Raw genomic sequence first — 72,089 nt, 5'->3', positions numbered from 1 at the left:
TCTGAGAGTTGTAACGGGAAATAAATTATTGAAAATATCCAGTGAACAATATAAGACATTAAGTGAAGGAGAGTGCTAAGAAAAAACTTTAAAATCGGTGAAATTACATCCGAAAACACCAAGGCCCTATAAAAAGTAAGATCGCTGTAATTGATAAGCCTAATTAACATCAAAGCATAGAAACGAAACTCTGACCTTTGAAATTGCGACGTTGCCGTTGTGAGTAGACTTTCGGGGTAGACACAGAAAAATAACAACGGTTAATAAACATAAAATAAATACGGTAAACGCTGTCTTCTCTGAACTGTTGAGGTGGAAGACAGTGTTTGGCGCCGGAAAATGGAAAAATATATGAAAAATTTAGACAGTGATGATACACTTTCAGAAGGAGGGGCAAAAAGGAAGGACAGATATAAAGACAGCGAGGAAGAAGATAACATTTTCAGAAAGAGCAAGAAGTTTTCGAGAACACCAACAAAAACTCCAGAGAAAAAAAATGAGGCAACAAAAATTGATCAATTACTAATAATGGTGAGCCACCTCACCGATGATATTAAGGAAATAAAAAGAAATCAACAAGAATGCAAGGAAACGATAGAAAAGCTCATAATGGAAAACAGAGAGCTGAGAAAAGAAAATTCAGAACTAAAACAAGAAAATATAGAGATCAAGGAGGAACTCAGAGAAATAACAAAAAACATGGAAGTTATGGAAAAACACCGACGAATAAATAACATAGTTATGTACGGCCTAAAGATAGACACATATGAGCAAGCAAGGTTAAAAGGAACAACAATGGAAGAAAAGTATAATCTGCCCTATTCATAAAAAAGGAGACAAACTGTTGTGTCAGAATTATAGAGGCATCTCTTTACTTTGTTCGGGATACAAAATACTCACAAACATCACTAATCGAAGACTACAACCTCTCACGGAAAAAATCATCGGGGAATATCAAGCAGGGTTTAGGCAAAATAGATCTACCATTGACCAACTATTTACAGTTAAACAAATACTAGCCAAAGCATGGGAATATGACATGGACGTTTACAATCTCTTTGTAGATTTTAAACAAGCCTATGATTCAATAGATAGAACAATTCTACCTAATATACTGAAAGAATTTGGCATACCATCAAAATTAATACGACTAGTGCAAATGACAATGACAGAAACAGAAGCACAGGTATGTATTCAGGGACAGATCACTGATGCGTTTACGATAACGCAAGGACTGAAACAAGGCGACGGACTAGCTCCAACGCTCTTTAATCTTGTTCTGGAATATGTAATTAGACGGTTGACGGTGAGCGGAAATAACATACTTACAAACAAGTCTACCCAATTAGCAGCATACGCAGATGACATAAACATAATGAGCAGAACAATGAATGCAGCGGAAGAAACCTACGTTGAGTTGAAACAGAGTGCAGAAGCAGTAGGGCTAGCAATAAATACAAATAAAACAAAACTACTCATACAAACCAGATCAAATAGACCGGTGCAACAACACTTTATTGACGATATAGAACATGTAAATAGATTCACATACCTAGGAATGGATCTGGTCGCAAGCAATGAAGAAGAACCGGAAATAAATAGAAGGCTTGTGCTGGCAAATAAAGCCTATTTCGCGATGGGCCACATATTCAAATCGCGAGACGTACACCGGAAAACAAAACTCCGGGTCTATAAAACAATAATCAGGCCCATAGTAAGTTATGGTTGCGAAACATGGGTGGTGACACAGAAATCTGCCAATGCATTAGATGTGTTTGAAAGAAAAATATTACGTAGGATCCTGGGCCCAATAAGTGAAAACAACAACTGGCGAATTAGGTACAATAGAGAAATATACGAGCAATATAGCGAACCACCTCTAGCACAACATACTAAACTGCAGAGATTACGATGGGCAGGGCACGTGGTCCGCATGCATGAGAATAGAATCCTCAGAAAATTATTAAATGCAAGAATGCAGGGAAAAAGACCTGTTGGAAGACCTAAAAAGAGATGGGAAGATGAAGTCGATGAGGATGCCAGGAACTGCCTGGGAACGCGTTCATGGAAAAGAACAGCGGTAAATAGAGATGGTTGGAGAAGCCTGTTGAAGGAGGCCAAGGCCCGATTTGGGCTGTAGCGCCATTGGATGGATGGATGGAAGGTTAAAAGGAACAATCAATAATTTCATCAAACAACATATAGGAGTAGAGGTTAAAATAAGGAATGCTCACAAGTTAGGCGAAAAAACATGCCTAATTGAATTGGAAAACCAGGAAGAAAAAAGAAAAATAATGGAAAAAAAGCACAAGTTAAAAGAAATTAAAGAGTACAAAATATATATCAACGAAGATGCAACCACAAAAGAACGAGAAATACAGAAAACAATTAGAAACATTGCTCAAGAAGAAAGAAATAAAGGAAATGAAGTCAAGATTGGAGTAAAAAAAATATGGGTGAATAACAGCGAATGGAAGTGGAATGACAAAGAAGGCGCAATATGTAAAAAAACATCAAAAAACTAGCAACTAAATGTACTACTGGAATAAAGTTGACGAAACAAGCACAGAACAAGGTTAGCGATAATACGAAAAAAGGAAAAAAGAGGAAAAAAATGATAACGGGACCAAAACACAAGAAAACATTACGAAAAGAACACTTACTTTTGGGAACATGGAATGTAAGAGGCACATATGGAGAAGGCAAACTTAAACACTTAGCGAGAGAAATCGAAAAGTTCCATTTTGACATAGTAGCTTTACAGGAGACGAAACAACTGGGAAATGATATATTAGAAATAGAAGATACAATGTTTTTTAACAGCGGTGGAAAGAATCGAACGTTAGGCACAGGTTTTATGATAAGAAAAGAGCTAAAAGAAGCACTAGTAGAGTTTAAACCAGTATCAGACCGCATATGTAGTATCAGGTTCAAGGGAAAATACCAAAAAATCACCCTCATAAATATTCACGCGCCTTCAGAAGAAAAAGATAATGATGTCAAAGAATGTTTCTACAATGAATTAAACAAAACAATCGAAAATATACCCAGATATGATATGAAAATTATTCTAGGCGACGCAAATGCCAAAATAGGGAAGGAAGAAGTATTTAGACCGACAATAGGAAAATATAGTAAACACAATGAAACTAATGAGAACGGACAATTCCTGATAGATTTCGCAAGAGAAAAAAATATGATCATAATGAGCACATATTTCGAACGAAAAGAAATACACAAGGAAACTTGGATATCGCCAGATATAAAGACTAAAAACCAAATAGACCACGTGCTCATCGAAAAAGAAGAACAGCAATGTATAAAGAAGATAAGAACATACAGAGGACCAGACGCCGACTCAGATCATTACATGGTGGGCATCAAAATTAAGCAACTGATACCAGAAAACAAAAACAAAATAAAAAAAAAGAAATGTATACATAACCCAATTCGATTAGCAACAAAGAAAGAGCAAGACATATACGAGGAAACAATGGAAAGAGAACTAAAAAAGATACAAATAGAAGAGCAAACTGAGAACAAATGGGAAAACATAAAGCAAATAATGAACAAAGCAGCAAAAGAATGTAACAAACAAGAGAATAAAAAGAGGAAAGACTGGTTCGACATAGAGTGCCAAAAAGAAATAGAAATAAGAAAATCATTAAGGATTGAAATGATCACGAAAGAAACAACAGAGACAAGGAATATATATAGGGAGCAAAGACAAAAAGTAAAGAGAGTGCTGAGAGAAAAGAAGAGAAAACACATAGAAAATAAGCTAAAAGAAATAGAAGAGAATTACAGAAATAAAAAAATAAAACACCTATATCAAGGTGCTAGAAATGAAAAAAAAGGTTTCCAACAAAAACCCATATTCGTCAAAAACAAAGCAGGAAATAATATAAGCGGGGAAACAGAAATTGCCGAAAGATGGAAAGAGTATTTTGATGAATTACTAAATGGCAATAATAAGTCAAACCAAAGAGAATACGTGGAAACAGAAGCAAGAATCGAACACTTAGAAGACATAGAAGATAATTCACCCAGCAAAGAACAAATCGAGGAAATCATAAAAAATCTGAAAAACAACAAATCCCCTGGAAGCGATAACATAACAGCAGAGATGATGAAATATGGTGGAAAACTGCTAAATAATTGGATATACAAGATCATAAAGGAGATATGGATAAAAGAACGAATACCCGAAGATTGGTAGGAAGCCATTATTTGCCCATTACACAAAAAAGGAGACAAAACAGAATGCAGTAATTACAGAGGAGTAGCGTTACTAAATACCGTATATAAAATCCTATCAAAATCCATAAAAGATAAGCTAGAAAAAGAAGTTGAAAATATAATAGGCGAATACCAATGCGGATTTAGACGAGGGAGAAGCACAACGGACCAAGTATTCATAATCAGAGAATTACAAGCAGAAAGCTATGAACACAACTTACCAACGATAGCGCTATTCATCGACTTCCAGCAAGCATACGATAGAATAAAAAGGAAGGAATTAAAAGAGACCCTTGAGGAACTGGGAGTTAGCAGAAAGTTGCGTAACATGATACATCTTACTTTAGAGAATACAGAAAACAGAGTCAAAGTAAACAATCATGTATCGGACAAATTTATAGTAAACGAAGGATTAAGGCAGGACGATCCTTTGTCATCATTACTCTTCAATTTATGCCTAGAAAAAATAATGCGAGAAGCGAAAATCAATAGAGAAGGACTCCTATATCATAAAAGACACCAAGTTTTGGCATTTGCGGATGATATAGTGTTGCTGGCAAGAGGAAAAAAAGAGCTACAGGAGATAGTACAGAGAATAGTAAAAGCAGCAAAGAAAATGGGACTTTACATAAATGAAACTAAAACAAAATGTATGCAGTGGACAGATGATCAGTTCAGGGATGGACAAAAGTTTAAAGTAGAAGTAGAAGAAAGATTATCATACGAATTCGAAATGGTAGAAAGATTTACATACCTAGGTACAATAATATCACGCAAACCTAACATTAAAGAAGAAATACAAGCTAGAATAATGGCAGGCAATAGAAGTGTACATGTTCTTAGTGGAATGTTGAAAAGCAAGTTTTTATCAAGAAAGGCAAAAATACAGTTATACAAAACAACTATACAACCAATAGTAACGTACTGCAGTGAGACATGGACAATGACAAAAAATGAACAAAATTTACTGGAGATATGGGAAAGGAAAATCCTGAGGAAGATATATGGAGGAATAATAAGGGACGGTTTATGGATAAGAAGATCAAATGATGAGTTAAAGAAATTATATAATCAACCTAACATAATAGGAGTCATAAAGGCACAGAGACTAAGATGGCGAGCTCACCTAGAAAGGATGCCGAACACGAGGACTTCAAAAAGGGTAATGAACTACACTATAACTTTAAAAAAGAGAAAAGGAAGGCCAAAAAATAGATGGAATCAGGAGGTAGAAAAAGATATGGAAGAAATTGGACTACAAGGCCAGAAAAGAAAAATGAATAACAAGAAGGAATGGAGAAAAATCACATATCGAGCCAGAGAAGATCTCAGTACATAAAGAAAAGCGAAAATGAAGAAAGAACAAACTTTTTAAGCCATGGGCCTCTAAGGCCTTTAGTGCTATTGTATATATATATCTTTGTTTCCCCTATATTTAATATCATCTCAATATATATATATATATATATATATATATATATATATATATATATATACATATATATATATATATATATATATATATATATATATATATATATATATATATATATATAAATTACATGTACAAAAACCACATGGTCTTTTGCTGTGCTATGTTTAAATCAAATTGTAAACTGTATCTGGTTTCAATTTATTGTTTATACAACTAGTTATTGATGTCCATTATCTTAAGCTTCGTTACATTGTATACCATTGACTGCTACATGTCTTTTTGAGGTAACACATTCATATTGACTTGTCGATGGATGTTTGGTTTTTCATATTGTGCTTTTTAGATGAACTGATGATGCTTTCTGATTAGAGAGCGAAACGTCTTCAATAAATAGATGAAGTAGCCAACTTCTTTGTCTTTTTTCTCCAACTTTTGACCGGAAAACCCACCACTCTTCGAGTGATCCTGATTTATATATATATATATATATATATATATATATATATATATATATATATATATATGTATGTATATATATATATATATATGTATGTATGTATATATATATATATATATATATATACTTCATCTAATTTAAATAGCGTTGCACGTCATCGGCGTCATAGCCCGTGACGTCACATGATACCAACACAAAATATTTAGGCGCTAGGTGTGTTCTTTTTTAGAATCACTTTTCCCAGTACACTGGCATTACAGCCACCAGACATATTTTATTATATACGCGTAGAACTAATATTTAAAGATATCTGTTAATGGTAACTTAGAGAAATAGACAATATTATGTTTCATTTAATTTGTATAAATGAATTATAAAGCGTTTTTATGAAGAACATTTGTTCGGAACACACTGTAACTGTAATCAAACGAAGGTGAAATTTTGGCATACATTGGTAACACTTATTTGACAGTTGCGGTGTTAATACTGTTTGTACTTTATTATTTTAAATTTTAAAGTGAGTACCTCTTGTTATATATTTTTACCTATTTAATAAAATCTGTTCTTTTTAGAACAAAATTAGTGTGTTTTCTTTCAAAAATGTCGCGTAAGAATTTAAATAGTCGTTGTAAAGAGTATAATAATAATTATGTAACCTATTTGATTTAAAATGGATTCAGTATTTTTTTATACTTTGGCAACTATGTCAACTTCGATCTCTGACGTAGATAATGACGTGAAACGGTTTGTAAATTAGATGGACTATATATATATATATATATATATATATATATATATATATATATATATATATATATATATATATATATATATATATATAAAACGCAGTTTATTAGGGCTGCAGTCAGTAGGTTTGGCCGGGATGTTATAGAAACACTCTTTTGACTTTTGGTGGAGCTTTCGGAATTCCTTTATTCCTTCTTCAAGACACTGTAATTAGAAAGAAAGTGTAAATATTTACAAGATATCTCAAATTGTCATTACAACTTTTATAGTCGTTGAGATTATTTGTGTAAAGCTATGACACTAATTACACAACAACAATTACACATTAACAACATTAAAAACACACATATAAAATATAACATTTAAAATAATGGACAAAATACATTTTAAAATTGATACCTGTCTTGATAGTATGCAACATGTTTTGTATACAGGTGTATTATGGTGTGTATATGTAAAAATAAATCTTTATTTTATTTTTGATGTTTTGTCAGTAAGTAACAATAAATGTTGCTCAATGTTTATTTTTATTATGTACAGTCCATCTAATTTAGATAACAATTTACGTCGGAGATTGAAGTTGACATAGTTGCCAAAGAGTAAAAAAATCCTGAATCCATTTTAAATCAAATAGGTCACATAATTATTGCAAAAGTGTACAACAACAGTATACAACAAAATAAATTAATATTTAATGTAAATAAATAGAAACAAAACAAGAGTTAAAAAATAATCTTGTTAAAAACAATTTGAGCCGCTTGTTTAAAAAACAACATCGTTTAAGTAATAGTAAATAATAAAAACAAAACTAAAGTGTCAACACCGCAACTATCAAATAAGTGTTACCAATTTATGCCAAAATTTTACCTTCGTTCGATTACAGTTACAGTGTGTTCCGAACAAATGTTCTTGATAAAAACGCTTTATAATGCATTTATACAAATTAAATAAAACATATTATTGTGTATTTCTTTAAGTTAACATCAATAGAAATTTTTAAATATTATTTCTACGCGTATATAATAAAATATGTCTAGTGGCTGTAATGCCAGTGTACTCGGTAAAGTGATTCTAAAAAAGAACACACCTACACCCTAAATATTTCGTGTTGGTATCATGTGACGTCACAGGCTATGACGCCGATGACGTAAATCGTTATATAAATTAGATGAAGTGTATATATTTTGTTTTTGAAGTTGGTTTCTTGTAAACATAGCAAACTACTAAATGGCTATAATACCTATAATACCTAATAATTAATAATATATATTAATTAAATTTCTGTAGGTGCGTCGCTTTCTTTCTAAGTCTGTTTAAAGGTCTGAGTTGATTTGCTTTAATATTTTATTTTTTATTCGAGTGCATTTGACTTTAATTTTTCGGTCCTTCAGGTAAGGATATATATTAGTTAACAGATCTGTGACCTCTGCTGTTTCTTCTGTATACATTTTGGCGATACTTAACTGGTCTGGTGAGTTCTCGCAGTTTTCAAAATAGTCTAATAACTGTTCGTAAGTTATAGGGTAGTTAGATTTTGGGTTCTCAAATAAAGTTTTACAGTATATAAGCATTTCTTCTATTGTTTTTTGTGGTTCGACATTTTGAACTGATTTTACTTTCTTCTCTTTATTTTTTGGTTTAATAAAAATAGGTTCCTCTGTAGATGTAGTAGCTGGTGGAGAGATTTGGGAGATTGTGCGTTTGTTTTGTGCTTTGCTTGTGTTTATATGCGTTGTATTATTTTCTAGATCTATTTTTGGATCGTTTGTTGTTGTTAAATCTTCTTTGGTTGGCGGCATGTGTGGTTTTTCTTGTTGGGTAGTTTGTGGTTGGGTTTCTTGTTGTGTGCTTTATTCTTGTGATTGTTGTTATTTATTGTTTGTCTGGGTTTTTTAAGTTGATAGATTAGTTGTATTTTCAATTGGGTCTATATTTGGAACTGTATTATTTGATGTTGAATTATCTGTTGTAATCGCGGTAGACATTGGGCAATTTTTTGTTAAGTGGTTGGTTTACTTACATGTTTTACAAGCTTGGTTATCGAATGATAGTTAAATCCTTACCTCATGTGTTGAAGCATGTTTAAAATTTCTTTAAATTATTCCTATTAGAAAATTAATTTCACGTAGCCTATGTGTAAATATCTTTTTAAAAGCCGTAAAAATAACCCAACAGCGACGAGCGATTCGCTATGCTTTTTTTTAACAATGAAATATTTCGCCAAATGTTCCCTGATCTTTTTATCTATCCTTTGCTTAATAGAAATCTTTCCTAGTAACAAAGGAGTCAGTGCCTATTGTGAAATCCCGGGTCTACCTTCTCAGAAAAACAGAAAGTTGATTTTCGGTGAAAGTATAATTCCTGTTAGGAGATAAGGTTTAAGTTACAAAAATGACTCCACTAGCCTTGTCTTTTAAATGTCAATTTTGCGTGGCACTCTTCAGCCAATACTCCGACTTCTTTTTTTATCTTTAGCTTGCCTAAGATCAAAATTCGAATTCATTTTCAAGTTGTTTCCTGTGGCAAGCGGTTGGTTCTCCATCACACAGCGGTAAGTGTATGTTTAATTCACCCTTATCTATATAAAATATCTTTACACAGTGAGTCCTATATTAACTATTTTCCCTTTTGTCAAACAGACGTATTTCAATTCGAAGGAACGAAGTCACCTCTGTTTCCCGTTCATCTCCACGATCGTTCATTTCATCTCCACCATCGTTCATTTCATCTCTACCTTCATTCGTCTCTGCTGTTCGACGCCTTCATTCAACTGTGCTGTTCCTGTCTAGTTGTTTCTCTTTTCGACTACCTAAGTCAATTCGAGGGATTACGGATCGAAGACCGTAATTCAATGATGACCTGCCGTCCAATACCTGTTGCCAGGAACCAGTGTCAAGTGCCTGTATTGAGGACGTAATGACATCACCTGTGTGTCCACCTGTTGTCTACGGTATTGTGAGTAATCATAAATTGTATTGACTAAAGCTCAACTTCAATACCTAAATAGTAACAAATTGATTTATAACATCCAGTTCAGTGACTTTGCTTTATGGTTAAGTATAACCGAATGAACTACGGGTATAAACTTACGATATCATACGTATAAATTACGAGCCATTTGTTTGGTATTAAAGTAAGTTAGGTATATTTATGATAAATTTTAGGAATAAATTTGAGGTAATCACATTCAAAAAAATTTTTACTAAATGTTTACGTATTCTCAAGGCATAATAATATTTTATTTTGACGAATATTGACAATCATAATATTGCTTGTTTTTTATTCTTGAGAATACTGCATTATTCAGTATTATTTTTCAAAAAGATATTTTGTTGAATTTTTGATAATAGATCGTGTAATCACTTATCTCGTGACATTTAACTGTGTCGTAATTGTTATAGTACATTTTTTTATAACCTCAATATAACTTTGTTAACGATATATTTGCTTTTGATTTTTTGCTATGATATGAATTTATATTTTTGTGCAAGGTGTATCTCTTTCAGGCATTTTTATTGACTTATATTATTATTTGTTTTATCATATAACTAGTGTATATGTGTCGAAATATTAAGTGTGTATCGCACGATCAAAATACCTTTTCTCTTACGGTTTATTTTATTCTCGCGTATCTTAACTGTATCTTGCCTTTCTCGTTATCGTATTCTCTATGTCTTCCCTGAGGTTTTCCTGTTCCTCTAAAAATAGGGTGGTGCCCAAATAATTCCCTTCTCTTATCTTTCAACTTCTCTTCTCTTATCTTCTAACTTCTCGTCTTTGTATCTTCAGTACTTCTCTAACTGATTCTTTATATTTGATCTGTCATAAGAGCCCCGACCAAGATACCTCTACCAGACTGAAGCCCAAGCCTAGTACCGTTCTTTGTGTAACCTCTAATCCATCATTAAAGAGAGTACAGTGTGATAAGAAAAGAATCAGGTAAGGACTTGTTATTTAGTAGAGATATGTATGTTTGGCGTCTGAAACTCAAAATATGCTGGAATTGTGGTGTTGATGTGCCTATTATTAGGAATGTTATAGGTGACAGATGATTGAATGTGATTTTATTGCAGATATTACGACTGAGTGTGGGATTGAGGGACAGACATTGGACAATACTAATCGCTGACTAGGGCTAATTCCGTGGCTGGCGTGAATATGTTGACATGTCTAAAAACACAGTTTTTCAGGGCATTGATTTTAATTTTTGACAATTAAGGACAAAACCTAAATGACAATGTAGATATAGACAAAACAATATACTCTCTGACAAACGTAATCACAGAATCAGCAAATAAATACGTTCGAATAATTAAGTACGATCACAAACATCAGTCAATACCTTGGTGGAATCATGACTGCAAAGAAGCATTAAAACAATCGAAACAAGTTTTTAATAAATTCAAACGAAATAATACTCAAGAATATTCTATAGAATTTAAAAAATTAAGAGCAGTCGCAAGGTATACCATTAAAAAAGTCAAATGTGACTCATGGAGAGAATATGTCAACACAATACATAGTTCAACTCCTATAACAAATATATGGAAAAAAGTCAACAAAATGTCTAGATCCAAACCACACAAATCAATCAACTTTCTAACTCAAAGAAACACTATTTATAAAAGCCCTGAAGAAATATCCAATTAACTAGCATCTACTTATGAATATAACTCAAGTAACTTAATTATACTTCAAATTTCTTGGATATCAAAATAAAAGAAGAAAAAAATCCTATAAAATATTACGATTAAAACAATAACGATCTAAATATATCAATAACAGAGGAAGAATTAGAAAATGTATTTCAGAATTGTAAAAACACTTGTCCTGGACCCGACAATATACCTTTTATATTTCTTAAAAATTTAAGCCCTCAATCTAAAGAACATCCACTCAAAATCTACAATATAATCCTATCCAGAAACGTGTTTCCTAAATTATGGAAAAATTCAATCATAATACCTATTCTAAAACCAACTAAAACAAAACCACATCCACAATTATATCGACCGATATCACTCACATGTAGCAGAGGTAAAATATTAGAAAAGATAAACAATAGGCTTATGTGGTATTTAGAATCAAACAAATTAATTATTCCAGAACAATGCGGTTTCCGAAAATATCACTCAACTTTAGATAACCTTGTTGAGCATTCTCAATAAAACAACACTTTGTTTTAGAATATTTTTTGATGTAAGCAAAGCATATGATACATTTTGGAAATACTCAATCATTAAAACACTTAGCAACTGGTTAATAAGGGATAACATATTAACATACATTACAAATTTTCTTGAAAACAGACAATTTTAAGTCCGAGTTGACGGAACATATTCTCAAACAAAAATTCAACAAAATGGTATACCACAAGGATCAAACTTAAGCACAACTTTATTCTTAGTAGCAATAAATTCGATATTAAAACAAATTGAAAACCCCGTTAAAATTAGATTATACGCTGACGACCTAGTTATTTTCTGTAGAGGAAAAAACAGCAACGATTCACGATCACATTCAAAAAGCGTTAACACACATTGAGAAATGGTCAGCTAAAGTTTATTCATTTAGCAAACTCCCATCTGTAAACATAAGCACGTGTTGATATTCGCCCTCTGATTCGTCAAGAGGCTATTAAATATAATTTATTGCCTTAAGCCAGACGGATTCTCATGTTACAGATCCAAACTTGCCAATCTGTTTAAATACAATTTGTAGCGTGTTGCTGTTTTATTCAAAATGTTTACTTTGTTATGTATCTTTCAGTTAATGAATATTTTATTTTAGCACATTTTCCTTCAATGAAACATTAAATTTTGCTCACAGTGATTAAATTTCAAGAAATTCTTACACTAATAGCTTCAAAAGTAAATATTTTTAAAAATCATATAATATACCTCAGTACGACCCTGTTTGGCTTTCACGTGCGTTTATTGACAGATGGGAATTTGTAAAATAAATGTAGTTTACAAGTAGACTTTAGTTTAACACTTCAAAAACGAAAGCAATATGTTTCTCAAAGAGAAATCAAATCCAAACAAAAGAATTATATCTACACGAACAAAAACTAGATTATGTAGAAGAAATCCGATTCTTGTGTATGACGTTTGATAAAAAATTTAATTGGAAGACACATATTCAACAGCTGAAAAAATCCTATTTACCTGGTATAAATTTACTACGATCACTTGGCTTTAAAAACTGGGGTGCCGATTATGCAAGTTTAATACTTATTTACAAATCCATAATTTAATCAAAACTTGACGATGGAGCCATCGTCTATAACTCCCCAAAAAAAAACACATTTAAAGTCACTGGATATTATCCAAAATAGATGTCTACGTATTTCATTAGGTGCTCACTACACAAGCCCCATTCACAGTCTCTATTGGGAAAGTGGAGAACTTCCTCTTTCTTTCAGAAGACAATATCTAAGCATAACATATGCAGCAGCAGTGTCATCAAACCGAAATAATCCAGTACTGCATAACGTTTTTGCTGATCGATTTACAAATAAATTTCAACAAACACATTAAATTGATCAGCCTTTTTACTTTTCGTATACGATCATACTTATCGTAATTTATATAAAGCTATGACACTCATCATTAACCATGAGTGTCATAGCTTTATATAATTAATCTCGACGACTAGTAAGTTGCACTGACAATTTGTGATATATTGTAAATATTTACACATTCTTCTAATTACAGTGTCTTGAAGAAGGAATAAAAAAATTCCGAAAGCTAGGCTAAAAGTCAAAAGAGTGTTCCTGTAACATCCCGGCCAAACTTTCTGACTGCAGCCCTAATAAACTGTGTTGTTTGTTTCAATCGACAGTCAATAATATCCAGTATTTCTTTTATATATATATATATATATATACATACATATATATATATACATGTAGAAAAAAATAAAATAATAAAATAGAAGAATTAAAATAATAAAAAAGCTGTATATAAGATATCATGAAACAATGGATGAAATAAAAGAAGTTCTTATTAACCGGATTCTTAAATAAAACGTATAAAGACATACTCAGGTTAACAAAATACATTAGGAAATTTTCGCATATGAAAAAACACATCGAACTTGGTAATGAAATCCTTTTGTATCTATAAATCTATTTTTAGAAAAGCAAGTATTTGGTATTTGGTAGTACACATATCTGTTACATACTGTAATGCGTATGAATGATAACAAAAGTAAGGAGTCTATATGAACCGTTTAGAATATACGCTGGAAATAAACGGCTTAATCCCATAGTTGCCAAACTATCAGAGCTTACTTAAACCGATATACGTATGGTTCCAATATACACCGAACAAGATCTGAACGACCCCTATAATATATACACGTGAACTAAGCGATATACATTCATGATACAGGGGTACTTAGGGGCTCCACAAAATTTTTAAAAATTGTGAAACTATACATGTTGACGAATCGACAGAGCCAATATTATGGAATGGTCAAGTGAGCTCCGTATATCGGTGGCCACTTGACCACGGAGCTCACTTGAACCTGAATTTTAACATGGGCGGAGTCCACTTTATGCAGTAGATATATATATATATATATATATATATATATATATATATATATATATATATATATATATATATATATATATATATATATATGGAATATATTCAATGGTTGAATAGCAGAGGTTTTATCGGTCAATAATTGGCAAATAAAAGTCGTCAACTACTTTATTGCTTTATTCGAATACGTTTCGCTTTTTATTTTTAAAAGCATCATCAGTTCACTATAAATAAAAAAGATTTTAGAATATAAGTAAACAAACCAACAGGGTTCATACTTACAAAAACAATTTGTAGGGTTTTTTAAAGATGTTATAAAAACTCTACGATAACTTAACATTAAAGATTAAAAACTAAACGAGAGAAACGAAACAAAAAATACAAGTAAAACTGTAAGAACATTAGTTCATTTAATTTTAACCGATGGCTTCATTAGAACGTTGGTTTAAGCTCTTTCGAGGGTCAAACCACACTAATCTTTTCGATTGTTTTGGATCAGTTCGTCATAATTTTCACATGTGGCTTGTTTTCGTCCATGTGTTTCTTTGGAATGCATGGTGCAGATTACGATTCTTAAGGAAATTATCAAGCGGAACAGGGACGGACCTTTTAAACAAGAATTCATTTATTCCTTTTTTTTTAAACAAACCAACAAAAAACAAAGGAAAAAAAAGGAGAAATTTGGAAAGAAAAATGGGATTGAAGTTACTGTCTTGTACGGGGTTTATTTTTATTTATTTTGTATGATGAGGGAGTGATATATCTGACTCAAGTTGTCAATGTCGGTTCTCTTATTTAGGGAGGATGGATGTTTAAGAATTTGACACATTTCAAGGATGGATCGCTTATGATGATTTTGTTGTTTGCACAGTATTTTGGTATTCGGGAAGTCGATACTGTGTTTGGTTGAAATGGCATGCTGTGCAAGGGCACAAGATGGTTTAGAAATCCTAATGTCGCTTTTGTGGGACGTTAGTCGACCTTGAAGGGAGCGGCTGGTCTGGCCAATGTAGCAGGAGTTGCACTCTGCACAGGGTACTTGATAAACGACATTAGTTTGTTCTAGAGGGGCCAATGGAGTTTTTGTCTTGGAAAATAACTTACCTAAGGTTCTGGTATTTTTTAAGGCTATTTTAACAGGTAAGTTTTTGAAAAGTTTAAGCTTGGTAGTGATTTGTGGGAAGTACGGGAGCGAAGCATATTTAGTGGTTTGTTCAGGAGTGAGGGGGGACTTATTAATCTGTATTTTGTTAGATATGGACGCTAATGTTAACCCATTGGGTGTTTCGGTAATGGACTGCCCATAGCTTTTGGAATATAGAAATTTATTGATGAAGGATGCCGGATAGGAGTTATCTATGAGAATAGACTTCAGTAGATTGAGAGATTCTTCTTTGTAAAGCGGGTGTGTCAACATGTGTACTCTAAGGCTGAGGGCTTGTACCAGGTTAAGTTTGTATCTGATTGGGTGTGTCGAATGGTAATTTAAGAAACGGTTGCTAGCCATTTCTTTTCTGTACCAGGTAGTGACTAATCTGTTATCAGGTGTGCGAATGATTTGCATATCTAAAAACGGGATACTGTTATCAACCTCAAATTCACATGTAAATTGTAGGTGAGGATCAAAGCAGTTAAAAACTGATAAAGTGTCAACCGCCTTATCAGACGGGGTTGCTAAAATAAGATCGTCGACATACCGTTTTACAAAGGGAACCTGGAAATCTAACTTCTTGATACTCTCATTAATAAGATCATCTAGTACAAAGTTGACTAGAATCGGAGAAATCGTGGATCCCATAGGAGTTCCAAAACTTTGCCGATAATATTTGTCGTTGAAAATTAAATAATTGGTGTCAAAAATCAATTTTAATAATTCGGAAAAATTTTCCCAAGATATCGGACTGTGGGGTTGGATGTGATTCCAATGGTTACGGAGAGAGGTTAGTACACTGGAAAGTGGAAGATTTGTGAACAAACTTCAAAAAGTTCTCTTTGACTACGTCAAAACTTACTAAGACAAAGCCTCTGGGTAGTTGATAATTATTAATAAATTCACTGAACTGGAAAGAATCTGTTATGTTGAAGTCATTGTCATAATTGTATGCTTGTGACAAAATGTTCGTGAGGAATTGGGCTATATTTGTGTTCGGAGCATTTATTGACGATAATATGGGTCGCATACTTAGTTGTGGCTTATGAATTTTGGGGAGACAGTAAAATCTAGGAGCATAGCCATTGTAATTATGGAGGGATTTGGCTAGTTTCTCGTCAATAAGACCCCGTCTGATAAGGCGGTTGACACCTTATCAGTTTTTAACTGCTTTGATCCTCACCTACAATTTACATGTGAATTTGAGGTTGATAACTGTATCCCGTTTTTAGATATGCGAATCATTCGCACACCTGATAACAGATTAGTCACTACCTGGTACAGAAAAGAAATGGCTAGCAACCGTTTCTTAAATTACCATTCGACACACCCAATCAGATACAAACTTAACCTGGTACAAGCCCTCAGCCTTAGAGTACACATGTTGACACACCCGCTTTACAAAGAAGAATCTCTCAATCTACTGAAGTCTATTCTCATAGATAACTCCTATCCGGCATCCTTCATCAATAAATTTCTATATTCCAAAAGCTATGGGCAGTCGATTACCGAAACACCCAATGGGTTAACATTAGCGTCCATATCTAACAAAATACAGATTAATAAGTCCCCCCTCACTCCTGAACAAACCACTAAATATGCTTCGCTCCCGTACTTCCCACAAATCACTACCAAGCTTAACAAACTTTTCAAAAACTTACCTGTTAAAATAGCCTTAAAAAATACCAGAACCTTAGGTAAGTTATTTTCCAAGACAAAAACTCCATTGGCCCCTCTAGAACAAACTAATGTCGTCTATCAAGTACCCTGTGCAGAGTGCAACTCCTGCTACATTGGCCAGACCAGCCGCCCCCTTCAAGGTCGACTAACGTCCCACAAAAGCGTCATTAGGATTTCTAAACCATCTTGTGCCCTTGCACAGCATGCCATTTCAACCAAACACAGTATCGACTTCCCGAATACCAAAATACTGTGCAAACAACAAAATCATCATAAGCGATCAATCCTTGAAATGTGTCAAATTCTTAAACATCCATCCTCCCTAAATAAGAGAACCGACATTGACAACTTGAGTCAGATATATCACTCCCTCATCATACAAAATAAATAAAAATAAACCCCGTACAAGACAGTAACTTCAATCCCATTTTTCTTTTCAAATTTCTCCTTTTTTTTTTGTTGGTTTGTTTAAAAAAAAAAAGGAATAAATGAATTCTTGTTTAAAAGGTCCGTCCCTGTTCCGCTTGATAATTTCCTTAAGAATCGTAATCTGCACCATGCATTCCAAAGAAACACATGGACGAAAACAAGCCACATGTGAAAATTATGACGAGCTGATCCAAAACAATCGAAAAGATTAGTGTGGTTTGACCCTCGAAAGAGCTTAAACCAACGTTCTAATGAAGCCATCGGTTAAAATTAAATTAAAATTAAAAGGTCCGTCCCTGTTCCGCTTGATAATTTCCTTAAGAATCGTAATCTGCACCATGCATTCCAAAGAAACACATGGACGAAAACAAGCCACATGTGAAAATTATGACGAGCTGATCCAAAACAATCGAAAAGATTAGTGTGGTTTGACCCTCGAAAGAGCTTAAACCAACGTTCTAATGAAGCCATCGGTTAAAATTAAATGAACTAATGTTCTTATAGTTTCACTTGTGTTTTTTGTTTCGTTTCTCTCGTTTAGTTTTTAATCTTTAATGTTAAGTTATCGTAGAGTTTTTATAACATCTTTAAAAAACCCTACAAATTGTTTTTGTAAGTATGAACCCTGTTGGTTTGTTTACTTATATTCTAAAATCTTTTTTATTTGTAGTGAACTGATGATGCTTTTAAAAATAAAAAGCGAAACGTATTCGAATAAAGCAATAAAGTAGTTGACGACTTTTATTTGCCAATTATTGACCGATAAATCCTCTGCTATTCAACCATTGAATATATTCCAAATTTAATCAACGGTCGTATTTTTTACTATATATATATATATATATATATATATATATATATATATATATATATATATATATATATCTACGGCATTAAGTGAACTCCGCCCATGTTAAAATTCAGGTTCAATTGAGCTCCGTGGTCAAGTGGATACCGATATACGGAGCTCACTTGACAATTCCGTAATATTGGTTCAGTCGATTCATCAACATGTAGAGTTTAATAATTAATAAAAATTTTTTGGAGCCCGTAAATACCCCTGTATCATAAATGTATATCGCTTAGTTCACGTGTATATATTATAGGGGTCGTTCAGATCTTCTTCATTGTATATTTGAACCATACGTTTATCGGTTTAAGTAAGCTCTAAGAGTTTGGCAACTTTGCGATTATACCGTATATTTTCAACATATACCCTGAACGGTTTATATGGGCTCCTTATTTTTATCTACTGTTTGTAGACAGTGGAATGTCATACGCATTACACTGCGTAACAGAGGATATCATATTACCTGGTATAACTAAGTACTAAAATGTAACTGGTTCTTTAAAAAACAGGTATGTAGATACAAAAGGATTTAGAGCTTATTATTGAATGGAATGTTCGCTTGCATAGAAAATTTTATTTTTTCTGTATTTTTAAAGATCTTGTTTTTTTATTTAATATAGTTTTATTAGTTCAATGCCGAACTTGATGTTTTTTTTTAATTACAGAAATTTCGTTATATATTTTGTTTACGTGAGTATGTCTTTGTTCATTTTATGTAAGCATATATATATATAAGCATTTTATATATGCAATCTTCTGCAATATATTGTATAAAGCTTTTTTAATATTTTAGTTCTGGTCTTATTTGTGTACTACATATGATATCTCGATAGAAGGCTATCTCAAAATAAATATGGTTAAGTGCTACAATAGATATTTTTGTGTTAAAATGGGTAGTAGTGTGCACAAAAAGAAAGAATGGTTAATTTGTCTAACAAGGCATATTCGGCAGCAGAAGCATATAGTACAAGCGTCTATGTTTTAAGGGCGGAAGGACGTGCGCCTTATTTTTAGCTGACAAGCTTGCGAAGAATATTATTTCTGGTCCTCAATTTACCTTTTAGTTTTAAACAATAATCTGTGACTGACCCGGTGTGATACAAACTATTTTCGAGGAATTTATAGGAAGTCTACAGTTCAATAATTTTATGACAATATTGGATGTTCAGTTTTGTGAAAACGTCTATGTTGAGGAAATTGAAGGAACACTTTATGCTACCCCAAGCGAGACCGTTCTTCATCTGCTAAATCTTACCAGTGAGTGATACAAAAAATATTCTCTTATGTTGGCATACGTAGACAATGTAAGTGAGCTCGTTATGTAAGGGGATATCATATAGTTTTTGGAGAAATATTCTGTAATTTAAGGTGTCGTAAGCGGCATTTAGATTGAAAAATACCACCCCTGATACCGGATATTTTTCGTACCCGGTCTTTTTTTTGCCAGGTTTAAGCAAGGTAACAACTTTGGCTTGTCTCTAAATTTTGGGTATCTCCATAATTTGAATACAGTTGTTCATCATCCGGATAAGCCATTGTAGAGTGTTTTTGGTCCAGGTTTCGTAATAAGCTTTGTGCTCAAATCCTCAATGTCGGTAGTTTTATTATTTTTCATTAAATATGTAGATGGTGGATCCAAGCTCAACATCGTTAAAAGGTTCTCTCGGCTGACTGGTTTTGTCCTTTCTTACTTTAAGTTATTCTTTGCTTCTTTTCCGACAGAAATAGCATGTCTATATCTATGATGTAGTTTACAGCGATCAGCTATATACCAAATACCCTAGGTTAGGCCCTATATGTGTTTCCTGCACTAGAAGTAAGTTACATTCGTGTTTAGCTCATATGTCTGATAAGTTTAAGTAAAGTAAAGTTTCTTGATCTCTAGATATACCCTTAACAGTTATAGACATATGTTATTAGAATAGTTGGTCCTAAAAAGGACCAATTTGACAAAATCATATTAAAGGGGTGACTGAAGAATTAGCCGATTAATTAATTCATCATTACCCGGGGTATGCCCGATTGCGGTGATCTTATTAGTACTTCAATCTTCCTTAACGCTCGTTCTTTGAATCCCATAAGTAATGCCTAATCTTTTACTTTTTATTAAAAATTTAAATTTTACATGCCGTGTATTACTTTTTGACGATATTTCGAATCAGATTTGTATAGTAATAATTTTAGGTATTAAAGAGCCTCTTTATGAAAATTAAATAAGTTTGTGATATCGTTCGCAACTCATATCTAGATAATAACAAAATAAACAGTTAAAATAAGTGTAAACAATTTCAACTACATATATCGGCGCCACTGTTCAGGTGATGGGTTTATCACAGATTATCAAAGATTACATTTTAATTCAATGTTCTATTTACGTATTTTCAATATTAAAAAAGTAGGAAAAGACATGTTTATGCTTTTATTTTTTTAAATCTATTCTATTTTCTTTTTAGAGTTCCATCTTTTTTGGACGACCTGTGTTCTTTTTTTAATTGGGCACTTGTCCAAAGCTGTGACAAATACTCTGTCCTCTACTATTCTACATTAATATGACTGATTCATTATTTTCTCTAAACACTCTGTCCTCTGCTATTCTACATTAATATGACTGATTTATTTTATCTTTCTTGCAGCAATTTTAATGTTTATCCTGTGTCTTCTTCTTCTTCTTCTTTTTATATAGACATGACTGTCATTTTTCAATATACCTCCAGTAAGTTGCCGTTCCATCGTTTTCGTGATCTTCCTACTGATCGTCTTCCTACGGGTTAACCGTCTCTTGCCGTCTTTACTACTCTATTTGTTGTCATTCGGCTTATATGATCGTTCCATTCTACTCTTCTATTTCTTAACCAGTTCTTGATGTTCTCCACCTTGCATCTACGTTGTATATCTGTACTTCTAGCTCTGTCCCATAGTGTCTTACCATCAATTTTTCTAAGTCTTTTCATCTCTGATGTTTCTAATATCCTATTTGTCCTCTCTGTGTCAGGTCTTGTTTCTGCCGCGTATGTCATTGGTCTGATGACTATTTTGTAAATTCTGCCTTTCGTTTCTTTCCCGATAGTTTTATTGCATCATATTGTTTCATTTAGGCAGCCTGCGGCTCTGTTTGCTCTATTCACTGGATCTTCCACTTCAGTTTCGAGCTTTCCGTAGCTAGATAATGTGATGGCTGTTGTAACCATGAATTTTGTCTCTTTTGGGGAAATTAACATGTTAAATTTTCTGGCAGTTATATGAAATTGGTGCAGCATACGTTGTAAATTATCTTCATTTTGAAAGAGTAGTATTGCGTCGTTTGCACAGCAGATTACTTTAATTTGTTTTTCTTCCATTTGGTATCTTTTTTTAGTTCTTACTTTTTTATTATTTCATCCATAATCAGGTTGAACAATAGAGGACTCAGGAAATATCCCTGTCTTATCCCATTATCAGCTTTATTAGGGTCGGTTGGTTCTTCTTCTACTTTTACTTTTATTGTGTTATTTTGGTATATATTTTCGGTCGTTTTGATTTTTCCTAGAGGTATCTCTGTTGCGTACAATAAGTGGATAACGTTTTTTAATTTGTGTTTCTTCTGCATATAATTATTTCTTCTGTGTATTAAAAGTTAAATTTTGGAGCTTTTGGACGTTTTTGATTTTATTATTGAATGCGACGATTTTCAAAGTGATGATATCTCGATCCGTGAAGCAATCGGTTTGAAAACTTTATTAAATGATTATTCTTTTAACATACTTTTAAATATTTTTAAGAAAGTGTTTACCCAAACCGATTTGATATTCAATGTTGTTCAAAATCAGTTAACTGACATTATTCATTCCAAAAATAGAATAACAAGACTGGTGCAAAATCTCAGAGATTTTCGTAATGATAGTAATTTCCAGTATATACGCAGTGAAGTTTTGGACTCGCTTGATATTTCCGAACCCCCAAAAAAAAAAGACAAAGGCATGACACAGAAACAGATATCGAAAAACGACTATATTTTAAAATTTTGGATACTATTATTATGCAAATAGATACTCGTTTTTCGAATTTTGAAGATTTGCAAATTTTTGACCTCTTTGACGATTCAAAATTTAAAAGTTACACCAAAGAATTTCCAAGATATTTATTAGACAGGTTAATTAAAAATTATCCATCATTTTTTAAAAAAATAAAATTAGAAAATGAATTAAAAGTTTTATATGCTGATCCAATTATTTTCGGAAGATGGGATAAGTTACAAGATATGTATAATTTTATATACTGCAATTCATTACAACAAACTGTTACCGAAATTAATAAATTATTGTCATTAATTCTCTCATTACCACCAACGTCTGCCTCAAATGAACGAGATTTCTCTTGCCTCAAAAGAATCAAAACTTATTGTCGAAATACCATGAAACAAGAGAGAATGTCAAGTTTGTCTCAAATATTATTTTTTTTTCCTTACTTTTTTTTCCCTCAATCCCACACTTAGTCCTAATATCTGCAATAAAATCATATGGATTACATCTTCTGTCACCTATAACATTCCTAAGAATAGACACATCAACACCACAATTCCAGTATATTTTGAGTTTCAGACACCAATCTTACATATCTCCACTAAATAACTAGCCTTCACCTGATTCTTTTTTTATCACACGTAAGATAAGGATATACAGGATTTACCTATCATTGGATAACCAAGCTTGCAAAACATGTAAGCAAACCAACCACTTAACAAAAAATTGCCCAATGTCTACCGCGATTACAACAGATAATTCAACATCAAATAATCCAATTTCAAATATAGACCCATTTGAAAATACAACTAATTTATCAACTTAAAAAACCCAGACAAATATTAAACAACAACAATCATAAGAAGAAAGCACACAACAAGAAACCCAACCACAAACTACCCAACAAGAAAAACCACACATGCAGCCAACCAAAGATGATTCAAAAACAACAAACGATCCAAAAATAGATCTAGAAAATAAGACAACGCATATAAACACAAGCAAAGCACAAAACAAACGCACAATCTCCCAAATCTCTCCACCAGCTACTACAACTACAAAGGAACCTATTTTTATTAAACCAAAAAATAAAGAGAAGAAAGTAAAATCAGTTCAAAATGTCGAACTATAAAAAACAATAGAAGAAATGCTAAGATATTGTAAAACTTTATTTGAGAACCCAAAATCTAACTACCCTATAACTTACGAACAGTTATTAGACTTTTTTGAAAACTGCGAGAACTCACCAGACCCGTTAGGTATGGCCAAAATATATACAAAAGAATCAGCAGAGGTCACAGATCTATTAAATAATATATATCCTTACCTGAAGGATCGAAAAATTAAAGTCAAATGCACTCGAATAAAAAATAAAATATTCAAGCAAATTAACTCAGACCTTTAAACAGACTTAGAAAGCGCCGCACCTACAGAAACTTATTAATATATCATTTTCAACTCTCTAATTCAGTGTTATAAGCATTTATAAACGTTAAAATTATTAATTTCAAAACATAAACCTAGTTTGATATGTTTACAAGAAACTAACTTTAAAAACAACAAAGCCCATGACTTAAAGAATTTCAATTGTTTCTTAAAAAATCGAGAAAATGCTAAAATTGCAAGCGGAGGGGTAGCAATCTACATAAAAGATAGCTTTGATGCTAAACCAATAAAACTCACAACAACTATAGAAGCAATAGGAATTAGACACAATTTTTTTTTTCAATTTGCAATATTTACATTCCCCCCCAATAAAGAACCCGATTAAAAAGAAATTTCAAACCTATTAAATCAACTACCTGCTCCACGGATCATAATTGGAGATTTCAATGCACACAATCCGTTATGGGCTTCAGCAAAACTAACATCTCTAGGTCGAAAAATGAAAAAAATAATAGAAGAAGTCAACTTAAATATCCTTAACGACGGACAACATACGCGCTTTGACATAAGAACAGGTGAAGGCACTAGTATAGATCTATATATTTGCGAACCATCAATTACACATTCTCTTACGTGGGATGTGTTACAAGATCTATATGATAGTGATCACTACCCTATCATAATAAGCAATAAACTACAATGAACTACCTCGCAATAACTAAAATATAACTTGAAAGGCGCAAATTGGACAGAATTTCAAAATTACGTTGAAAACAATATGCAAAACTTAAATGACAATGTAGATATAGAGACAACAATATACTCTCTGACAAACGTAATCACATAATCATCAAGTAAGTACGTTGGAATAATTACGTACGATCACAAACATCAGTCGGTACCTTGGTGGAATCATGACTGCAAAGAAGCATTAAAACAATCGAAACAAGTTTTTAATAAATTCAAACGACATAATGTATGTATGTAAAGCATTAACAGGCCTCTTAGGCCCATTGCTGGATGGATAATTTCCATCGTTTTCTATTCTTAGCTAACAGCTTCCAATCTCTGATTCCCATCTCTCTGACATCTTCCATCACTACATCTCTCCATTTCTTTCTTGGTCTTCCTCTATTTTTTTTGTCCTCAGGTACTCTCCAAGCAATATTCTTGACTAGTCTATTACCTTGCATTCTTTGTAGATGGCCTAGCCATTCTAGTCCACGTTTTTTCAGCACTTTTGTTATTGTAGGGTTAGCATACAAATGATACACTTCTGCATTAGTTCGTCTTCTCCATTCTCCATCTGCTACTTTTCCACCAAATATTCTGCGAAGTATCTTTCTTTCTCATGCTTCCAATGTGTTCTGTACGGTTTTGTTCATAGTCCATGTCTCGGCAGCGTATTGCATTGTGGGTCTAATTATAGTTTTGTATACTCTTATTTTTGTATTATGAGATATATCTTTGGCCTTAATTATTTTGCTCATGGCTCCAGCACACCTGTTGCTCTTGGTCAGTCTCAGGTTGATTTCAGTTTCTTCCTTACATGTTTGATCAATAAGAGTACCTAAGTACATATATTCATCCACCTTCTCGAATTCTACAACTGATCCATTCTCCACCTCCAATTTAAAGGATCCCCTGGTGCTTATTTCTTTTTTGCTCGAGATCTCCATGTACTTCGATTTATTAATATTAACTTTCAGTCCCATTTTAGAGCTTTCCCGAATCAGTCTTTTTGTTATATTTGATAGTTTTTTTCCATTTCTTGCAATGAGAACCACATCATCAGCGTATGCTAAGCATTGGTGTTCCTTGTATAAAATAGTTCCGGACCTATTTGTCCCACTAATCCTTACAATTTTTTCTAGAACTATATTGAATAGCAATGTAGACAACGGGTCTCCTTGGCGAACACCTTTTTTCACTTCGAATTCTTCTGAGACTGTACCGTAGCATCTCACACCACAAATGGTTTGTATAATTGTCATTTTTACCAATCTTATTATTTTTTCTGGCACTTGGAATTCTTTTAGTGTTTATATTAACTTGTTTCTGTCTATTGTATCGTAGGCAGCTTTGTAATCAATGAAAATTACTTGTGCTGAAATGTTGTATTCATAGCAATTGATCAGGATTTGTTTTAGCATAAAAATTTGATCGGTTGTTGATCTTTCTTTCCGAAATCCTCGCTGGTATTCTCCTAGATTCTTCTATATATATAAATATATATATATATATATATATATATATATATATATATATATATATATATATATATATATATATATATATATATATATATATATATATCAAAATTTTCCGTTAAGATCTTATAAATATCCAAATTTTAAGGTAAAAATGAACAAAATAGCAACAGAAAATCACTTTTCAGTATTTAATAGATCATGAATAATAGCAAGCTGAAGAAGATCTGAATAAATTGGATATTTCTGTAAAGATTTACAAAAAGATGTTACCACATAATTGGATGCAGTCATATGTAGAAATTAGTAGTGCAACAAACTTTATTGCTAATCTGTTTAAATAATTTATTTCCAATACAACTGATTTAAGTGAAGACGAAATTATTCCCACGTCGAAAACATATCACACAATGACACTAATTATCAACGGTAAGATAAGAACCGGGATTATAGTGTTTTTGACAATTACTTATGAACATTTTAATCACGTTTTGTATATGTGTCAGTTTGTGGGTTTGTTAACGGTACCCCAAAGTACCTTTTTTATGAAAATGCATCCAGTTAATTATTTATATAACAAAACTGTCAAAATGACAATATATGAAAAATTCCGTTAAGATCTCATATATATTAAAATTTGAAATTTGGTTAAGTAAATGGATAAAATAGCAACAGAAAATCTCATTTTGTTACAGTTTTTATGAATAATACGACTTTAGATCCAAAATACAACAACAATGATGATAATTTTGATGAAAAATGTGAAACATTCAATTTTTTAGATAATGCCCCCCTTGATATCTGGGAAACTGATTTTAATCAACGATGGAACTATAAATCTAATTAATATAATATAACTCAATGGTTACTGGCAAAAGCCATTGTACGACAACACTTGCCCCTTACCAACCCGACCTGAGGCAGCGTGGTAAGGTATGCCTCGCGACCCCTTATGAATAAAGGAAAAAGAAAACCGCGGCCCTCATTCTCCGTAGGCCCAACTGACCCCGAGATGGGTAGTTCTCGGGAACCAGTCAGGAGGGCAGAGGGTGCTAAGAATCTGCGGAGTCTAAACCACTACCCAGCCAGATCAACAACACTATACGTAGCGACCTATAACTGCAGGTCGTTAGCGAACCAGGCAAGACTCATAGAGTTAGAAAATGAAGCAGTCAATATTAAATGGGATGTCATCGGAATAAGCGAAGTAAGACGAAAGGACGAAGAGTTAATAGAACTTGAATCGGGCAACATCCTCTATCACAAAGGAACAGAAAATGGACGAACAAGTGGAGTGGGGTTCCTAATTAATAAGAAATGGAAGGATAGGATAGTCGACATAGCAAGCACCTCAGACAGAGTAGCTAGTCTAAGTCTAAGACTATCCAGAAGATACACCATCCAAATTGTGCAAGTATATGCACCAACCATATCCCACTCCGATGAGGAAATAGAGGAATTCTACAATGAAATAACTGAGGTGCTTAACAAGAACAAAAGCCAATTTAAGTATCTAGTCGGGGACTTTAATGCCAAAGTGGGTAAACAATCAAATCAAGAACAATGTGTCGGCAACTTTGGCATTGGAGAAAGAAATGAAAGGGGAGAGAGACTGGTTCAATACGCACATTACCAGAACCTCTCAATCGCCAATACCTATTTTAAGAAGAACCTCAACAGGAAATGGACATGGTTAGCTCCCAATGCAACTACCAAGAACGAAATAGATTTCATCCTAACTAATAAGCTGAAAACCATAAAGGATGTAAGTGTGCTCAACAAATTCCGAACAGGTAGCGATCACAGACTAATTAGATCTCGGGTCGTTCTAAACACTAAACTAGAAAGAATGAAATTACTCCAGAAACCAACTGCAGGAGTAAATATCACTAACCTAAGCAACAACTCGGAACGCTATCAAAATTTAATTCAAGAAAAATTACAAGACCCAACGAATAGCACACACTTAATGGAAACAATCTTAAATTGCGCCAAAGAAGTTGGAGGATCACAAGCACACAACAGCAATAGAAAACTTTCAGATGAAACAACAGCTCTCCTGAAACAACGAAGAGAAATGAAAATTAACTCTAATATTAATAGAATTGAATATACCGAACTGTGCAAAGTAATACGGAAAAAGATCGCAGAAGATATAAAAACCTACAATGAACGACTTGTACAAAATATAATCGAAAACCGTAAAAGCTATAGGAAAACCAAGAATAAGTTGACAATCGGTAGAAAGCAAATAATAGCATTGGGAAACAACAACGGAAGGATCACAAATAGGGATGAAATAATAAAACATGTAACCGAATTCTACGAGGGTCTATATAAAGCTCCGGAAGCACAAGAAATAGGCGAAGAAGAAATTGCGGTTCAAGAAGATGTACCAGATGTTCTCGTGGATGAGGTAGAGGCAGCTCTTAAAAGCATGAAGAACGGCAAGGCAGCCGGTAATGACGGTGTTACAGCCGAACTTCTAAAGATTGCTGCTAAACAACTTGGAAAATCCTAGCAAAAATATACACAGACTGCCTAAAATCGAGACATATTCCAAAAAAGTGGAATTCAGCCAACATAATCCTTATTCACAAGAAAGGTAGCAAGGAAGACATTAGAAATTATAGACCGATCAGCTTGCTACCTGTGATATACAAGGTATTCACCAAAATCATTAACAACAGAATACAGAACACACTTGACGCTGCACAACCCCGAGAGCAAGCAGGCTTTAGAAGTGGCTTCAGCACAATGGATCATATTCAAACATTAAGGGAAGTAATAAGCAGAACAAAGGAATATGATCTACCACTGGCGCTAGCATTCATAGACTTCGAGAAGGCATTTGACTCCGTATACCCAAGAGCAGTCATAGAAGCTCTTGTCGACCAAGGAGTAGATAAACCATATGTCGAAACGCTAGCAAATATATACAAAGAGGCCACAGCTAGAGTAAGCATATATGAAAATACCCCAGAATTTCCCACTCAGAAAGGAGTCTGACAAGGAGACACCATATCCCCTAAGCTCTTCAATGCAACCTTAGAAAATATCTTCCGGAAATTAGACTGGAACAACCAAGGTCTATGTATAGATGGAGAATACCTAAACCATCTTAGATTCGCTGATGACATCATTCTAATTGCTAGAAGTCCTGAAGAATTACAACTGCAAATTAATGACCTTAATACAGCCAGCAATGAGGTAGGCCTAAAAATGAACCTAGCAAAGACTAAAATAATGTGCAATGATCTGATCGCCAACGTGGAAATAAAAATTAATGAAACCTCGCTAGAAGTAGTAGATGAATACATATACCTGGGACAGCTCATACATAAATCGGGATCACTACTTCCGGAAATCAACAGACGAATAAAACAAGCGTGGTCAGCATTCGGACGAAATTCCATAGTCTTCAAGTCCAAAATGCCACTATACCTCAAGAAGAGAGTATTTGATCAATGCATATTACCCGTCTTGACATATGGATGTGAAACTTGGATATTAAAGAGAGAAATAACGTCGAAACTCCAAGTAACTCAAAGAGCAATGGAAAGATGTATGCTAGGGATAACAAAGAGGGATCGTAAAAGAATTGAATGGATACGGAGGCAAACCCAGGTGACTGATGTAATCCAAAGAATAAAATCCCTGAAATGGCAATGGGCAGGACATATGGCAAGAAGAACAGATAACAGATGGACCACTAGAACAACTATGTGGTACCCCAGGAACGCTAAGAGACCAAAGAGGCGCCCGAATCTCAGATGGGATTATGATATTAGAAAATTAACAGGAACAACGTGGTCTCGAATAGCACAAGATAGAAAAATATGGGCGCAAATGAGCGCAAATTATTAGAACAACGTATAACTAAGACATCGTCGAATAATAATAAGAACATAGAATAACATTGAAATAAGGGAGGCTGCACCGTAATTGGAAACGGTTGATAAAGCTGCACATGATGATGATGATGATATATATATATATATATATATATATATATATATATATATATATATATATATATATATATATATTTCTAATCGTTTTTTAATTAGTATGGCGAGTATTTTATACATTACTTCTAATAAGGATATTCCTCTATAGCTTGCGCATTTAGTTCTGTCTCCCTTTTTGTGTATAGGAATTATAATCGACTTATTCCATTCTTGAGGCATTTCTTCGGCATCCCATACTTCTAGTATTAGCTCACCAAGTTTGTTTATTAAGACCTCTCCTCCATATTTTATGTTCTCTGCCACAATGCCGCTCTCCCCGGGACTTTTTTGGTTTTTCATATCTTTTATTATTTCTTCAATTTATTCTCTTGTGGGCTTTGGTATTTCTTCTATTACTATTTGAGGTCTAGGAACATAACAATTTTCTTCAGTAGTCACTTCGTCATTTAGTATCTCTTCGAAATATTCTTTCCACCTTTCACATATTTGGTCTTCATCCACTATCAGGTTTCCTTGCTTATCTTTTACATTTATCGTTCTTCCCTGGTACCCAGTTTTAATGTATTTTACTTCTTTATAAAAAATTTTTATTTAATTTTTCTTGTAATTTTCTTCAATGCCCTTAATTTTATTCTCCATATACTTTCGTTTCCGCTCCCTTAGGATTCTCTTTACTTTTTTTCGTTGTACGGCATACCTTTGCTTTTGGGTATGGAATCATACATGCCCATTAACTCAGCTCACGGAGCACAGAGTGACCTTCTCTGTCGCTCACGTGGGTAACTCCAACCTGGCGCGTCCAAGCCGCGGGGGTGGACATCTATCACTTTAGTAGGCCGGAGTGAATAGATGACTAAGTTCAGGTTGGGACCCAGTTCTGTGGGGGTATAACACGGTCCCCTGCCTAGGGATACAGGTGAAGACCACAACGGTAGGCACGGCGGAGAAGAAGATATTCGGTACGGCGTGGATGGCGGAAGTGGCATCCCTGGATTTTAGGGATTGTATAAAATCAATAGTAGCGGCTGATCCAGAGTGGACGGCTACGAACAGCGTCTGACCCAGAGTGGGCGGCTGAATACTAGGTCCTCCAAAAGGGGGTTTTGGCGTCAGGCGTTAGCAACCTGGCACATAGAAAAAACCTCAATTGCTGAAAAACAAAGGGCAAAATGAAAAAAACAAAGATTAATCCCCGGGTGGTAACCCACACCTCTGAAGGAGGGAGCCCCATCGGATACGGGGGGGGGGCAGTTTTGCTTTAAGTGAAAGAAGCCCAGCTTCAAAACTCAACCAAACAACAACAACAAAAAGAAAGAAAAGCCAGAGAAAACTCGCACTCGGCACATGGAACGTACAAGGATGGCGAACAAAGGACAAAGAGGTAATAGCGGAATTCGAAAGAATGAAACTAGATATAATGATAATGACTGAGACGAAAAAGAAAGGAAACGGTACCGAAAAAATGGGAGAAGTCATTCACTGTTGGAGCGGAATAGATAAGAAAGAAAGGGCAAAAGCAGGAATTGCAATTATACTGAAAAAGAAATGGGAACACGCAATCGAAAACTGGGAACCAATAAACGAAAGAATTGCCAAGCTTAACTTAAAAGTATACGGAAGACAAATTATCTTACTAGCAGTATACGGTCCAACAGAAGACAGCTCAATTGCAGAAAAAGAACAATTCATAGAACAACTGCAAGAAGAAATCGAAAAGAGAAAGAAGAACCAAGAAATAATTATCGCCGGTGACCTAAATGGAAGAACAGGAAGAAAAGAAAACGACAGAACAGTTGGTAGATTTGGAGAAGATGTAATGAACGATAACGGGGAGAGATTGATTGAGCTATGCGAAATAAACAACTTAAAGATCACAAACGGCTTCTACAAACATAAAGACATACACAAATACACTTGGACACAAGAAACAAGAAAATTGAGGTCTATTATTGATTATGTTATAGTAAACCACGAAAGCTCGATAAAAATAAAAGACGTAAGAGTAAAGCGAGGCGCAAAATGCGGCAAAGATCACAAACTAGTAATCGCTTGGATGGAATTCCCCTTCATATGGACCCAACAGAAACCGACCCAGGGAGAGTCTGACCAAGTTACGGCTCCGGCTACACCTGTCAATACGTGCTCAACACAAGAAAAGAAATTCAAAATCAATTTATTAGAAGAAGACTCGATAAAAGACCTATATAAGCGAAGATTGGACCAAAAGCTAGAAGAGTTTCGGTATGAATCATTAGAACAAACATACGAACACATAAAAACCTGCATGAAGACAGCAGCCCTAGAAGCTCTTGGAGAAGTGGACCAAAAATACACCCAACAAACTACGAAATTAACCGAAGACACACTAACATGCATAAAAGAGAAAAAAGAACTTCATATAAAATACCTGAACACAAAAAACTATGAGGACTTGGAACTATACAGAAAAAAAAATAAAGAAGTGAAAAGAAAAGTAGCAAATGAAAAAAATGAAAGATGGGAAAAAACATGCACAGAGATAGAACAGCACATAGGAGGAACGAGAAATTCAGAGTCATGGCGCATCTTAAAGTCGCTCCAAAGAAATAAGACAGAGAAAATCAAGATCGGTCAAATCAAAGAAAACTAATGGCAAGAATACTATAAAAAATTGCTAACCGAAGACCGCCCCGAATTCAAACAATCAGAAATAGACGGAATAGAAATCTACACACATGACGAAATCGAATTAAGCCTAGCTGAGGTAAAAAGAACGATCAAAACTTTAAAGAACAAAAAAGCAGAAGGTCCCGGCGGAATACCAAATGAATTGATAAAAAACGGATCGGAAAAGTTATTCCGTATGATACATAAAATGTTTGAGAGAGCACTGAATGGAGAAGACTTACCGGCAGAATGGACCCAAGCATATATGACATCAATATACAAGAAAGGAAATAGAAAAAACTGCGAAAACTATCGGGGAATCAGCATTATATCGTCTATAGGCAGACTGTATGGAAAGACCATAAAGGAAAAATTAGAAATATATATACAAGATAAAATCGGAGAAGACCAGGCAGGTTTCACAGCGGGGAAAGCATGCTTAGATCACATTTACACGGTCGAACAACTAATAGAAAAAAGAATGGCCAAAAATAGATCCGTCCATCTGGCTTTTGTTGATCTTAAGAAGGCATATGACTCAATACCTAGAACCAAGCTATGGGAAGCAATGGAAGACATCGAAGTTCCACGAAGATTAATAAACGCGGTAAAAGCACTCTACAAGAATAACGAAGTAGCTATCAAAACGGGCAATAGAATATGCAGGCCATTTAAGACTACAAAGGGACTACTACAGGGTTGCTCCACATCCCCCACCCTGTTCAAAATATTCCTGGAAAAAACCCTGAAACCATGGAAAAGAAAGTGCGGAGGAATGGGTATACCAGTAAGGAACGAATATCTATATACGCTAAGTTTTGCCGACGACCAAATAGTGATCGCACAAGACGAGGATGACCTCAGTTTTATGATAAGAAAACTGGAGCAGGAATATACAAAGAATGGGATGGAAATAAACCTAAAGAAAACTGAATACCTAACAACGGAGAATACAGAAATAAAACAGCTGGAAATAGACGAAGGTAAACAAATCAAAGGAACAGACAAGTATAAGTATTTAGGTTTCATAATATCAAACAAAGGAACAACGGAGGAAGAGATAAAAAATAGACTAGGACAAACAAGAGACTGCATACGAAAATTGAACCCGGTACTATGGGATAAGAACATCAGCATGAAAACAAAGAAAAAAATATATAATACCATGACAAGAAGTATCCTCACTTATGGGTGTGAAAATTGGACAATAAATAAGAAAACCAAAAACAAAATAAAAGCAACAGAGATGGAATTCCTAAGGAGAAGCTGCAGAGTAACAAGAAGAGACAGAATAAATAACATGGAGATTAAGAGGAGAATGGGAATGAACTCCGACATAATAGACTACATCGAACAGAAGAGATTAACATGGTACGGACATGTCAGAAGAGCAGACCAAAATCGGTGGATAAATAGAATAACAGAGTGGAGCCCGATAGGAAGAAGAAAGAGAGGCAGACCCCGAAGATCTTTCAGAGATGAGGTGGACGAAGCAATGAGTAGAAGAAACCTACAGGAAGGGGACTGGCTAAACAGGAAAAATTGGAGAAAACGGTTGAGCGAAGGAATACAGTGAAAACTGTGGAAATCCTTGTATATATATGGCATACCTTTCTAGGCCGTCTTGTTTTTGCGAACGTAAACTTTTTAATCTCAAATCTGATCTTTTTTTTAACTCTGTTCTGCATTCGTCATTGAACCAGTGGTTTTTTCTAAATCTTTTTGTTCTTGGTATGTTCTTCGACGTAGCTTCCTTTATAGTGTTTGTCATTTTCAAGAACTTTTGTTGTATGTTACCCACAGTAGTACTATCTTGTTTGGCGTAGGTTTCTTGTATATCCTTTTTTGATAGTCCTGTTCTACCTCAAATTTTCGTAGTTTTTCAAAGTTAAATTTACGTTGCACTTTCTTTTTCCGTTTATGCTTTTTAATTATTGCTTCTCTCATATTAATTCTAACAAAAAATGATCTGAGTCTACGTCAGCCCCTCTGTACGTTTTCACATTTGTTATTAAATTTGCAAACTTCTCGTGTATTCAGATGTGGTCTATTTGATTAGTTCCATTTGACTAATTTTCCACGTTCCTTTATATATATTTTTTCTCCTAAAATGGGTACTCATTATCTTCATCCTGTTTTTAATTGGGAATGTGATTACTCTTTGTCCATTATCATTTGTATTCAATTGTTTACTTTCACCCCCTGTTATGTTTTTATATATATCTTCTCTTCCGACCTTTGCATTGGCGTCGCCTATAATAATTTTAGTATCTTGTCTGGGCATTTCTTCACACAGTGACTCTAATTCTTCATAGAATTCATCTTTCACTTCTTCTTCTTTTTCTTCTGTTGGAGCATGTATATTTATCAACGATATCATGTTCTCTTTTCCTTTAATTCTAATGGCCCACATTCTGTCATATTTTACTACGAATCGTTTTACCTACTCCACATCTTCTTGTACCAGAAAACGCACTCCAAAATTCCTATTATTGCCTCCACTTCTATAAAACGTGTATGGGCTAATCTTTTCAACGTTGTTTCCAGTTAAATGTGTTTCCTGTATTGATAAGATGTGAATTTTATATTTTTTTAGTTCTTCTATTAGGTTAATTAATGTTCCCTCCTCGTATACTCCTCTAACATTCCATGTCGCAATATTTAGGTACATATTCTTATTTTTTATTTTGCTATTTATGTTCAAACTCATTTTCCTTGTCATCGCTAGGGTCCGTTGGCATAATGGGCCACCTTTTCCTTTTTCCACTACTATATGCCGTTTTTTGGGTCCATATTTCTAAAATTTTTCTCGTTTGAAAGTACCATTTCGTTGGAATAATTAAGTACCATCACAAACATCAGTCAATACCTTGGTGGAATCATCACTGCAAAGAAGCATTAAAACAATTGAAACAAGTTTTTAATAAATTCAAACGACATAATACTCAAGAATATTCTCTAGAATTTAAAAAATTAAGAGCAGTCGCTAGGTTTACCATTAAAAAAGCCAAACGTGACTCATGAGGAAAATACGTCACCAAAATACATAGTTCAATTCCTATAACAAATATATGGAAAAAAGTCATTAAAATGTCTAGATCCAAACCCCATAAATGAATCAACTTTCTAACTCAAAATAACACTATTTTTAAAAGCCCTGAAGAAATATCCAATATACTAGCATCTACTTATGAATATAACACAAGTAACTTAAATTATACCTCCAATTTCTTAGATATCAAAATAAAAGAAGAAAATAATCGTATAGAATATTACGATCAAAACAATAACGATCTATATATTAATAACAGAGGAATAATTAGAAAATGTATTTCAGAATTGTAAAAACACTCTTGTCCTCGACCCGAAAATATACCTTTTTTATTTCTTAAAAATATAAGCCCTCAATCCAAAAAACATCTACTCAAAATCTACAATATAATCCTATCCAGAAACGTGTTTCCTAAATTATGGAAAAATTCAATCATAATACCTATTCTAAAACCAACTAAACCAAAATCAGATTCACAAACATATCGACCGATATTATTTACATGTAGCAGAAGTAAAATATTAGAAAAGATAAACAATAGGCTTATGTGGTATTTAGAATCAAACAAATTAATTATTCCAGAACAATGTGGTTTCCGAAACCATCGCTCAATTTTAGACAACCTTGTTGACTTAGAATCAAAAATCCACGAAGAATTCGCAATAAAACAGCACTGTGTTGGAATATTTTTTGATATAAGTAAAGCATATGATACATTTTGAAAATACTCAATCATTAAAACACTTAGTAATTGGTTAATAAGGGGTAACATATTAAAATACATATAAAATTTTCTTGAAAACAGACAATTTCAAGTCCGAGTTGACGGAACATATTCTCAAACAAAAATTCAACAAAATGGTATACCACACGGATCAAACTTAAGCAAAACTTTATTCTAAGTAGCAATAAATTCGATATTAACACAAATTGAAAACCCCATCAAAATTAGATTATACGCTGACGACCCATTATATCCACACGAACAAAAACTAGATTATGTAGAAGAAATCCGATTCTTGGGTATGACGTTTGATAAAAAATTAACTTGGAAGACACATATTCAACAGCTGAGAAAAAATCCTATCTACCTGGTATAAATTTACTACGATCACTTGCCTTTAAAAACTGGGGTGCCGATTATACAAGTTTAATACTTATTTACAAATCCATAATTCGATCAAAACTTGACTATGGAGCCATCGTCTATAACTCCTCCAAAAAAACACATTTAAAGTCACTGGATATTATCCAAAATACATGTCTACGTATATCATTGGGTGCTCACTATACAAGCCCCATTCACAGTCTCTATTGGGAAAGTGGAGAACTTTCTCTTTCTTTCAGAAGACAATATCTAAGCCTAACATATGCAGCAGCAGTGTCATCAAACCGAAATAATCCAGTACTGCATAACGTTTTTGCTGGTGGATTTACAAATAAATTTCAACAAACACATCAAATTGATCATCCTTTTTACTTTCGTATACGATCATACTTATCCAAATTAAATTTTCAATTTCCAAAAACTTATGATACCTTCTCAATTCACAACCCTGCACCATGGACGATATCTATTCCGGCTATCGACATCAGTCTAACAAACCTAAGATAATCAGAGATATCATCAACCGTCATTAAACAAAAGTTTCATACACTATTAAACATATATGACAATACCTACAACGTATACACCGATGCGTCAAAAAATGAAGAAAGAGTTGGAGCAGCAATTTATTCGGAAGACTCCTCAGTTATTTTCAAATTGTCGTCAATTACAACCATCCTTTCGGCTGAATTAATAGCAATTATAAAAGCACGATCATTAATACAAAACAGAAACAAAGAAAGATGTATAAAAATCACAGATTCTGCTTTATAAGTTCATTATCCCCACTGACTCAATTGTACTGTGACAACCCCCTTCTACTTCTTATTAAAAAATAACTTGAAAACATTTCAAATAAGAGCATCCAAGTTCACTTTTTATGGGTGCCTTCTCATGTCGAAATTGAAGGTAACGAAGTTGTAGATAAACTAGCTAAAAACGCACCAACTAACCCGATGTCCGAAGAAAGTAACATATTGGTACAAAACGATTTGAAACCATACTTTAAACAAAAAATAATTCAAAAATGGCAACAAACTTGGAACAACACTCCATCAAGGCTATACGAAGTCAACAAACATCCACATCTTTGGAAACCAAAAATAAAAGACAGAAGAGAGCAAGTGATACTTACACGTCTCCGTATTGGCCATACACGACTTACTCATGGCTATTTATTACAGCGCAAAAATGAACCAGTGTGAAGTGTGCAACCGTGTTCTAACGGTGAAACATATTTTAATACAGTGTCCCAAATTTAACAGTGAACGTTAAATTATTATTAATTGTAAACATACATATTATTATTAATTGTAAACTAATGTATATACACTATTTGTATCAACTGTAACATTAATCTAAATACGCTAATGCCTCTGCGTGGTAGATGCGTTATTAACCCATTCGCGGACACTTGGTATATTTTTAACCTACTCAGAACATCACTAGTTTTTTGTTTAGTAGTCTCGATCATTTCTGGATGGAATTTGGTGGTAATCATCAACACCTCCCGCTTATCTTTCCCGCATTTATGCTCACCCTTCTTAATTTTTTTGGTGGTGATTTCTTTAGGATTTTCTCTGCGATTCGACCTAAGGGTTCCTGTTGTATGAGTTTTACGTTGAAGTAATTTGTTTGACAGGGGAACGCTGTTATAATAATTATCCATAACAGCATGGTGTCCCTTGTCCAAAAAAGGTGAAAGAAGCCTAAATACGAGAGATTGCAATTTTGTCATATTGCCTTCTTCTATTTCTTTGCCTTTATAAATGTCGATGTTGCAAGTATAACCTTTTGTCGTGCACAGCTCGTAGAATTTGATTCCATATTTTGCTTTCTTTCCTTTGATGTATTGTCTGAAACTCAGCCTACCTCTATGTAATAATAGGGACTCATCCAGGGACAATGCTTCCTCGGGAGAGTAAGCGCTCTGGTAGTTCCTAATCAAAATCTTCAATAATTCACTTACTTTATTGAGCCTATCATTTTTGTCTTTTTAATTTGTGCAGTTGAAACATCTGAGCAGATGTTCGTATCGGCGTCCGGACATAACATAGGAAAATACAGGGTGGTAGTATAGTGGATTATATTATGAGAAAAGTTTTCGCATAATTGGAAATCGAATTTGTCCTTGCAATAAAGAAATCCCTATAAATTTGTAAAGTTCTTCTTTTGTAGTCTCAACAAAGTTAGTTGTTCTGGAATGTTTAGGTTTAGGGCGATTTGATATCTCCAGCTTGAGACCATATCCATCGGTACTATTTACAAGAAGATCCATTACTTCGTCAGTCCAAAGCAATTTGAAAATTTCTAGTGGTACAGGTTCATGGTCAAAATGTAGTTGTATCCCGGCAGCAGCATGATCGAACTGAAAGTCTGGTATGTCATCATACGTTTCTTCCCAATCATCAGATTCTTCGGAACTAGAACCATCCGCAACCTCTACAGTTTGATTTACGACAGGTGGTGGAATTGGGTTAGTTTGACCTACGACAGGTAGCGGAGTTGAATTAGTTTTATCTGGTGGTGGTAGTGGAGTTGAATTGAAGTTAGATTCGTCAGATGAATTAGCAGAATAACTATCATTTGTAGGTGAATACTCTAGGTATCTATCATCTGATCCAGCAAATTGGTCTGTATCGTTGCTACTCTCGTGATCATTATTTTCATCATCCGATTCAGGTTCAACTTTATCAAAAAGATCCAGTAATCTGCGTTATTCTTTAGGGTCCATTTTTTCAGAACCTGGAACAAGTGTTTATTTGTAAAATAATTTACTTTGACCGTCAATACATTTTTATTTCAAAGATAGGCTAAGCACAAAAATATGTAAGAGTCATGTGATGGACGAAAAATAACACGTAGAACAAGGTAATAATATACCATGTATCTATTAGCTTTAGCCGAAGGTTTGAGCGATTTTCAAACTAAACAATAAGTCCGGCTGTTCAATATCGAATCAGCAATCATGCAAAAATAATGGTTTTGTTTTAGTCTATTTTGAGAATAAATATACCAGTGAAAATAATGGTTTTGTTTTAGTCTATCTTAATTGCAAAAAAAAGGTATTTATAGGAAATTTAGAGTTCAAGGATTTCATTATACTATTAAATGTTCAGTTTTGTGAAGGCGCCTGTCTTAGGTAAATTAAAGGAGGCTGAAGATTTTTCGGGGTTTGGCTTAAAATTAATTCGTAGTTTATTTTTATTATATTTAAGGCATCATTTAGATTTTTTTCCACTTCAGCAACAAAAGTTTTGGTTGTGCAATATATCGTCTACATGAAAGTCCTAGTATCTACTGGTATCGGTTGATCATTTGTGTAAATGTAATACAGTGTAGGTGCCATTACGCTACCGCAAGCGAGTCCGTTCGTCTGCGTTCTCCATCTTACCATTGAATGATACGAAAAATCTTCTGTTCTGTAGATATACGCGGATAAAACAAGTGATGTTTTATCTAAGGGGATGTCATACAGTTTTTGAAGAAATGTCATCTAATTTAATATGTCGTAAGTGGCATTTAGATTGAAAAACACCACCCCTGATACCCGATATCTTTGGTACCCGTTGGGGTACGTTATTACGTACGTTAATAGGTATTACGAATAAAAATAAATAAACAAGAAAAATATAAGTTAACTATATTTAAACCAAGTGACAGAAAAAAGAATATTATATATACATTTATTTCTAAATTAAAAATTAAATTTTGATATGCCTTACAAAGAAAGATACAAACACACAATTATCTAAAGTTGAAAATAATGATTTATAACAATGATTTATGATAATGACAAAGTATTTATAAGAATAAAACCGAACATATTATATGTAATTGTAATAGATCTGTTGGCGAGAATCAAGTTACCATAAGGTACCGAAATATTTCTTCATTTAGTATCTGCCATAAGTATATCCATGTGTTTATGTGTATCTAAAATATAGTAGGATATTGAATTCCCTACATTTAAAAATCAAAATATTGAAATTAGGCAGTAAAAAATTATAATTTTAAGATTGCTTTATAAACTATTTGTGCTGTTAGCCTAGTTTAAGATATAGGTGCCGGAGTTAGGCAACACGGATGACGGGGGTTAGACATGTCATGTGAAGGTTGACGAAGTTCGGGCATGGATGTATGTTTTAGGGTTGAGAATAAACTGATGTTTATGTGAAGTAACGATTATTATTTGTAACCCCTCTTCGATAACACGACACTATTATAATTTAAATTTTACTACTTTATGAAACAAACAATATTATACGTCATAAACTGTAGCAATCGAAACATGGGAACGTATATTTATATAATAAATGTTTCAGTGCCAATTTCAAGTTTCAAGTCAATTTATAATAGACACTAACTTAAGTTTAAAAATAATTAAAGCAAGTAATATAAATTACCCCCGTAAAATATTTAACTACATTAACCAAGTATTTGTGAAATTTCTTGATGACTTAATTGATTGATATTTAAATAAGTTCCAAAACCTACTGTAACGAGTCCGTTACTTTAATAATCCGTAAACATTTTTAAATACAATGTTAAAATCCCAATCCTCTTAATGCTTTTCTGAATTTTGAATTTCTAAGTTGCCTTAAACAGCGACACCTACGATGATGTAGGGCAACATGATCATCCATCCGGCTAGCAATTAGAGCTCATTCGTTTTTTAACCTTTTGGTAGACAACATCGTTTAACAAAAAAAAGGGTAGGCGACAGAAGAAGGCTAAATTTGTTTTAAAGAATATTAATTTCGTTGGGAAGGAAGAATATATACAGTTTTTAGTTGTTTCGTAGTGTATACCCCTTGATTTATAAGCCACTTCTAGTCGGTAAGTTGATTTAATTATAAATAAAAGTGTAAAAACCATCAGCCATTTTAACTTCTATAATATCGTTATATTTCCCTTCGTTAGTAATATATCTATCTGTCATTTATCACATTATTTCATTAAGAAACATTCTGGCTTTAGATATAGTAATGTTATAAAATCATATCAATTTTCTATTTTACTTCCCGGGCATTAAAAACATATAATTATCCATTTTAAAAACTATCTATTATCTATTAAGACTATCTGTAAAAATATTCTGCCTCATATCGTTCTTTTACATTCAAAAATATATCCGTAGCAAGCTTTTCGTGAAAAATTATCTATTTGATCAATTTATTTTACATCAAATATTGTCAGACCATGCGAAGGTCACATTATCTACAAAATCATTACAGCTTTTTTCTTTGATACAAGCTTCCCAGCAACTTTTTGTATAATTTTTCAAGTTATTTCATTTGTTAATAAACCTTGTATTTTTCCCTTCTTTTTATTAAGCGTAAGGAGGAACTGTAACACAATTGTTCTTTTTAGCCTACCCCAAGAAGTTAAATCCAGGATCGAGGATTTTTTTTTTCATTTATTTTTGGGGATTTTTTTTACAACGAGGAAAAGAATTTACGTTTTTGAATTTGACCATTTGCCCGTCTGTTCCATCAGAGGTCCAGAGCTCTCTCAGACTACTCTCGGACCACTTCAGGATACCAGCCCGAAAGACCTCCCTTATTTAGAGTGTGGAACATTGTTCATTTTTTATATTTTTTTTTTATTTATTAACTGTTAATAATTTTGTTTATAATATTTTTTTTCCAATCTTTAATCATACTATTTCATTTAATAATAAAGACCCGTCATTTTTTCTAAATAATTATAAAATACATAAGCATTAAAATTGTCACGTCCAGGTCGAGGTTTTAAATCCTCCCATTTAACTCAGTTTGTACGATTTTATGTGTACACATCTAATCAGAAAGTTATTTATTAAGATTTTATTATTATTATATTTTCCAACCTTTGGACATTTATCCCTTAAGGATATTGTCCTCATTACCTTATTACAACCTTCAATTGAAAGCCAAAGTACAGAGTTGCATCTCTGAGGCAAGTACATTACCTTTTTAGGCGAATCATTACAATTTTTCCTATATCTTATTATTGGTAAATTTAGGTCATCAAGGATCAGTTGCGTATAACCAGGGCATTTATTTTTTTTGGTGTATAATTAACTAAGTTGACTGTACATAATTGGTGGTGGGTATTTTAGGGTAAATTTAGATTGTATATATTGGATAGGGATTAAATTTTTGGTGAAAACTAAATATTTCAATTCATACCTGTATCCTTTTTTTGTATTTCAGCAAATAGCTTTACAAGATACCTTGGAAAGTTTATGTTAATACTTTCCTGGCGCCCACTCACATTTTGGAGCAACTTCTATAATCACTTTTATTGAGCTTAGTTATATACTTATAGATTGTTTATTATCTTGTCATTTATTTTCTTATTCTACGGTCTCTGTAGGGCATGCAAATTGGCTGAATCCACCTTTAAGTGTCAAGTAGTCACTCTCCGGCACCTTCTGCTAGCCAGCTTTAAAGTATACGTTATTTTATACATTACCCCAAATACTTGTGTTTCATTACACACTTTTATTACATTGGCGACCTAAACCTGAAAGTCCAAAATTTTTTTTTGTTACATAGGCGCCCAACGTGGGGCCTATTCTCAGTTAAGACCGTAACTTATATAGTTATTTTCCTTTTATTGCATAACATTCTTTACTATTTTTGATTCTTTCTTGTTGCTCTTTTTAACGTATGTATTAATTTTTCTTTCTTTATTGGAGTAACTATTTTAAGGAATACTTGTATTGCTGTAGTTACATTCATATTTAAACCCTCACCTATTTTGATATCATTGTGTACAGTTAACTAGTTATTTGCGATTTTTGTGTGATAACAATTTAATAATTTAGATATTGCTATTCTTTATTTATATATTAGCCAATCTTGGTGCATTTTTGTATTTAACTGCTGGTTGACCATATATTTGTTGAAATCATTGTAAGTTACTTTAGGGATTCAACTTTAAATATTTTACCTAACTTTACTTAATTCTTTTTAAACACTTAATCATATATATATATATATATATATATATATATATATATATATATATATATATATATATATATATATATATATATATATATATATATATATATTGGATAACTTTAGTTCCTTGATTGATTTTGTGGTGTGTTGGTACATATATATTCATTTATTTCTAAATTAAAAATTAAATTTTGATATGCCTTACAAAGAAAGATACAAACACACAATTATCTAAAGTTGAAAATAATGATTTATGACAATGATTTATGATAATGACAAAGTATTTATAAGAATAAAACCGAACATATTATATGTAATTGTAATAGATCTGTTGGCGAGAATCAAGTTACCATAAGGTACCGAAATATTTCTTCATTTAGTATCTGCTATAAGTATATCCATGTGTTTATGTGTATCTAAAATATAGTAGGATATTGAATTCCCTACATTTAAAAATCAAAATATTGAAATTAGGCAGTAAAAAATTATAATTTTAAGATTGCTTTATAAACTATTTGTGCTGTTAGCCTAGTTTAAGATATAGGTGCCGGAGTTAGGCAACACGGATGACGGGGGTTAGACATGTCATGTGAAGGTTGACGAAGTTCGGGCATGGATGTATGTTTTAGGGTTAAGAATAAACTGATGTTTATGTGAAGTAACGATTATTATTTGTAACCCCTCTTCGATAACACGACACTATTATAATTTAAATTTTACTACTTTATGAAACAAACAATATTATACGTCATAAACTGTAGCAATCGAAACATGGGAACGTATATTTATATAATAAATGTTTCAGTGCCAATTTCAAGTTTCAAGTCAATTTATAATAGACACTAACTTAAGTATAAAAATAATTAAAGCAAGTAATATAAATTACCCCCTAAAATATTTAACTACATTAACCAAGTATTTGTGAAATTTCTTGATGACTCAATTGATTGATATTTAAATAAGTTCCAAAACCTACTGTAACGAGTCCGTTACTTTAATAATCCGTAAACATTTTTAAATACAATGTTAAAATCCCAATCCTCTTAATGCTTTTCTGAATTTTGAATTTCTAAGTTGTATTAAACAGCGACACCTACGATGATGTAGGGCAACATGATCGTCCATCCAGCTAGCAATTAGAGCTCATTCGTGTTTTAACCTTTTGGTAGACAACATCGTTTAACAAAAAAAAAGGGTAGGCGACAGAAGAAGGCTAAATTTGTTTTAAAGAATATTAATTTCGTTGGGAAGGAAGAATATATACAGTTTTTAGTTGTTTCGTAGTGTATACCCCTTAATTTATAAGCCACTTCTAGTCGGTAAGTTGATTTAATTATAAATAAAAGTGTAAAAACCATCAGCCATTTTAACTTCTATAATATCGTTATTTTTCCCTTCGTTAGTAATATATCTATCTGTCATTTATCACATTATTTCATTAAGAAACATTCTGGCTTTAGATACAGTAATGTTATAAAATCATATCAATTTTCTATTTTACTTCCCGGGCATTAAAAACATATAATTATCCATTTTTAAAACTATCTATTATCTATTAAGACTATCTGTAAAAATATTCTGCCTCATATTGTTCTTTTACATTCAAAAATATATCCGTAGCAAGCTTTTCGTGAAAAATTATCTATTTGATCAATTTATTTTACATCAAATATTGTCAGACCATGCGAAGGTCACATTATCTACAAAATCATTACAGCTTTTTTCTTTGATACAAGCTTCCCAGCAACTTTTTGTATAATTTTTCAAGTTATTTCATTTGTTAATAAACCTTGTATTTTTCCCTTCTTTTTATTAAGCGTAAGGAGGAACTGTAACACAATTGTTCTTTTTAGCCTACCCCAAGAAGTTAAATCCAGGATCGAGGATTTTTTTTTCATTTATTTTTGGGGATTTTTTTTACAAGGAGGAAAAGAATTTGCGTTTTTGAATTTGCCCATTTGCCCGTCTGTTCCATCAGAGGTCCAGAGCTCTCTCAGACTACTCTCGGACCACTTCAGGATACCAGCCCGAAAGACCTCCCTTATTTAGAGTGTGGAACATTGTTCATTTTTTATATTTTTTTTTTATTCATTAATTGTTAATAATTTTGTTTATAATATTTTTTTTCCAATCTTTAATCATACTATTTCATTTAATAACAAAGACCCGTCATTTTTTCTAAATAATTATAAAATACATAAGCATTAAAATTGTCACGTCCAGGTCGAGGTTTTAAATCCTCCCATTTAACTCAGTTTGTACGATTTTATGTGTACACATCTAATCAGAAAGTTATTTATTAAGATTTTATTATTATTATATTTTCCAACCTTTGGACATTTATCCCTTCAGGATATTGTCCTCATTACTTTATTACAACCTTCAATTGAAAGCCAAAGTACAGAGTTGCATCTCTGAGGCAAGTACATTACCTTTTTAGGCGAATCATTACAATTTTTCCTATATCTTATTATTGGTAAATTTAGATCATCAAGGATCAGTTGCGTATAACCAGGGCATTTATTTTTTTTGTGTATAATTAACTAAGTTGACTGTACATAATTGGTGGTGGGTATTTTAGGGTAAATTTAGATTGTATATATTGGATAGGGATTAAATTTTTGTTGAAAACTAAATATTTCAATTTATACCTGTATCCTTTTTTTGTATTTCAGCAAATAGCTTTACAAGATACCTTGGAAAGTTTATGTTAATACTTTCCTGGCGCCCACTCACATTTTGGAGCAACTTCTATAATCACTTTTATTGAGCTTAGTTATATACCTATAGATTGTTTATTATCTTGTCATTTATTTTCTTATTCTACGGTCTCTGTAGGGCATGCAAATTGGCTGAATCCACCTTTAAGTGTCAAGTAGTCACTCTCCGGCACCTTCTGCTAGCCAGCTTTAAAGTATACGTTATTTTATACATTACCCCAAATACTTGTGTTTCATTACACACTTTTATTACATTGGCGACCCAAACCTGAAAGTCCAAAATTTTTTTTTGTTACACTACCTGCTAAAAAATTTGAAAGTCTACTACTAATCAAATTATTGGCAAGATCGCAAGAGTTTAGTTATGTACGCGAAAAAATATATACGGACCCCAAAAGTGTTTTAACCTATTACAGAGTCCACTTAATCCTACGAGTTAGTCGGAGTCTACTTAAAGCGCTACGCAGATAATAATATACAGGGTGTATATTTTACTGGAGTTAGTATAATACGGTTTTAGAACGGAGCTTACAGTAACCGCTGGATGTATATATATATATATATATATATATATATATATATATATATATATATATATATATATATATATATATATATATATATTATTATGTTATTAATTTTTTTACTTGTTTAATTGAGCAAATAAAAAATATAACTTAATTGTTCTCAGGGTGAAAAATCTCCTTATATTAAGCTATATTGTGTGGGTCCAAAGATTTCCTAGTTGTCCTTTATCGGGATAGAGAAAAAAGGATAATAATAAAAATAGTATGTTACAAAAAATTGGTATTCTTTATTTTATTTAAAGTAGAATAAAACAATTATCAAATTTTGCCGTTATCTTATCAATCAGCTTAAATGAATACAATAACATTTACACAAAAAGAATATTTTAAGTCTTCTTGAAGACAAAACCAATTTAAAGCCAATTTCAATAAATATCTTTAAAACTTTTTATCTTTCTGATTTTTCAATATTTCCTTTTATTGCAAAAACAAAACTTTAAAACATTTTACAAATGAAGTCTATACTTGAGTTAAAATGGCTATTGACATTGACTATCAATTTTCCCATTCAAAAAAAAACTGACTAATCAAAAAGCTTTATTTTGTTTACAATTATTAAGAAAAAACCCCATTACTGTTTCCAGAGAAACTAAAATTTTTGCTTTAAAACTGGCTTTCCCTTTGGTTACAAATACATAATTCATTCCTATAACAAAGGTTAATTACAATATCTTAACCCTAGGTCATGCACAAACAATGAAAAGATTATAATGAGAATGGGCTTTCTTATTCTATATAAAAAGATTTTACCTGAGACTGTTTACTAGGATGTCTTGAAAATTTATTTAAATGGTCTATTTATTAATTTTTATTTTTCTTATTAATATTATATTAATAATGTTTACTAATGTACTAATAAGGAAAAGGACCTTTTAAAGGACACGTTGACAACTGGGATGCCCAAATAAATGCGCAAAGCAATGCCAAAATTAGGGAAAATATCTTTTCCCTAGAGTAAATTTACGACCGTTCTTTTTGAATGAATAGTGTAAAGAGAATACAATTTGTTTTCTAGAAATCAATGCCCACTTGTATTTTATTGATGGATGTACTTAAATGTTATTCAATTTTAATTATTATACATAAATATTTTTGTGCAGTATTTTTGCCTCCCTCTCGTAACTGAGGCCTAATCGATACAGTGGCCCTGGTTATGACGGAATTATTGTTACTTAAGTCCTTTGTACTTTTTATTATTTTTCCATTAAAGTGGAATAGTGTTGTGCTTCAGAAGATGTCGTCTCGTGATAATGGTATTGATATATACTTTCTTTTGATTATCTAGTGGCTCAACATCGTATTTTTACATTTTTAAAAACTTGTAATATAGATTCTTTTATTTTTATTAATAATTTTTTAACTTAACTTGTACATCTTGTACTTGTACATGTTTATCAGATGAATATTTTTCGATTATTCGTCAAACAATGGAAAATTATTTATCTACTTCTACTGTGTGTAACAAAATACTGGGGTGTGTAGGAGGAGAGAGGTATAAGAAGAGTGGTCTATATATATGGGATAAAATAGATAACAATTAAGTAAAGAAGTATGAAAAAAAAATATATTGAACGGAATGTGGCTAGGCTAGCAATGTAGGCAAGAGAATGACCACTAGAAACTCAAGGATGGATACGGCCAATTTGCATGCCTTTTAAAGACAGTAAATCAGGAAAATATGTATGATGGATAAAAAAGAAGATATGAAAAATAAATAGATATAATGAAAATTAACAAAGAAAACAAATTGAGGGCGCCAGAAGAGGGATAATACTCTAAAAAGAGTAACGGTCACTCTTCCAGGTATCGTATACTGCTAATATTAATTAAAGTTGATGTAATAAACAAAAATGCTGTAAATGTAAAAAGGTAAGGAAATATTAATAAAAAAATTATATGCAAAACAAATTCAAGTTTATTAAATATAACTTCTTAGATTTTGACAATCTCTAAGTTACCAAAAAGTATATGAAAATTTCACAATATAATATTTAAAAAAAAAATGTTGAAAACAACTATAACAAAAAGTTGAAAACTACACAGAATAACTCTGATATAGAGTGTACAATCTACATCTAGGTTAAAAACAACCTTAAACAAAATAATGCTAACGTTGGAAGAACGTATAGCCAAGTAAATATATCAAACTTACCTACAATATGACCAACAATATTGTTAAACAACTCTAAATTCAAATATGTATAAACAAAATAATACATAAATGGGAACAAGCCAAGTTGAACAATTGAAACGGTCTATTATCCTGAAGGGATAATAACCAGAGTTAATAACACAAGATGAAATATAAAAAAAATTAGTTAAGTAAACACATAATGAAATAATTAAAGTTAATAATGAAATAAATGGTTAATACAAAAAAACAATGGAAGATAATCTCTGGGTAGAATTTGAGCTCAAACTTACCGATACCTTACACCAAGGGGAGTTATATTAATTAATATATATATATGTTATAAAAAAAACCTATAACTGGTGAAACAAGATATATATATATATATATATATATATATATATATATATATATATATATATATATATATATATATAGTTCTGAAGTAAAAACCAACTGTCCTCCTAGGTGAAACAGTTGTCTGGAAGGATACTTCCGAATGGCTTCGGTGTCCCAGCGAAGTCCTCCTTGAGGTCCGAAATTAGCACGGAGCTGGTGCTAATTGGCTCAGTTCCGATGATGACTGCCCTGCCCTACCTCTAGGTGCAGGCTGGAGAAAAAATGAGGGTGGAGTAGACAATACTCCCTGGCTTGTCCCAAATGACCCTGATTCTTATTAGAGTTGAAGTGGTACTCTCCCTCGGATGTTCTGAGGGAAATTTATAATTCCATGGTAGGTGGCTGAAAACAATTCCCCGTTACTTCTAATCTCAACATTGATAAAAAGAAATCAAAGAAGAAGTGAGGAAAGTTTCTTTCAGCATAAGAAACCGGAGCAAAAAGATAATTATGGTAGATAAAAAAACCCATCCAATCGGATGTAGCGTGACCTTGCTTCACATAGAGTAAAAATATAATGGCCTTGGACAAAATACTATATTAAAATTTGAAATAATGAATCTGAATAATAGGATATAGATAAAATACTCTAATGTTTATAAGATAAAAAATTATTATTTACCAGATAGCTAATCAATTCCGTGCTAGAAATCTCACTTCACCTCCCGAGTTTGCGAAAACACCGTCAATTAAATCGTTATGGTATACTTAGAATATTTAACTTCTTGAAGTGAAGGAAATTCTATGCATTAATTGGATTTTCTTTCGCTAACTGCCACTTGTACCACTTCAAACTCTAGATCAGAAGTGATTTTTAATTCACTGTTAATTAACCAAGAAGAGCCATTTTTCCACTTCCCCTAGTCTCCTGTCATTTCTCTTGTCCGCAATGGTACCAAATTAGATCAGAGTGACAACTTAAATTATTAACAATACACACTTAATGGGCAAATGAACACTTAAAGTTAGGCAACCCATACTACGTCTCTGAAATTATTTTTAATATAAATTGTTTATTATTTTAATTTAAATTGTAATAAAAGTAACGACTGTTACATGTGACAAATGGCTTGTATATACAGACAATGTTATAGCTCGTAATTTTTCTTCCGATTTTGGAATTGATTTATCTCTTAAAGAAAGTTATTTTTATAAAAAATAAGTTTTAGTACGGCTTGAGTATCATCAGTAATATGTTATTAAGAAGTTCATAGGTGCACAGAATATTGCTAGGGGATCTATTAACTCTTATGGACATTTAAAAACTGGTTTTATTCGTTGTGTCTTTCGTATTTGAAAGACGTAATTATAATTAATTACCTCATTATTATTGTAATACCGTAATGTTTTATTGCGGAAAAGTATACAAACGTGATCTTTGTATGAATTCTCGAGTGACAGATGTCCTTCAGCGTCATACTAACTTACATTTCTTGTTAGGAAGTTTTTATGAAGATAACACCTTCTCCCTTGACCATGATTTACAAAATATAACTAAAAGTAAAGTAGGTACTTACAAATTCAATCTCATAACAGGTTTTCTTACTCTAGTGGAACGCCTTAAAAAGGGTTCCTCAGTTTTAGTTAGAGCTCAACGTACAATATTGGAACTTTCCATATTATTTGAAATTTCCGATTCCTCGGTAGTCACTTCGGTAGGTGGTGGTGAGACACTGTGCTCTGGAATGGATGCCTCCCTTATAGCCAAATTGTGAGTAATGTTATCCAGAATATAACATGTCTGATTATTTTGAAATGCTGTATATTCCCCAATTTGCCATATTCGGTATACATGACGTTTCCAGGTTTACCATCATCTAACTGAATTAAATAATGTAATAACCCTAATCTGAGTACAATTTTGCCGAGTTGCCATTTAGAATAAAAATAATCTCTCACTGAAACCCTAGTACCTATATCAAAGTTTCTTAGACTTTTTTCAGTGTAGGTAACTCTATCACTATATGAAGGTTTAAATAAATCTAATCTATTCTTTATTTGTCTTCCTAACATAAGTTCTGAGGGACTTTTGCCTGTAACTGTATGTGGACTTCTGCGTTACTGCATAAGAAGCGTACATAATTCTAACTCCCTGTCATATCTCCCTCATTTCTCATAGTCCTTAAACAATGTTTTAGAGTTTAGACATATCTCTCCCCCTGTCCATTAGTTGCTGGATGGTAGGTTGCAGTAAATTTTTGTGTAATTCCATTATCTTTCATGAAACTTCTAAATTTATGAGAGTCGAATTGTCTAGCATTGTCAGTAACAAAATCTTAGAAATACCAAAAGTTGCAAAAATTTTTCGGCAAATTTCAATAGTAGTTTTTGTAGTAGTATTTTTTGTAAAATGAATTTCATGCCATTTACTGAAGGAATCTACTAATATAAAATAATAACCTCCATTGAAAGGTCCAGCGTAATCAGCACGCACTCTTTCAAAGCAAAATGTTGGTGGCTCCCATATATGAGAGTTATCTTTAGTTGGGTTGTTCTTGTGCTTATTGTATTCTAAACAATTTTTACAAAGTTACTCAATATCCTGGTCTATGTGAGGCCACCAGCAATAACTATGAGCTAAAGATTCAATTCTGACTAGTGTCAAAATTTTCTTTCTTAATTTAGTAGGTATAACTACTCTTTGTCCTCTCATAATAACATTAGATTATAATGTAAATTCACCTTAATTTATTGAACCTAAATCGTGTATCAACAGATTTTTCTGTTTTTAGTCCAGAAAGTAATTTTTGTAGAGTATGATCATTTTTTTAATGAAAATCTGAGCTGTATGAGCTGTAAAAGATTATGCTGTATGCTTCTTTGTCTATTTGTGAGTATTTTTGCTGTGTAGCAGTAAGAGTTTGAGAAGCAAATTGTAAAGGTCTCTCTGTACCGTCTGGAAAAATATGTAAAAGTACTGCACCTACACCATAGGGTGATGCATTAGTTGCTAGAACCAATGGTAAGTTTGGGTCATAGTGACATAAAACATTTCTAGAACAAATGGCAAGTATTTGACCATTTAAAATTGACATTGTTTTAAGTAAATTATTTAATGGTTGTAATATTGTCTTTAAGAGAAAAAGTGTCTAGTAAAAGTAAGTTCAAAGTATTTTTAAGAAAACGTCTGTAATAATTAATTAGTCCACAGAAACTCCGAAGTTGAGTTTTAGTTGTGGGTATTGGGGCATTTTTAATTGCAGCTACTTTAGCTGCACTAGTAGACACCCCCGCTTTACTCATTTTAAACCCACAGTAGTCAATCTCATCTATGAGAAATTCACTCATATCTAAATTTATATGTAAATTATGTTCAGATAATTTCTTTAAAACTTGTTCAAGTCTTTGTAAATATAATGTTGTGTATTTATTAATTGTTATGTCTTTAATTTATAATGTCTTTATCAAAAGGTTCTTATCTTAATTTATTAAAAAGAACAATAACTGATATCAATTTATTTATCACTAAACATACATAATTTATTAAAAAGCGAACGTAACATTTAAATTCGCGAGCGCGTCTTGAGAATTCACTGTTTTCTATTCTCCAAAAAGTCCTGTTATATATTCACTACTGTTAGACTGGAAACGTCTACGGCCTTCTAGACAGAGCGGCGAATTGTTCTCAGAACCGGTATGGTTAAATCGGCTTGTCTCCAGAAGGTTCGAATTGTTGTTTTTATTACAAAGGGGGACCCATCGTGTGTCAGGTAGGCATTACCTAAAAAATACGTGAATGAATGAAAATATTAGTAATAAATATATTTACGGTTTTGGGTCAGAATTATCGTAACATTGCCCCCCTCTTAAAAGATTGTTCCTCCTGGAACCTTGTCGGGACTGGAACCGGAACGGTATGCTGGTATCGGCAACTGGACCCTCTTTTACAACTTCCAGTTGTATAAAAATGACAAGGGACGGTTTTCTCTCCGCACCAGTAACTATGCGGATTGCAACAGACTAACACCTGGACTTCGGTGTCTTTAAAGATCTCTTCCACCATATTTCGGATAACCCTCCAATCTAATTGGCGGCACTCCAACTTTGGCATGGCTAACTTTTGCACGTCGGACTCCAGTACGTGCTCTCTCAATTGAAGTAAGGCTTCCCATACATCTCGGTAGGTAGGTTGGTCACGGGCAGTGTCTTTTGTTACCAGGTAGAAAAGGTAACGTGATGCATCTTGGAGTTTCAAGGTTTTACCGGGAGCTGGCACTTGGCATTGAAGTTCTGCAACTCGACCAAACTTCCTTCGAAAGACGGATGCCAACCCTGGTGCGTCTTTGATACTGGCCGGAATGGTAAGGGCCAGCGAGTAGTCATCGGGGAGCGCGAGTAGATCTTGCTTTTCTTCAGTAGTAACACCATGTCTCGCTTTACCGGTACCTCCATAGGCACCCATGAATTCCTCAAACGTGAGGTCAGACACATCGTGGACTTGGTTTACTTCTACTTCTTCATCTACGTTGTGGTCACCTTCGAAAGACGCCAACCGGTTATGGTGTACTATCATCGGCTTTCCCCTCGGAATCTTGCTTATTCGGTAGATGACATCGTTGATCTTCTCCATAATGAGGTATGGACCTTCCCAAAACTGCTGCAATTTGGGAGAACAACCTTTTCGCTTCTTGGGATTATACAGCCATACTTTGTCGTTCTTCTTAAAGCAACCCTTTTCGGCTTGTGTATCGTACCGTTTCTTCATTCTGTCGCTAGCGATCTGAAGGTGGGAACGGACCAACTCATGTACATCGTCCATTCTTCTTCGTAATTCGATCACATAATCTTCACCTGCTACATCTTCTCCAGGTCGACATCCAAACTCGAGATCACAAGGAAGTCGCATTTCGCGTCCGAATAGGACTTTGGCTGGTGTCTGGCCTGTTGATTCGTTAACAGCAGATCTGTAGGCCATTGTGAAGAACGGAAGGTATTGGTCCCAGTCTCGCTGATGATCGGACACCATCTTTGTCAAATACTTGCCAACTGTTCTATTCATTCGTTCTACCATGCCATCCGATTGCGGATGATACGCGGTAGTTCTTGTTTTCTTCATGCCTAGTCTATCACATATTCCTTGGAATAGATCGCTTTCGAAGTTCCTGCCTTGGTCACTATGTATCTCCAAAGGCACTCCAAATCGGCTGATATATTCTTGGATCAACTTATCTGCAACGGTGGCGGCCTTCTGGTCGGGAAGTGCGTAAATCTCGACCCACTTAGTAAAGTAATCCATTACTACCAACATGTACTTGCCTCCATTCTCACTTTCTGGAAATGGTCCAGCGATGTCCAAAGCTATTCTTTCAAACGGGCTTCCAACATTATATTGTCTCATAGGAGCTCTCCTTTTTCGGTAAGGCCCGTTACTCGTGGCACAAATAGTACATATCTTACACCAGTCTTTTACATCGTCGGAACTGTTCATCCAATAAAACCGTTCCCGAATTCGCTGAAGGGTTTTCTTTACACCAAAATGCCCTCCCGATGGACTGTCGTGTACCTGACGAAGTACTTCGGCTATTCTGCTCTTTGGGATCACCAACTGTCTTCTCTTCTCTGAACCGTCATCATTTTCCAGGACTCGTTTAAGCAAGCCATCTTCGATGATAAATGAGTCCCACTGGGCCCAATACGTCTTAACTACTGAGCATAGGTTTGACATTTCCTGCCAAGGTGGTCGACGGCTTTCCTCTTTCCATTTTCGGATTTTCTGTATAACTGGATCTCTCTCTTGTTCTTCCCTTATCTTAGTAGCCGTCCAGTCGTCGTTGACAATCGTCGTTCTTAGCACTGCTGCTTCCTTGGATTCCGTTTTGTTGCAGTGGGAACACTCTGCTGGGCATGGCCTTCTGGAAAGAGAATCAGCGTTTCTGTGGCTAACTCCGGCCCGGTGCTCAATCTTAAAATCATATTTTTGGAGTCGTTCGATCCACCTGGCTATCTGACCCTCTGGATTCTTAAACTGCATCAACCACTTAAGGGCGGCATGGTCGGTTCGGATTAGAAACTTTCTGCCATAGAGGTATTGATAGAAGTACTCTACTGATTTAACTACTGCTAGAAGTTCTCTTCTCGTGACGCAATAATTCCGCTCCGGTTTTGAAAAAACTTTACTAAAATATCCGAGGACTCGTTCCTGTCCTCCTTGAATCTGAGACAGCACTCCTCCAATTCCCACATTACTTGCATCCGTATCTAAGATGAACTCTCCTTCTGGCAGTGGATACCCCAAAATTGGTGCTGTTATTAAATGCTTTTTCAACGTTTTAAAGGCATTTTGGCAGTCTATATCCCAGCGGTATTCTCTTGCTTCCTCTGTAAGTCGCGTTAATGGCTTAGCGATATCTGCAAACTTCTTAATAAACCTCCGGTAGTAAGTACATAGTCCAAGAAAACTTCTCACTTGATGTTTGTCAGTTGGTTTTGGCCATTCCTTAATGGAATCGATTTTTCCCTTATCCACGGCCACTCCTTCTTTACTGACTATATGACCCAGATAATTGACTTTACCTTGAAATAGCTGGCACTTTTTGGGGTTTAGCATCAATTGGGCAGCTTTAAGTCGATTAAAAACGTTTTCTAAATTCCTCAAATGATCTTCGAATGTCTCCCCCAAGACGATTATGTCATCTAAATAAACCAGGCATGTTTTCCAAGATAACCCTCTCAACACATTTTCCATAAGCCTCTCAAATGTCGCAGGAGCATTACAAAGTCCAAATGGCATAACGTTGAATTGCCACAATCCAGATCCTGTGGTGAAGGCTGTCTTTTCTTTATCGACTGGGTCCATTTCTACCTGCCAGTATCCAGACTTCAAATCTAAAGTAGAAAACAATTTACTTCCAGCCAATGTGTCCAATGTGTCATCAATCCGAGGCAGAGGATAACTATCTTTCTTGGTAACGTTGTTCAGCAAACGGTAATCCACACAGAACCTCGTCGTTCCGTCTTTCTTCTTAACCAGGACCACCGGAGAGACCCATGGACTCGTAGAAGGTTCTATCACCCCGTCTTTCTTCATTTCCTGAACAATCGTTTCAGCTTCTCTCTCTTCGCCTGTGGTAATCGTCGAGCTGTTTGACGAATTGGCTTAGCATTACCAGTATCAATTTTATGCTTAACAACGGTAGTTCTTCCCGTCTTTCCTCCTTTCGGTACGAAAATATCACGATACTGCCGAAGAAATTCCCTTTATTCCTTTTCTCCATCTGATTTAGAGACTGTCCTGCAACTGCAACCATTTGGTCGAATTTGTCGTTGGAATTATCAGATGTTGTCGCCTGACGGATTATGGATGTCACAGGTACACAAGTTCCTACTTTTGTCTCTTTCTTTATGGTTACTGGGTAGTCGTTGACATTGATAAGTCTCACAGGAATTTCTTTAGCCGAAGTCACCAATTCCTTTCCAATTATGATTCCACCGCCAACCTCATCATCGTGGTTCCAAGGCTCCATCATAACAGGTCTCCCTTCGTCCACAATTCCCTGTAGCCGTGCTACTATGATCGTTTCGCTTCTCGCAGGCACGACTGTATCTTCTGTAATGGCTGCTTGCACAGTGTTGTCATTATGTGGATGAAGAAATACCTCTTCGTTGCCAACTTTGATTACCTTATTCTTAAAATCCAATTGGAATCCATGCATATTCATTACGTCCATTCCTAATATAACATCCTCTTCGATGTCAGCAACTATAACAGTATGGACGAACTTTTCTGCTCCAATTCCCAATTGTACCTGGATTTCTCCATGAATGTTGGCATTTTCACCTGTAGCGGTCCGAAGTCGCAACCTCGTTGGTAACAGTTTCTTACGGCTGTTTATAACTGTTGGACGCATAATGGTTCTGGTCGCTCCGGTATCCACCAACAACGTATGTCTTTTACCATTTATTTCTCTATCTACATATACACTATCTTCACGACATTTCAAAGAAGCTATTAGTATGAGAGGGTCTTTGGAAAAGTTTTGGGTCGAAGCTGCCCCCCTAAGGCTGACCCGTTCTAGTTTTCCTGATGGTGAGTTTCTTGATTTGCGTCGTACCTAGGGTGCTTACAGGAGCTTCGTACGTGTCCTATTTCGCCACAATTCCAGCATCTGATGGTCTTCGTTTTCTTCTATGTCATGCTTTTCATCATATTAACGAGCTGGTCAAGTTTATCTTCATCTCCTTCCTCTTTTACAGTCCTAACTTTACTGTACCCGCCAGAGGCCTGCGTAGCTGACTCGTATTCGAGGACGGCGGATAGGACATCAACCAGCGTTTTGTGACGAGCTAATCGCAGTGTTCTCTGCATTTCATGATCACGAAGACCATCAATAAACGTTTGAACGGCCAATTTTTCCATCATGTCTTCGGGAGCTGTTGGATAAGCATATCGTACTAATCTGGCAATATCTACCTCATATTCTTGAAGAGCCTCATCTTTCTTTTGTCTTCGATTTTTAAGCTGCGACTGATATACATGCTCCAAATGTTCGTGGCCATATCGCATATTTAACATCTTCTTCAGTTGTTCGAAATCATCGGTCTCCTCTACGGCTATGGTCTGAAGCACATCTAAGGCATCTCCTCGAAGAGCGATAGTCAGGTTTACAGCCTTTTCTTTTTCAGACCATCCATTTGCTCTTGCGGCTGATTTGAACTGTTTCATGTAATTGTTCCATGATGATTTTCCGTCGAAAGTTGGGACTTTCACATGGACAGAACCTCCACTTCCTTCAAATTTCGGTCGTGTTTCCAACTTACATTTCGTCTCGTCTTCTTTTGTCTTCACTGTAATTGGATTGTATCCTCTCTCTGCTGTCCCGGTTTCCTCCATCTTCCTTTCTATCTCTTTAATCTTTTCTTCGAAGGCCGACATATCGGCAGCAACTTGGTTTTTTAGCGAAGACATTCTATCGTCGAGGGCAGACATCTCAGAAGTTACTTTAGAGATGTTAGCAGAAACTTTACTTTCCAGAGAAGAAATCTCGTTAGAAACTTTGTTTTCTAGTGAGGCGATGTCGCCGGAAACTTTCGAAATATCGTTAGAAACTTTGTTCTCCAATGATGCGATGTCACCGGAAACTTTGTTCTCTAATGATGCGATGTCGCCGGAAACTTTGTTCTCTAATGATGCGATGTCACCAGAAACTTTCGAAATCGATGAGAGGACAGCATCTTCAAATATACAAGTCTCTGGATTTAGTCCTTCTTCTAGCAAAGCGTTCTTTAGTCGTTGGACTAACTCAGCCTTTTTTCCGGTAGAAGCTAATTCTCTGTCTTCGAGATGTCTTCTTAAATTAGTCACTGTCAGCTCATAAATCGTCGTCATTTTCACAATTTACAAATATTCACTTGTATTATTATTATAAGTCTAATTTATGTTCGATCCAACTTCTGGCACCATTTGTTGTGTATTTATTAATTGTTATGTCTTTAATTTATAATGTCTTTATCAAAAGGTTCTTATCTTAATTTATTAAAAAGCACAATAACTGATATCAATTTATTTATTACTAAACATACATAATTTATTAAAAAGCGAACGTAACATTTAAATTCGCGAGCGCGTCTTGAGAATTCACTGTTTTCTATTCTCCAAAAAGTCCTGTTATATATTCACTACTGTTAGACTGGAAACGTCTACGGCCTTCTAGACAGAGCGGCGAATTGTTCTCAGAACCGGTATGGTTAAATCGGCTTGTCTCCAGAAGGTTCGAATTGTTGTTTTTATTACAAAGGGGGACCCATCGTGTGTCAGGTAGGCATTACCTAAAAAATACGTGAATGAATAAAAATATTAGTAATAAATATATTTACGGTTTTGGGTCAGAATTTATCGTAACAGTAAGGTATTGTTTGGAGCTGTAATTCTTTTATCACCCTGAAATATTAAAATGCCATCTATTCCTAGTAGCATTTGCTCCATTAAACGTTGCCATTTGGTAGGAGCACTAGCAATTCCAAATATTAATCGAGTTGGTGGAAATAAACCTTTATGGGTATTTAATGTAAGTAGATGTTTCATTTTATCTTTTATTAGCAAGTGTAAGTAACCTTTCGTACTATCTATTTTCGTATATTTCCCCTCACTTGCTAATTGAAAAAGTAGATTATCTGGTGTAGGTAAAGGGTATTCATCCACTTTAATGCAAGGATTTAATGTGATTTCAAAATCACCACAAATGCGTATGTCTCCATTTTGTTTGTTTGTTTGTTTGGAACAATAGAGGTCGCCCAGTCTGAAAATGCTACTTTCTTTAAAACTCTCTGATTTACTAAGCACTCTAATTTTGCCTCTACTTTAGGGCGTAATGCAAAAGCTATAGGACGGGCCTTACAAAATTTTGCTTCAGTACCAGGTTTAAAATGAATTTTAGCCTCAAACCCTTTTATTTCAACAACTGACTTTTTGAATAGATGTTTGTATTTATCTAACAAAGTTGCAATTTCACAATTTTCACGTAGAATTGTATTATAATAAATATCATGGCCTATAAAACTGTAAATATATTATGACTAATTCTTTTCTGTTCTAGTTGTTTCGGCGCTCAGTTGAAAGACCTGTTCACCTGAATTAGACAGGCTGAATAAAAAAAAAGTATGAGCGACTTTCTCGGGTCTTCGATGGGGGATCGCCGCATTATCGAATAACAGTATTTTATATTTAAAGAGGAATTTTGTTGGAAGAAGAACAGTTAGTTTTTGAAGATCGCGCCGCGTTTTAAAATGTAACGCACATATTATAATAAATTAGTGTAAGATAAATTAGTAATAAAGACTTTAATAAATTTGTAAGTGTTATAAATAGAACCCTCAATAATAAATAAAAACAATAAATTAGATTAATAATAACATAACAAATGGTGTCAGAAGTGGGATGAGGCTCTTTAAGAATATGAGGTAGATATTGCCAGATTAGTACGATATGCTTATCTAACAGCTCCCGAAGACATGATGGAAAAATTGGCAGTTCAAACGTTTACGCAGGCCTCTGGCGGTTACAGTAAAATTGGGACTGTAAAAAAGGAACCAGATGAAGATAAACTTGACCAGCTCGTTAATATGATGAACAGTATTACATGCAAGAAAAAGAAGACCATAAAATCAAGAAACTCACCAGCAGGAAAACTAGAACTAGTCAGCCTTAGGGGGGCGCTTCGACCCGGAACTTTTCCAAAGACCCTCTCATACTAATAGCTTCTTTGAAATGTCGTGAAGATAGTGTATATGTAGATGGAGAAATAAATGGTAAAAGGCATACGTTGTTGGTAGATAACGGAGCGACCAGAACCATTATACACCCAACAGTTATAAACAGCCGTAAGAAACTGTTACCAACGAGGTTGCGACTTCGGACCGCTACAGGTGAAAATGCCAACATTCATGGAGAAATCCACGTACAATTGGGAATTGGAGCAAAAAAATTCGTCCATACTGTTATAGTTGCTGACAACGAAGAGGATGTTATATTAGGAATGGACGTAATGAATATGCATGGATTCCAATTGGATTTTAAGAATAAGATAATCAAAGTTGACAACGAGGAGGTATTTCTTCATCCACATGATGACAACACTGTCCAAGCAGCCATTAAAGAAGATACAGTCGTGCCTGCGAGAAGCGAAACGATCATAGTAGCACGGCTACAGGGAATTGTGGACGGAGGGAAACCTGTTATAATGGAGCCTTGGAACCATGCTGACGAGGTTGGCCGTGGAATCATAATTGGAAAGAAATTGGTGACTTCGGCTAAAGAAATTCCTGTGAGACTTATCAATGTCAATGACTACCCAGTAACCATCAAGAAAGAGACAAAAGTAGGAACTTGTGTACCTGTGACATCCATAATCCGTTAGGCGACAACATCTGATAATTCCAACGAAAAATTCGACCAAATGGTTGCAGTTGCGGCACAGTCTTTAAATCAGATGGAGTAAAGGAAATTAAAGGAATTTCTTCAGCAGTATCGTGATATTTTCGTACCGAAAGGAGGAAAGACGGGAAGAGCAACCGTTGTTAAGCCTAAAATTGATCCTGGTCCTGATCCTAAGCCAATTCGTCAAACAGCTCGACGATTACCACATGCGAAAAGAGAGGAAGCTGAAACGATTGTTCAGGAAATGAAGAAAGACGGGTTGACAGCACCTTCTACGAGCCCATGGGTCTCTCCGCTGGTCCTGGTTAAGAAAAAAGACGGAACGACGAGGTTCTGTGTAGATTACCGTTTGCTGAACAACGCTACCAAGAAAGATAGTTATCCTTTGCCTCGGATCGACGATACATTGGACACATTAGCTGGAAGTAAATTGTTTTCTACTTTGGATTTGAAGTCTGGATACTGGAAGGTAGAAATGGACCCAGTAGATAAAGAGGAGACAGCCTTCACCACAGGATCTGGATTGTGGCAATTCAACGTTATGCCATTTGGACTCTGTAATGCTCCTGCGACATTTGAGAGGCTTATGGAAAATGTGTTTTTATTTATTTATTTATTAACGGGATACCACCCAATTCAATATATACACAAAGTATTACAAGTATTATATAGTGATACAATAATTACAAAGATATAGCAAATATGTATGAAAAGAATTGGCGATGCAGCCATATAGAGAAAAAAAAAACAAATATTAAAACTATATAAAGCACATAGCAAATACAAATCACATAAAATTACAAAATTTTTTTTAAACACATTCTACAGACATTTTCCGAAGCGCACAGCAACAAATCAAAGTCTATTCTATTTCCATTTAGAATGATTCTACTCAGTGGAGAATGCCTACCAAAGTTAGAGCGATGAAATTTAATTGCAAAATTATGAGATGTTCTAGTAACTCTAGAGGGAACATTAAAGTCGATTAGAGACAGTAGATCATTGCAATTAATTTTTGAATTCAGTAGTTTATGTAGAAACAAAACATCAGCATACATCCGTCTGGAAGATAGCCTAGGAAGGTTTAATGTATTTCTAATTTCTGAGTAGGAATGGTCGCTTAAAGGTTTGTGTAATTTAAAACTTAAGTACCTAATGAATTTATTTTGGACTTTTTCAAGCTTGGCTATATGGACTTCATAAGTGGGTGACCAAACGACTGAGCAATACTCAAGAACAGATCTTACTAGGGAAATGTAAATCAGTCTGATGGAATTAATGTTATGCAAACATCTAGAGGTTCTAATAATGAAGCCTAACATTTTAAATGCCTGGTTATTCACATAATCAAAATGAGCGCAAAAATTTAGTTTGGAATCTAATTGAACACCTAGATCTCTTACAGTTGAGACAGCCTTCAGTGGTTCTTCAGCTAATTTGTAATTATAAGAGAGGTTGTTAATTCTTCTACAGAAACTAATAAAGTGACATTTTCCAACATTAATGCTCATTTGGTTCCAATTGCACCATGCCATAATTTTGTTAATATCAATTTGGAGTTTTTCACAATCTGAGACGTCTTCGACAATTCTATAGATTTTTAAATCATCAGCAAATAGCAAAAATTTAGAGTTAATTTGAGATTTAATGTCATTAACAAATATATTAAAAAGGAAAGGCCCTAAGTGGCTTCCTTGTGGAACACCAGATGTTACGGAGATCTCACTAGATTGAAAGTGTTTAATTTTAACAAGTTGTATTCTGCTAGTTAGGTAACTACATAACCAGTTATACAGATTGCCTGTAAATCCAATAGTTTTAAGCTTGTTACACAACAATTTATGATTCACAGTGTCAAATGCTTTGGAGAAATCTGTATAAATAGCATCCACCTGTAGTCTCCTTTCCAAAGCATCAGATATGTATTGCGTGAAAAGTAAAAGATTTGTCGAAGTTGATCTACCTGAAAAAAAACCATGTTGCTCTTCAATTAGTACATTGCATAAAGGTGTTTTAATAGAGTCACATATTATACTCTCTAGTATTTTAGGAATAGAAGAAAGAATGCTTATTGGTCTGTAGTTAGCTATGTTACTCCTGTCACCTGATTTATGAATAGGAACAATAAAACTAGATTTCCACAAACTTGGACAAATACCTGAATCAAGTGAATGAGAAAACAGAAAATATAAGGGATGGGTTAAAGTACATCTACATTTTTTTAATAGTATGGGTGGAATTCCATCTGGCCCTGAGCCCTTATAAATGTCCAAATTGGCTAATTTTTCAAATATGATTTCAATAGATACATTACAAGAATTTAGACTCACTGTTTTCTCATACTCTAAGATGGGCTGTATTAAATCATCATCATTTGCTCTGTAAATATTTTGAAAGCATTGCGCAAAGCTATTAACGATATCCGCACCATTATTAAGCATTGTGTTTCCAAAAAACATTGTGTTTGGTAGACCATTATTTTTGCGTTTGCTGTTAACAAAATTCCAAAAGTGCTTTACGTTTGAACTAATTCTAGATTCAGTTTGACTTATATAAATTTCGTGACATGACCTGCTTAGTTCTTTGCATTTGGTTCTCAAGGAAGAGAAAAGTAGATAATCGTCCCAAGAATTTGTTTGTTTATATATCTTGTGAGCAATTTTTTTCCTAAATATTAATGATTTTAGGTCATTAGTCATCCAACGAGGAAATTTGGGATTTTTTAATCTTGTACATGGTATTGAACAATTGACACCAAACTGCAATATGGAGTAAAACAGTTCCGTGGCTTCGTTAATATCTCTGCAAATACCTAAAACGTTCTCCCAGGAGATACTAGCAAGATACATATTAAGAGCAACAAAGTCTCCTCTCCTAAAATTGAAGGCAAAAGTATCATATTGAAGCTCGGGCATATTATCTTTTATAGCTAAAGAAATTGATAACGCAGGATGATAACGATCACAAGGCAATAAGTAATCGTTAGCAATTTCAACTGTTACATTTTCATTATCATTTGCAAAAACTAGGTCAAGTAAAACTCCGTTGCAATTTGTGATTTGATTGAGCTGAAATAGGTTATGAAATGCAAAAGTATCAACTAAAGTATCAGTAGCAGTGTTACTATTATTACTAAAGACACCTCTTTCATCATGGTACCATTCGCTGTTTGGCAGATTGTAGTCTCCTGTTAGAATGAACTTGTGTTCAGGAAAATTGTTACAGACAGATTCTACACTAATACAATGATTCTCATAGCATATTAAGGCTGAATTAGGCGGAAGATAAACTGTACCAAGTATATAGCATTGATTCAGAGTGCAAACTTCGACAAACAGTTCCTCCAAGTGAGCATGTGGTAATAGAATAGACCTCGATGAGTAACATTTTTTAACTGCAATAAGGACACCCCCTCCAATTACTTTAACACTAGTTAATGGAGAGCGGTCCTTTCGATATATATTAAAATCTAAAAGTCCCAATTCGTCACTACCGATACCATCACACAACCACGACTCAGTAAATATAAGCACATCATAGTCAGTTGTAGCAGCACTTTCTTCAAGATCACCAAGCTTAGTTCTAATTCCTCTAACATTCTGATAATATACTGTTAGTTCATTAGACACAATGTGGGAGGTACCCCTGGAATTCAGTTTTTTTCCTGGATTACTATTTTTGGTACGCCACGAATGTACCTAATGGTAAGATTTTCTTCACCTTTTGAAACCCTATCTGCCAAATTAGTACGAAGTTCACTAAGGTATTTTCCCTGTAGATAGGTGGAATCGGAGCTAATCTTAATATTGGATGCAGCAAGTTTATTTTTATTTTTTAAAATTGATAGTGCTACATTCTTATTTTCAAGGACTACTTTAAGTGGACGTGACATATTATTCTTGATATTACCAAGTCTAATGACTTTTTTAACTTGAATATTGGGATTGATCACGCTTAAAGTTTGTTTAACTTTCTTCATATCTTCTTCAATTCTTGCTGGTGCTGTGCTAGAGTTGGTTTCATGGAGGTTATAAATAATAATATTATTTTCACGGAATTTACGTTCCTCCACTTCCTGGATGATGGTGTCAAGATCTGTGGCTTTGTTATCTCTAGGCAGTTCTAGTGAGCTAATTTTATCAATAAGTTGTTCCACCTTTTGTTCAAGAGAACTGATTTGCTTCTTCATCATAGGAATCATTTTAATACCCTCCTCACAGGATTCGCAAAAAAGTTTAAGGACTCTTCTACCCTTCAACTCCAACACCCTGATTTCTGATGCTGTCAGATTGGCACATTGATGATGAATATTCTGATTGCAACCATCACAAACCCAATATTCACCACCCTTGACATCCAACAAACATTTTGTGCATGACATATTTAAATATTTTTAGATCAAGTACTGGCCTATCTTCTAAATATATTATTTGTAGAAGTACTGATAACTTTTTATGAAGAGTACTTAAGTTTTTGTTGAACTCAATTAGGAGAATATGTGCTTCTAATTGCAAATAAATGCAATTTCTGGAACATTCACTAATAAATATGAAAAATAACTTACAGATTAATAGGGTCTGAACTTTTACGGGTTTTCTGATACCAAACAACACATTAATCACTAATAAATATCACTTAAATTGTACATCATTAACAGAGCAGAAAAATATGTGTGACTTGTAGTAGATTATGATGATTTTCTGTTGAATACAAAGGGTCTTGCCGGTTAATATAGTAAAAGATGCCTCCAGCGATATTCGGAAAATAAAAATAACGAAAAATAACGTGTTGAGAGGATTATCTTGGAAAACATGCCTGGTTTATCTAGATGACATAATCGTCTTGGGGGAGACATTTGAAGATCATCTGAAGAATTTAGAAAAGGTTTTTAATCGACTTAAAGCTGCCCAATTGATGTTAAACCCCAAGAAGTGCCAGCTATTTCAAGGTAAAGTTAATTATCTTGGTCATATAGTCAGTAAAGAAGGAGTGGCCGTGGATAAGGGAAAAATCGATTCCATTAACGAATGACCAGTACCAACGGACAAACATCAAGTGAGAAGTTTTCTTGGACTATGTACTTACTACCGGAGGTTTATTAAAAAGTTTGCAGATATCGCTAGGCCATTAATGCGACTTACAAAGGAAGCAAGAGATTACCGCTGGGTTACAGACTGCCAATATGCTTTTGAGACCTTAAAAAAGCATTTAATCACTGCACCAATTTTAGGATATCCACTGCTAGAAGGAGAGTTCATCTTAGATACAGATGCAAGTAATGTGGGAATTGGAGAAGTGCTATCTCAGATTCAAGGAGGACAGGAACGAGTCCTTAAATATTTTAGTAAAGTTCTTTCAAAACATGAGCGGAATTATTGCGTCACGAGAAGAGAACTTCTAGCAGTAGTGAAATCAGTAGAGCACTTCTATCAATACCTCTATGGAAGGAAGTTTTTAATCCGAACCGACCATGCCGCCCTTAAGTGGTTGAAGCAGTTTAAGAATCCAGAGGGTCAGGTAGCCAGTTGGATCGGACGACTCCAAGAATACGATTTTAAGATTGAGCACCGGGCCGGAATTGGCCACAGAAACGCTGATTCTCTTTCCAGAAGGCCATGCCCAGCAGAGTGTTCCCACTGCAACAAAACGGAATCCAAAGAAGAAGCAGTGCTAAGAACAACGATGGTCAACGACGACTGGACGCCTACTAAGATTAGGGAAGAACAAGAAAGAGGTCCAGTTATACAGAAAATTCGAAAATGGAAAGAGGAAAACCGTCGACCACCTTGGAAAGAAATATCAAACCTATGCTCAGTAGTTAAGACGTATTGGGCCCAGTGGGACTCATTTATCATGGAAGATAGCTTGCTCAAACGAGTCCTGGAAAATGATGACGGTTCAGAGAAGAGAAGACAGTTGTTAATCCCAAAGAGCAGAATAGCCGAAGTACTTCGTCAGTTACACGACAGTCCATCAGGAGGGCATTTTGGTGTAAAGAAAACCCTTCAGCGAATTCGGGAACGGTTTTATTGGATGAACAGTTCCGACGACGTAAAAGACTGGTGTAAGAAATATACTATTTGTGCTACGAGTAACGGGCCTTACCGAAAAAGGAGAGCTCCTATGAGACAATATAATGTTGGAAGCCCGTTTGAAAGAATAGCTTTGGAAATCGCTGGGCCATTTCCAGAAAGTGAAAATGGAGGCAAGTACATGTTGGTAGTAATGGACTACTTCACTAAGTGGGTCGAGATTTACGCACTTCTAGACCAGAAGGCCGCCACCGTTGCAGATAAGTTGATCCAAGAATATATCAGCCGATTTGGAATCCCAAGAAGCGAAAAGGTTGTTCTCCCAAATTGCAGCAGTTTTGGGAAGGTCCATACCTCATCATGGAGAAGATCAACGATGTCATCTACCGAATAAGCAAGATTCCGAGGGGAAAGCCGATGATAGTACACTATAACTGGCTGGCGTCTTTCGAAAGTGACCACGACGTAGATGAAAAAGTGGAAGTAAACCAAGTCCAAGATGTGTCTGACCTCACGTTTGAGGAATTCATGGGTGCCTATGGAGATTCCGGTAAAGCAAGACATGGTGTTACCACTGAAGAAAAGCAAGATCTACTCGCGCTCCCCGATGACTACTCGCTGACCCTTACCATTCCAGCCAGTATCAAAGACGCACCAGGGTTGGCATCCGTATTTCGAAGGAAGTTCGGTCGAGTTGCGGAACTTCAATGCCAAGTGCCAGCTCCCGGGAAAGCCTTGAAACTCCAAGATGTATCACGTTACCTTTTCTACCTGGTAACGAAAGACACTGCCCGTGACCAACCTACCTACCGAGATGTATGGGAAGCCTTACTTCAATTGAGAGAGCACGTACTAGAGTCCGACGTGCAAAAGTTAGCATTGCCAAAGTTAGAGTGCCGCCAATTATATTGTAGGGTTATCCGAAGTATGGTGGAGGAGATCTTTAAAGACACCGAAGTCCAGGTGTTCGTCTGTTGCAATTCGCATAGTTGCTGGTGCGAAGAGAGAACCGTCCCTTGTCATTTTTATACAACTGGAAGTTGTAAAAGAGGGCCCAGTTGCAGATACCAGCATACCGTTCTAGTTCAAGTCCCGACAAGGTTCCAGGAGGAACCATCTTTTAAGAGGGGGTCAATGTTATGATAAATATCATGGCCTATAAAACTGTAAATATATTATGACTAATTCTTTTCTGTTCTAGTTGTTTCGGCGCTCAGTTGAAAGACCTGTTCACCTGAATTATGATGAGTCACCCACTACTCGAAATTTCCAGGCAGGCCGAAAAAAAACCAGTATGAGCGACTTTCTCGGGTCTTCGATGGGGTAACAGTATTTTATATTTAAAGAGGAATTTTGTTAGAAGGAGAACAGTTAGTTTTTTAAGATCGCGCCGCGTTTTAAAATGTAATGCACGTATTATAATAAATTAGTGTAAGATAAATTAGTAATAAAGACTTTAATAAATTTGTAAGTAAAGGGTCAGGGGAAAAATCAGGTAAGTCATGTTTTGTCAAAACTGAGAAAAAACATTTTTAATGTTCAGATCCATACAGAATACGCATAAATACTAATACCGGAGTAAGTTATACAAATAACTGGACTTTTATGTGTCAAAAAAGTAAATAAAATAAAAAAAAACCCAAAGGGTGTTGTCAGATCACTGGAGTGTCACAAAAACCATGAAAGTGTCCAACCTGAAAATAACACGCATATTAATAAGTAAATAAAAATAAAGCAAAAAATAATTATTGTGATTGACAGAATGTGTTTACGTATAAATATTATTATGTTAACTTACATTTACTTAATCATGGGGTAGTTGATGAAAGAATTCGACAGTAGCGGGCGCACAAAACTTCATTAGGGTTTGCAAATCTTTAAATTTTGCACTCGAAATTGGCAGGAGGCCTGGAAAGAATATTATTGTATAGAAATTTGTTAGAAAACTTGTAATGGTTAATTCAGTCAAATTATTTGTAGTATTAGTACATACCATTGTATGCTGGAGGGGGAAGTTCAAACAACCCTTCTTCTAATGATAACAGACAATGCCGTCGTAACCTTATAATGCCAGTGAATATTGGTCCATTGTATGTGGTGCGATATTCTATCAAGCGGCTATGACTGTTTGAACAATGTATAAATCTGATAGGCTGTATTTTAAACGGACATTTAGCAATGTACTTTAATTCCAACATTTTCTTCCAATCCAGCACAATTGTTTGAGAAACACTGATTATAGTAAATGGGGATGGTTTCGTCCGTGATAATTTCACCATTTCTTCGAATTCTTTAGGTGTTTCCATCAACGTTTTTGTGTTCCACAAACCAACGTTTTTATCACACTCCAAGTAGGAGTGTCCACGAATAGGAAATGTAATTTTGATATCCGTAAGGCCATGAACTTTATTGTTCGTGATATAGTGAATAAATTTAAATATGATGTAATTTTTGTTCTGTTCTCCTGCAGAATCGCAAAAAATTTCCAATTCTTCTACTTCATCTTCCAAATAATTCATAATGAAGTGAAATAGAAATGAAGCCACTTCATTCGGTCCTTTTTTAGCAATAGCTTCGTGATACACGTAAAAAAAGGATTCACCAGTTGATAGTACATGAACATTAAAAGAATACATAGCAAGCTGTCGTTTGTAATAAACGTCGGTCGCTATATTCGGCAAGGAGACATTTTTGGCAAAATCTACGCATATGGCTTCTTTTTTCTTATTTTGTCTTGCTCCAATTTTTGATTTCTTTTTGAGGTTATAAAAGTCTCTGCGCGTTTTTTATGAAGAGTATTCATTACTGTTAGCTGATGAATCTGCTGTGCATCTTTTTCCACAGACAAAGCGTTAACCTTTGCTGTATAATCATCACACACTGCACAAGTATCCGCGGATATCCAAAAGAAATATTGAATTTTGTGTTAAAAAATTACCCTGTAAGTGTGGTAGGATACAACTGCAGCAGGATGTAATTCTTTAAAAAGGTTGTACATTTTAGTTATGTTAAGACTTTCTGGTAAGTAAGTTTTAGTTGAGTCCTTAAGACTATAGTGACTCTGACTACCTTTGAAACTCTTAATATGACTATCAATTAAAGCAGCAGTGACCTCATTGAGCTGTCTGTGTTTCTTGGAATGCTTACCCCTTTTATCCATAGGTGCAGATCCTGTCGATTTCAAACTTTGCTGTAGATAGCTGAGTTTATATTTACTGATTCCATGAAATGAGCAAAACGCTTTTGCACATATACCAATATCTACCACTTCTATGTTGTCTTCAGTTATTCGAACTCTGTAGGCAAAACTAGCTTCTCGTAACTTTGGCTCCTCTTTACAATGTCGAGGTCTTATCTGTGCAACAGGTATCACGGTGATTAATCCAGTCAAGTACATGTTTTGCTCATTATAAGACGGTAGTTGATTAAAGTAACTCAATATCTTTTTTCTATTGTATTCAGAAGTTACATCATAACATTTATATCTTTTACAATGGCAAGCAGGACCAGCTTCATGTGTCGCAAGTCTTAACTTTTCATTTACCTCAGACATCCGACCGTTTTCTTCCTCTTTTTTGGCTCACTATATAACTTAATACCTTCATCCGAGCTTCCTTCATCCGAGCTTGACATAGCGATAATATTATTATTTACAAACTAATCTCGATGCGACCGTTACAAACTGTAGCAATGCACTGATGACTGATGCGGTCGCAGATATCGATAACGTGGCCATCGCGCTACGGCAGAGTCGAGTGAATTTGTTGACTTGCCTGGTTCTTTTCCCGTTTCACTTGACTTACCTGCTTTTTTCCCCTTATATCAAAACTTTGGCCCTGTATATCTTGTGAGTTACTTGTATTTTTCCAAGTTTCGGACTTTTGAAAGATACATATGTTCACTGTGTACCGAAAACAGCCGATAACTCAATATTGAAAAAAATTGACTTACCTGGTTTTTTCTCCTGACCCTTCAAGTGTTATAAATAGAACCTTCAATAATAAATAAAAACAATAAATTAGATTAATAATAACATAACAATTGTATTTACCTGATGTAATTTAATTTCAAGAGCACGTATCCACTCCCGACCAACCAGTGAGTAGCCATCACCATCCACCACATACAACTTTAGAGTGTACTTTGTTTCCTGGTGCTCAACCTTTACTGAAACTGAACCTACAACATTTAAATTATGTTTGCAGTATGTAGGTAATTTAACATCAGATTTTTATAATTGTATTGCATGAAAATATTTTTCAAATGTATTTTTATTTATGATTGTAACAACTGCGCCAGAATCAATTTCAAAATTTAAAGTGCTACCATTCACTTTTAAATTTATCAAAAATCTTTGCAATTTCCAGCATTTACTTCTAATATCTCTTGAACAGAATTTACTAAATTTACTTGCCTGGATGTATTTTGTTTTGCCTTTAGACAAACTTTTTAAATATGTCCTACTTTTTTACAAAAGCTACAAT

This window comes from Diabrotica undecimpunctata, chromosome 5, assembly GCF_040954645.1.
Source record: "Diabrotica undecimpunctata isolate CICGRU chromosome 5, icDiaUnde3, whole genome shotgun sequence".
Taxonomy (NCBI): Eukaryota; Metazoa; Arthropoda; class Insecta; order Coleoptera; family Chrysomelidae; genus Diabrotica; species Diabrotica undecimpunctata.
The sequence above is the reverse complement of the archived record's forward strand: the minus strand, read 5'-3'. Positions refer to the sequence as shown.